Source organism: Stomoxys calcitrans, chromosome 3, assembly GCF_963082655.1.
Source record: "Stomoxys calcitrans chromosome 3, idStoCalc2.1, whole genome shotgun sequence".
Classification (NCBI taxonomy): domain Eukaryota; kingdom Metazoa; phylum Arthropoda; class Insecta; order Diptera; family Muscidae; genus Stomoxys; species Stomoxys calcitrans.
This window is the reverse complement of record NC_081554.1, coordinates 129,747,118-129,819,206: the sequence shown is the minus strand read 5'-3', so window position 1 is coordinate 129,819,206 and position 72,089 is coordinate 129,747,118. Positions and strand designations below refer to the sequence as shown.

Below are 72,089 nucleotides of genomic sequence, written 5' to 3'. Positions count from 1 at the left end.
AGTTAAAAGTATCAAAATTCAACGGTTGCGTCGGCTAGGTCCCGTTGTCAGAATGAATAAAGAAACTCCAGCGAAGAAGCCAATAGCCCGATGGGAAGATCAAATGGTGAGAAATACCTCTAAACTTGGTGTCAGAGATATTAGAAGGAGCGAAGAAGATCGAGGCGCTTGGAATGCTATGCTACGTTCGGCTAGTAGGACAAATATTCAGTCAAAGCCAATTAAAGTAATTTCAAGAACCACTTATGAAATCAAGATCATAAAAAAGAAGATTGGAATATATGAACCCTACTCTAATCATATTTGGAACTAGGTTCAACGAGATGTCTTCTTGAACTCATCGGTTCAATTTGCCCTGAAATGGGACGAACAAAAAGATACAAATGCCAATCGGTTTGGACCATATTCGGCATTGAAAAGGGTCTAGTATTTTTAAATAATTCTCTTTAATAATATGGTTTCTTCACAAACGATTGATATATATTTTAAGTCAATCAAGCTACAATATATCTGTCCATTTGTGTGTTTATATGCCGAAAGCTCATTTACTTTCGAAAGAGTAAGGCAAGCCCTTACTGGAACTACTGATTTTCTTCCAGAAAAACTGTCTAATAGACAACGAGAAAACGTTGTAGTATGTGAAAAAATTGTCACTAATATGTATTCGTCGGAGATTATAGAGAGAATCAAAAATCCCTTAAACTGAGTCGAAAATCCTTTGATCCTTTTCGTACCATTAGTGACCAACCTTATGTTAAACATACTTAGGAGCTGAGTGAAAATTTTGAAAAGGCCGCTCAAAAAGTCAAATATTCTTGAAAAAGTCACACAAAAAAGTTGTTGTCGCAAAAAATAGTCTTACAATGATTATACAACTTTCTTACTTTGACCAAAAGCTGACAGTCTTGGGTCTGGGCCAGGAGAAGCATCGGCTTGAGTCAAGAAGGAAAATATTCCTTATCGACCAATGGCACACGCTTGGATACCAATTATTCCCTCAGATACTGAATCCATACTTGGGGCACTTGTCTGAGGAACAATCGACCACAACTCTTAAGTCTGACGAATACAGGAGATTGAAAATCTCCCTCCACGATCGAAAAAGGAGGGGAAGGCGACGAATGGAGACCAGACAAGCCTTATGTGAATGAGTCATCTGACCGAATTAGGCTCAGAGGAATCGTCCACATCACGTGTCTAAAGTGGTTCCACTGCTTTCTTAAATGCCCCTGCATGCGTAAGGAAACTCATCATGAAAAGATCGAACGAATCTTGTGAGGATGAGCGCCTGGCGGAATCACCTAGAAAACGGTTTTGTTGCCTTAACCAATTTTTTTGCTAACCGCAACTTTGCTGTTGTGACAACCAACGTTGGTGTTGAGGTTACTGTCAAAAATAACCAGTAAGGAAGGGCAAAAGTCGGTCGGTGCCGACTGTATAATACCCTACACCTACCATATAAGTACAATGTAGGAGCTACATCCAATTCTGAATCAATGTTTATGGACTACGGCGGATATTTGTGCAAATTTTTTGCAAGATTGGTCAATAAATGCGCTTGCAGTGGCTCTAGGTGTGAAAATCGGGCGAAATATATGTATGAGAGCTACATTTAAATTTGAGACTATTTGTATGATATCCAGCAGTATTGTCGAGAGTCATAAGAAAATCCTTCCTGCAAAATGTCGAAATGATCACTTTATTGCAATATTTCTCAAAATCGGACAAACATATACATGGGAGATATATCTAAATCTGAACCGATTTAGAACAAACTTATGAAATAATGTGCTAGTTGTCGGGGAAAGCGTTGTGCAAAGTTGTGGCAAGATTGGTCAAAAAATGCGTTTACAGTAGCTTTACTACAATTTTGGGAAGATTGGTCAATAAATGCGCTTGCAGCGGCTTTAGGAGTGAAAATCGGGCGATATATTGTCGAAAGTTATACGAAAATCCTTCCTGCCAAATTTCGAGACAATCGGTTAACAAATTACCAGTTTATTGCATTATTACGGCAAATCCGACGAACATATATATGGGAGCTATATCCAAATCTGAACCGATTTTTTCCAATTTAAAGGGCTTCGTCTCTAGGCCGAAAAACATGCCTGTACAAAATTTTAAGACGATCGGATAAAAATTGCCGGGTGTTCTTTGTACACAAATTAATATGGACAGACAGACAGACAGACGGACATAACTAAATCGAATCAGAAAGTGATTCTGAGTCAATCGGTATACTTATCAGTGGGTCTATCTCTCTTGCGCCCTATAGGGGCTTAAGAAGTAGATTCTGGAGATCGGTTTATAGGGGAGCTATATCAGGTTTAAAACCGGTTCCGGTCATACTTGGTAAGTATGTTCAACGTCATAGGAGAAGTCATTGTGCAAAATCGGATAAGACTTGCACCCCCTCGAGGCTCAAGAAGTATAATTGGCAGATCGGTTTTAAACGGATGTTATATCGATTTGGATTTAGCACTTCCGTTGAATGTCAAAGAGAACCCCAGTGGCTTAAGAAGTAAAACCAGGAGATCAGTTTATATGGCTCATTTACAATCACAACCGAATGACGAATTTAGTATACAATTTACCAATTTTAGTCGTTAGCTTTTTTTTTTAAAGCATAAATATAGTTATTTTGTCTGCTGTTAATTCGTTCAAAAATTAGAACATCGAAAAAATTATATGTATGCTTGCCAAATTGAAAGTTTAGATGGAAAAATGACTGCTGTTCCATTTTCAGCTTTGTGCTGTTACAGCCACCCGGCCGATACGGGATAACTATGAGCATCACACAGGCTAGAACTTTGAGCTCCGACTTGTGTGGTACCCATCGTTATTACGGGAAGCTTAGCTGAAAGCTACCGGGCGCATCCACAGGTTTCGGATGGTGGAAAGCTCCTTTTTTATGCGGAGTAGCTATTTTCGAAAGGAGAGTTTCTGTGAGGAGTCAGGTGGCACTGGTTCTTAATTAAATACTGAGTGACAATGATACTCGAGATGACAAGGCGAGTTATTGGCGCCTTCAAATAACCAATGGCCAACATCAGCGTCTCTTCCCAGGTTAGGGGCGGCTGGTGGCGAGCGTCGGATCTTGGAGCAAGCGGCTCGCCACAACGAGGGATACGTATGCAATCCCACATAAACCATGCAGTTGGGGCGCTGGGCCCGTAACCCGCCCCCGGAAAACTGAGAACTACTATGAGAAACAAAGGAATAGTAAAAACGGACCCCCCCCCCAATGTTGACGACCCACGCAAACAAAACAAGTAAAAGCGTGGTAGGTTCAGCCGGGCCGAATGTACTCTCCACCATGGATCGCATTTGTCGAGTTCTTTTCCCGGCATCTCTTCTCAGGCAAAAAAGGATATAAGAAAAGATTTGCTCTACTAATAGAGCGATATCAAGATATGATCCGATTTAGACCACAATTAAATTATATGTTGGAGACCTGTGTAAAATGTCAGCCAATTCGAATAAGAATTGCGTCCTTTGGGGGCTCAAGAAGTAAAATAGAGAGATCTATTTATATGGGAGCTGTATCGGGCTATAGACCGATTCAGACCACAATAAACACGTATGTTGATGGTCATGAGAGGATCCGTCGTACAAAATTTCAGGCAAATTGGATAATAATTGCTACATCTAGAGGCTCAAGAAGTCAAGACCCAAGATTGGTTTATATGGCAGCTATATCAGGTTATGAACCTATTTGAACCATACTTGGCACAGTTGTTGGATATCATAACAAAACACGTCGTGCAAAATTTCATTCCAAATCGGATAGGAATTGCGCACTCTAGAGGCTCAAGAAGTCAAGACCCAAGATCGGTTTATATGGCAGCTATATCAGGTTATGAACTGATTTAAACCTTATTTGACACATGTGTTGAAAGGAAGAATAAAATACGTCATGCAAAATTTTAGCCAAATTGAATAGGAATTGCGCCCTCTAGAGGCTCAAGAAGTCAAGACCCAAGATCGGTTTATATGACAGCTATATCAGGTTATAGACCGATTTGAACCATACTTGGCGCAGTTGTTGGATATAATAACAAAACACATCGTGCAAAATTTTATTCCAATCGGATAGTAATTGCGCACTGTAGGGGCTCAAGAAGTCAAGACCCAAGATCGGTTTATATGGCAGCTATATCAAAATATGGACCGATATGGTCCATTTACAATACCAACCGACCTACACTAATAAGAAGTATTTGTGCAAAATTTCAAGTGACTAGCTTTACTCTTTCGGAAGTTAGCGTGCTTTTGACAGACAGACGGACGGACAGACGGATAAAATGTCGCGATGATCAAGAATATATATATTTTATGGGGTCTCAGACGAATATTCCGAGTAGTTACAAACAGAATGACGAAATTAGTATACCCCCCATCCTATGGTGGATCTGCACCTGAAATGTCCGCACTCTTTATAGAGAAGGTGCAATATACGCGCTAGCGGTTGTATTAGAGATATTACCGCCTTACAGGAAATGCGATGGACTGGGAATGGCGTCACTACAACACCAAACGGTGACGATCTATACTATAGCTGCCATAACACGAGGCATGAATTTGGCATTGGATTTGTGGTTAGTCGGAGACTGAAACACCTTGTCTCAAGCTTTACTCCGGTGGATGAGATGCTAGCCACAATCCGCATAAAACATCATTCTTCAACATCAGCCTTATTTGTGCCCATGCCCCGACGGAACACAAGACGAGCAGACCAAGGATATTTTTTACGAGGGCCTAGAGAGAGAATATGACCGCTGCCCCGCCCATGATATTAAAATCGTTCTGGTAGATTTTAATGCAAAAATAGGGAAAGGAAGACATTTTTGGTACAACAGTCGGAAAGTTTTGCCTCTACGAGATAACGTCCAGTAATGGGTTGAGGCTGATAGATTTCGCCGCGGCAAAAACATGGTAGTTTGTAGCACCGGATTTCAACATAAAAATATTCACAAAGCCACCCGGATGTCACCCGATCAAAACACGAGAAACCAAATTGATCATGTTGTGATAGATGGAAGAAGTTGTGCCAGCGTGTTAGATGTACGATCGATCCGTGGAGCGAATATAGATTCGGATCATTACCTTGTTGCAGCAAAGGTTCGCACTCGTTTGAAAATGGCGAGGAAAGTACGATCTGACACTGCACGGAAGCTCGACATTGAAAAGCTCCAAACACAACAAATGGCAGCGGCATACTCCACTTGACTGACCCAACTGCTTGATGTAAGCACTCCTTGTTCCAATGATATAATGGCGCAGTGGCAAACTATTGCCCATTCCATGGAAAATGTCACGAAATCCGTACTTGCGTACCGAAAGCCACCTCCAAAAAACCCATGGTACGAACAAGAGTGTCGAGATGCTACTAAGGCCAAGAATGCGGCATATAGAGCAACCCTGCAATCAGTAGCAACGCGTCAAATAAGGAGAGGTATCGAGAGAAAAGGTGTGAGGAGAAACGTCTATGCCACAGAAAGAAAAAAGGAAATGGAAAGACGTGAGTGCGAGCGAATTGAGATGTACAAGAGTCAGAATGAAGTCTGGAAATTCTACCAAAGAATTAAACATCAAACCGATGGCTTTTGTGCAAGCACGTCCTCCTGCAGAGACAAAGAAGGAAATCTGGTTACTGACACAGATAGCATGCTGAGGATATGGAAAGAACATATTAACTACTGCTAGTGCCCGACATTGGCGGCAAAGAGGATACCGCAGAACCAATCCCTGATGATTGTATAGAATATTTACCTCCTTGTCAGAATGAGGTCAAGTAGCAGTGACCCGACTAAAGAACAACAAGACAGCAGAAGCCGACGGGTTACCCGCTGAACTATGCATGAGCTTATCTGCGCAATCTGGCTAGTAGAACGCATACCCGATTATTGGAACCTCAGCATACTATGTCCCGTACACAAGAAAGGAGACAAGACGGAATGTGCCAACTACAGAGGAATAAGTCTCCTCCCCATGGCATACAAGATACTCTCGACCGTACTGTGTGAAAGATTAAAACCTAAAGTCAATGAGAAAATTGGGCCCTATTAATGCGGTTTTAGACCTGGTAAATCTACTTTAGACTAGATATTCAAACTGCGCCAAATCCTGGTAAAGACCCAAGAAGGACAAATCAACACCTACCATCTCTTTGTTGACTACAAAGCCGCCTTCGATACTCCTTTACGTTCAATATATTTCAAGCCATGTCTGAGTTTGGTATCCCTGCAAAATTAATAAGACTGCAGGATGACACTTGCTGATACACGTTCCTCAGTAAGAATAGAAGGAATCTCTCCGAACCATTTAACACCAAACGAGGTTTCAGAAAAGGAGACAGCTTATCGTGTGATCTCTTGAATATCCTGCTGGAGAAGATTATACGAGATGCAGATGTAAATAGATATTGAACACTAATCACAAGAGAATACATGCTACTCGCCTATGCCGACGACATCGATATCATAGCTCGGTCACCGGAAGTAGTAACTGCAGCCTTTGAAAAAATCGAAAGATAGTCAGTGAAAATGGGTCTGGCAGTAAATGGAGATAAGACGAAATGGATGGTTTCAACTCTCAAAAAGCCTTGCACAATCGAGCAGATAAAGAAAATGGAGAAAGTTGGGAACCACAACTTTGAGATAGTCAGTAACTTTATCTACCTCGGCACCGCCGTAACCGAAACGAATGACACCAGTTTTGAGATTAAGTGAAGAATAATGCTGGAAAACAGATGCTACTTTGGATTAAGTAAGCAGTTTACACTATACAAGAGGCTGATATTACCCGTGTTGTTATATGGTTCTGAAGCATGGGTACTTGTAAAAGCAGATGAGGCAGTACTTGGAGTATTTGAGAGAAAGATACTTCGTAAAATATATGTACCAGTTTGCGTTAATGGAGAATACGGGCGACGTATGAACCACAAGCTGTATGAGCTGTATGACGACGATAGCACAGTTACATGCATCAAAATACAACGGCTGCGTTGGCTAGGTCATGTTGTCAGAATGGATGAAGAAGCTCCAGCAAAGAAGTCTTTTGAAGGCAAACACGGTGGTACACGCAAACCGGGAAGACCAAAAGCCCGATGGAAAGATCAAGTTGTGGGAGACACCTCGTAACTTGGTGTCAGAGATTTTAGAATGAGAGCAGAAGATCGAGGCGCTTGGAACGCTATTCTATGTTCGGCTAGTGGAAGAAATACTCTGTCATAGCCAATTAAAGCAAAGCAAGCTGTTACAGCCAACATTTTTGCTGTTTCTATTAACAAATTGGAGGCCTACGTAGCGCAGACGCTAGCATGTCAACTTATGACGCTAAACGCGTTGGATCGAATCCTGGCGATAACATCAAGAAAATTTTCACCCTCCCAATGCTGTCGACTTAGTGTGCCATTCTAAAATTCTCATACTAATTTCTTTGAGAACGTGACTGATTTAGGGGATGTAAACATTCGCAAGTTGTTGGGTTTTTCAAAGCGATCTGGATAGTTCAACGGTAGGAAATAGAAGACATCTTCCTTCTTCTCTTTCTGTGGTATCACAATGGACAAAAACGTCCAAGTGAGTCTAATGGCCCTCTACCACTTAAACCTAACCAAGACAAAATAGTGCAAAAACATAACATGGCTATTAATAAAAATCAAAGGTTAAGCTATTATACAGGCATGGCCATAAATGAAACATGATGAGGGTTATGTCCGACAATTAGTAGTCGTTGAGCTATAACTAAACACAAAACCCCATAAAGGAATTTCAGTTAAATTTTGGGCTAAGTAAAATGCTTCCTTTGAATATGGAACCATTAAAGAAATAAGATACCGTTGCTTTAAAGATATATACAAACACGATTCCATCAAGCGCTATAATTAGTGGTGCAGATAAACGATCAATCTGCCAAATAAATGAGAGGAACATCATCAATTGGCAGGTACTTTGATTGGAGGAATTAGCACATTTTCTTCTGAAGCATTTACAAATTTTAAGGGAGAGAGAACTTCTTCCTTTTTTCAAGTCTTTTTTTTTTTTTGACGTACCATCGCTTGCCGCTTGACTGATGTGTCCTGTTGAAGGTCTCGTCTTTATACGCATTGTCAGAATAAAAAATTTCTTTTTCACTCTGATCTACAAACTGATGGTAAGCCTTACCCTTAGAGCAACAATTTAGAAAGCAAAATAAGAGGGGGAATCGATGATCATCATAAAGGTCTTACACACACATACATACATATGTACGTGAACAATGCAGGCAGGCGCCTTTGTTATTTTTTTTTAACAAATTAATATTAAATTACAGTAGTTTCCACCTACCATTAACCTTTTTCCGTCTGTCCTATTAACGCGAGAACTCTGACAGTGCTGCTGCTGAAATAGTTGTTAGAGTTGAGAGCAGATGTGTTCTTTGTGTTTCAGAGCCGCCATGAAAGGCTGTACAAATTTTTATTAATGATTATGATTAGATAAGAGAGTCCATCAAAGTTGCCCATTCATTCACTAGTCATTTCCCAATTCTAAATGGATCCTTTTCAATTCAGAAACACACTGCATTGGTGGATGTCTTAAATATCAAACAAAATTCCCTGAAACACCCACTTTTAGGAGGTTAAATGGTTTCGAGCGAAATATTTAATGTGCCCCTTTCATGTTGTCTTCCTATCTCCTGGAGGCGAGAAATTAACATCAACAATCTGTCAGGCTGTCAGTTATTGTTATTACTGTATTTTATAGGAGTTTTGACTACAACAAAAATACTCATTCGTTGGATATTTCTTGACTAAACCCATCAACCTTTTTTGTAAATTTGTTCATTAACGGAAGTCGTAATTAAACGCTTTTTATTTCCCTTTCATATATGGGCGGTTTACTGAAAAAATTAAAGAAAATAGTTAATGTCTTTTGTGGCGCCTTATTGGTTATCCATTTAAGACATACATTTGGCGTCATTTTAACATATAAACAATTTTGTGAATGAAACTTAAGAGAATGTTTTCGAATTCCTCTAAGGACTGTAAATCATATACCCAAACTAATATATGGTTCAAACTTTCTAGAAAGTGACGATAGATTCCGAACGCTTCAAGTTAACCGGTCAAAATTTTGCAAATATACTTCTTATTGATATAGTTTTTTAGGGATTGCAAATTGGCTATTTCGGTTCAGATTTCGATAAAGCTCCCATATAAAATGGTCCTTCGATTCGATAAAGCTCCCATATAAAATGGTCTTCGATTTGACCTATTGAGCCCTTTTTTCCGCTCCGCTCCCGCTTCGGTAAACATTTTTCCACTCTGCTCCACGCTCCGCTTCGTCAATTTTTTTCGCTCCACACTCCTTTATATTTAAATTGACTTTTTTTTATCAATTTTCTTCATATACACATCGTCGTAGAGCAAGTCATTTACTAATTTTGTCATGACATTCAATTTTCAACCCAAATATTTTTGATCGCCATCTATATCGGACTATATCTTTATAAAACGCCCATATAATTGATTGATTCCTTTAGCCCCTAGAGGGCGCAATTGTCATCCGATTTGGCTGAAATTTTGCAAACCAATTTCTTTTATGACTTCTAACATTCTTGTCAAGTATATTCTCAATTGGTCCATAACCGTATACAGCTCGCATATAAACCGATCTCCCGATTATTCTCTTTAAACCCCTGGAGGGCGCAATTCCCATTGAATTTCTCTGAAATTTTGATTAATTTCTCCCAGATCCTTGACAAATATGATCTAAACGGGGCTATATCCTGATAAATCTCTCCGATTTTACTTCCTAAGCCTCTTGAGGGCGAAATTATTATTCGATTTAGCTGAAGTATTGCCCAAAAAGTAATTGCGGATTTTTTAAAAGAAAGTAAATGCATTTTTACACTTTTTTCTAAAGCAAGCAAAAAGTAACAGCTGATAACTGACAGAAGAAAGAATGCAATTACAGAGTCACAAGCTGTGAAAAAATTTGTCAACGCCGACTATATGAAAAATACGCAACTACTTTTTGGGCAACCCAATATTTCTCCGAATGATTTCTCCTATAACGTCCAACGTCCATGCTAATTATGGTCTGAATCCGTCTCTATTGCTCCCATATAAATGGATCTTACTACGCTACTTCTTAAGCACATATCTGAAGCAATTCCCAACCAAATTTATAATTAACAACAAGTAAGAACGCATTGAGTTTGGCCTTGCTGAACTGTGCCGAGAAGCCTTATACAGTTTAAATTTTCAGGAAAATCAAGTTAAAAATTAGTACTTTATGGCTTATAGTCACAGATCGGTCCGTTTGACAGCTTTATGCAAATATAGTCTGATATGAACCATACGCGGTTCGGACACCGGATGGCCTAGTGCAACGCCATGTTCCAAATTTATAGCAAAACATGGTCTGATCTGGACCAAAATAACTTCGGAAAATGGGAAATTTAGTCTAAAAATAGGGAAATACGGCTATGTGATTAAGACCCTAAATCGGCATATCGGAACATGGACCATGGTGAACGAAATCGCGTTATAAATGGGGCTTTTATGGGCTGAAACCCCTTATTTAGCAAATGGTATAAAAGAACAATATCCTTACATGTACCGGCCTGAACCATATTCGATTTGGATGTTGACAGGCCAAATAAAACTCACTATTCTAAATTTCGATAAAATCGGGCCTGTTATGGGCTTAAGATCCTAAGTCGGTAGATCAGACTATATGGCAGCTTTATCTTATTATGTCCAGAAATGGGCCATATTCCGTTTAATTATAGGAGGACCTTGTGCAACTCGCGGTCGGAAATGTCAAGACAACTTGTCCTCTGAACCTGTTGTATGGTCTTTATGTTGCACTTTTTTCTCCATAGCAGTCCACCAAACTACTTAGACGTAAGTAAGTATTTGTCTACTCACGCTCCTAAAGAGCCAGTGGACTATCCTCGGATTCAGGCCCCTATCCTACGGCCCGTCTACATAGTGCGCAATATCTAGGATCCTTCTCAGTACGCTTCCGGATGTGACACTTCCAATTCAGTTTCCTGTCCAAGATCACACGTAAGTATATGACCTTGTCAGATATCGATATCGTCTTAATGAGGAAACGGGGTGCGTTAAATTGGCCCACGTTTGTACTCCTCGTGAACAGGTATATTTCAGTCTTTTCTGGGTTAACATTGAGACTTCTGGGTCTAGCCCAGTCACATGCAAGACCCTTTTGGCCCTTCTGCATAGCTGGTTCGGATGCTTATCCCTTAGAATATTATAACATCGTCGGCATAGCAGACGGGCTCAAATCCCTCCTCAGTCAGCATCCGAAATAGGTTTATGGTGGTCACCCATAACAGTGGCGATAAAATGCACCCCTGTGGATGCCTTGTGTCATCTTCTCCCTTATATTTATGCCATGGGACACACAATTTATCCACCTGTTTCTTAGCATATGGTTTATCCAGTCTCTATGGACCGGGTCCATCCGGTAATGGTCTAAGGATTAGATCAGTGTGTCGGTCCGCCTCGATGACAATGTATACCGCCAGGGTGTACGTTTTGGTATCGAAGGATTCTTCTAATTTATACACAAACTCGTGCACAGCAGTCTCCACCGACCTTCCCTTGACATAGGCTTGCTGTTTGTATTTGAGCAATTCGCTGGATGTCCTACACTTTATCATGGTGTCCACAATACATTCCATGTTTTTGAATAGAAAGGACGTAAGTCTAATGGGTCTGTAGGCTTTTGGTGACGCATAACTTGCCTTGCCGGGCTTGGGTATAAATACCACCCTTGCCTTGCCAGGCTTTCGGAGCATATGCAAGTTCTAGGCACGCTGTGAAAATTTTGGCCAGATGAGGCGCCAGATAGTCTGCCTCTTTCTGTAGTATCGAAGGGAAACATTCCATCAGGTCTGGGTGACTTAAATAGTTTGAAGCTCCTCAAGGATTCCTTCACCATAAATTCCGTTATTACAAACCTTCGATCAACGTCATTATTCGAAGATTCCGGTGTGTCCGTGAGTCCCATCGTATCCTGTGGAAAATGGGTTTTCATCAAAAGCCTCAACAAGTCATTCGTTATCTCTGCACTCACTACCATGTCGTCTACTAAAGTTCCAGTTTGGACATGGGTTTTTGAGAGAACATTTTTCATCTTGGCGGCGTCATGAGGCTATCGACCTGTTCGCAGAAAAGCTTCCACGAGGCACGTTTTGCCGCTATGGTAATCTTATTGTATTCCTTGAGCCGTGTGTAATACACATCCCAATAAACTTCCGCTTTTTTAGAACGTGCTCTCTCGACGACTTTCCTTTCCCGAAAAGTACAACTATCTATGAAGGACCCCAACAGTGCAGTCGTAATCCTGTTGACATTCTCGTCAATCTCTTCTATGCTTGGACAATCTAAATTATCTTGCCAAGTCTTCTTCTGAGTAGCCTTCCGAATTTTGTCCAGTTAGTTTTCAATTGATTTCGGAAGCTTATCGGATTCGGCGCTGGCAGTGCTATTCTAAACCTAATATAGCGATAGTCAGAGAAAGGTGTTCCATTGAGACCCTCCAATTCTGAACCTCATGGATAAGATTTTCCGAACACATCGTCACATCTAATATCTCCTCCCTAATCCTATTAACAAAGGTAGCGGTGTTAGAAATATTAAGTGTTATTAGGTCGTTAGTATTCTAGAAATCCGCCAGGGCTTGGCCCCGCTTATTAGTATTGGTACTACCCCACGAAATGTGGTGAGAGTTCACATCGCTCCCTACTAGTACTTGTCTGTTTTGCTTCCCTCACCAGCCGTTGCAGCTCGACGTGGGTGGCGGTGTCTGAGAGTCAGATAAAGTGATGCCAGGTATGCTCCAACGTCTCCCTGTCTCACCACTGTTGCATTCGACGTTGACAACTCTGGGAAAAATATATAACTCAAATTTCTATGACAAATAAAGCAGGTCCTCGGCCGAGTGCCAGTGTTTGCATGGAATAATTAGTAGTTGATATGGATCAGTCCAGAAACTTTGTTCCAGGTCGTCCATGGCTCCTGAATTAAGGCAATATGAATCTTGTCCTTGCAGATTTTCTCAATCATTCATTGACCGGTGTCAATGAAGCAGTCACTGCATCCGAATCGAGAGATGAGGGAATCGGCAGAAGTGAACGATGGCTTTGTTAACCTCTGCTTCGCTGTCTGAATTCGAGTCAGAAACACCCCCTTTACTTAAAGGCGAACTATGCATCCCTCTGGTTTATCCGTCTCTTCCACATTAATTACTCTGACAACTAGTCCAGGTCCAGCTTAGATCAATGATCAATGAATTTTTATTTCTATATCGAATAGAAAAGCAAAGCAATATAAACCCTTTAAAAATTTAAGGCAAAATGTGTTGCGAAAAGGCATCGGACTGTTTAGTCCCTAAAAGATTACATGCTTCCACCTACTCAAAAATTAGTGAGCAGTGTAATGACAGAAGCATGCCTTTCGAAAGGGTTTTGGTTATTTTGCTTTTCTATTCGAAAAGCAATATGTTATAAATTTGAGACCAAATAAAATCAGCGCAAGAACATTTTTTTTTTGATATGTCACTGTGCCCTTATCCACGGGCAAAGCCTACAGTACTAATTTCTACATGAAAATTAACCTGCTTACTATTGAATGATACATTACGATCCTTGAGCACTATGAAACCCATATCAACTAGCTTAAATATAGTAATGCGAATTATGAAATACCGAGAAATAGGGAAAATGGGAAAATGAAAACAAGAAAAATATTTTTGATTATCATAAACTACTGTAATCAGGTCGGGTTTTAAAGTCGAGTTTATTGCTAGTTCGTTTCTAAAATGCACTATTATATTACACAACATTGTCAATATACATAACAATACGTTTTATGCACTTCAGTCGAGAGATACGACTTTAAGGATATTATGACGGCCTTATTCACAAAAAAATTGTATAATAGGTTTAAAATCTCTATTAATTGTTACTTAATTTTAGCGTAATACTGATTTTAAATTTCAAAATTTGTGTTCGCAAACACATAATAACCGTCAAATAATTATTGAACGTTTTTCCAATTTTTTTTTTGTTTTTTTTTTTTCTGGCAATTCCATTTATTTTACAATGACAAATTGTTTCTAAAAATAGAAAAGAAATTATTTTTGTTCAAACTATTGGTGCTAGTTTAATGATTTTAGTAAAGGCGTTTTATGTACGCATATATAAATATATATAGAGGGTTCCACAATACGTCGTCCTTGCCCCTAAACTTGGACTGCCTTGAAAGGCATCAAATTCACCAAGTTTGTATCAGTCAATTTGCTCTTACAGTCAATACGTCTTCCCTTTTATTCCCCTATACTACACAATAACCCAGCACCATATCGATGATGATTTTGTCATACTGAATAAAGGCAAGAACTCCAAGTCAGTGCATGACTTCACTATTATGGTTGTTATTTCCGTATTGGAAAACTAACTCCCAATAAAAACGTTCACCCTCGACGTTCTTCCGTTGACACTGCACCATCTCAGATAAATTGTGAAAATTTTTCAAAGAGAAAAAAAAAAAAAAACACATAAAATTCCAAAAAATAAATGAAATTTTTATTTGAATCGATAGTACGGTCCATATAATTTCATGTTTTAAGATTATTTCACGCAAATGTTGACCTGACTAGGCCAATTTTGGCACACAATAACATTTCGGGAGCTATCTGAACCAATTTGGATGAAATTTATCTGAGGTCTTCATAGGGTACAAGACCACTCCATACTTAATTTTATCCATTCATCTCGCAATTTAACACATATCACTTTTTTGTCTAGCCTAGGACAATTTGTCTCTAGGCTAAAAAGTGATATGTGTTAAATTTAGAGATGAATGGATAACAATGCGACCTGTACCTTGACTGATAACACGAGCAGACAGACAGGCGGATTTACGCCCAGACGGACATGATTAGATCCAACTAGGAAGTAATTCTGAGTAGATCGGTTCATTATGATCTGCGAAAGTAGTGGCTTTGGGAGTGACTTGTGTTTAGTTTACAATAAGTGTCAAATAAATATTTACTTTGTGCCAAAATTAAATTCGAAGATGTAAAAAAAATGCCATTGCGCCACGTATAATCGTTAATCGAGCGTCATATTATTTCGTTGTTCGCTTAGGATCAAAAGGAAGATAAATGGAGGGTAGGTTAGGTTAGGTAAGGTTGAAAAGAGGGCGCATACTTAATCTTCCCTATGCCACTGTGGACATACACCTAAGCCAGTAATAGGCTTGTTGTGCGCTTTAAAAACAATAAAGTTACCTCTAAAAAGATAATTTGAAGTTAGGAATTACGTGCTCCTTATAAAATCCTTAATTGTTTTCAATACCACTCCCCTAAGTTGGTTCATGTGTAGTATTGTGTCTCCACCTAAGTGCCGGTATCTGTTAGACGCGAAAGCCGGGCAATGCTCCAATGTCTCATCATTTTCCCCGCATGCCCCACACATGCTATCACTTGCCGCACCGATTTTACATAAGTGAGCTCGTAGTCCTATGTGTCCCGTTATGATACCAATAGCTATACTGACCTCATTCTTGCTTCCTTTCGGTAATATCCTCGTCTTCTCACGATCTGGATCCCCCCATAGGATTTTCGCCGTCCTACCGACCTTTTCACTTTTTCACAATGTTGCATGCGCATTCGTCGCCCACTCCCTTAACTCGGACTGCGTTGACCCGAAAGGCTTCGGGTTAACCAAGTTTATTGACGGCAGTCCTCTGGCCTTCACCGCCACATCGTCTGCCCTTTCATTTCCCCTTACTCGGTTATGGCCCGGCACCCAAACCCGGATCGCCCGGATCTCCGCTTGAAGGACCGTATTATGATCAAGGACCGTATTAAAACAGGGTTCCCAATGTAAACCCCCAAGCTCACTCTGTCCTCTAGCTTTGATCCATCCGTGTAACATGATCTTCCAGATGGCAATACTAGGGTTCCGTCAATCCAAGACTGTGCCGATGGCAGCAGTGCCTCGCAATCGACTTCAAGGTTCATCTCAGGTATCCGATCCGAAACCTCTTCCCTTCCTTCCAGGTTTCCTATCGTCGCCTCGATTGTACCGCGATGGTATGAGCTGCTCCCATCCTCAATCCATTCTCCCATCGTCTTAAGTTTCATATCCGCAGTGGCTGCCTCACACTTAATTTGTATGTATCCAGGACCACGCCCACTAAGTCCTCATCGCCGCCCCTACGCTAAGACAACATGTTCTCTGAACCTGTTGTATGGTCCTTATGTTGCACTTTTTCTCTATAGCAGTCCACTAATCACGCTCCTGTAGAGCCAGTGGACTATCCCAGGATCCAGGCCCCATTTGGAGCCTACGGCCCGTCTACATAGTGCCCAACATCTGTGAGCCTTTTCAGTACGCTCCTGAATGTGACACTTCCAATTCAGTTTCCTGTCCAATTCCAGGAGGGTATAGTTTATGGAGGGTATATATTTCTTTTTTTGCAAGAAAAAATATTGTCGCTTATGGGATTGGACGGTCTAATATCCCATATATACTTTTTGAGCTGTATTCATGATGGAGATGTAGGGTATTTTATAGTCGGCGCCTCCCAACTTTTGCTTTCCCCGCTATTTAATTATTTGCAAGAAAATAAACTTTTCCCTCACCTCTCATTAAACAAAAGGGTTAAATGAGCTGCGTCACGTATTTCAACAGGATTATTGAAATGTCTTTGCAATTCGCAAATTAACGAGGTAACATTGTAAAAAGAATTAAGCTGCAGTGCGGAATACAACACCAAAGACTCTGTCCACCACAGCTCATCTATTGCTGAAAGTATTTAAGTCAAAGCGATAACAGAACACCCGATGGCTATTAAGACGATTAAGTGTTGGAGAAGAAACCCTATACAAATACCATCAATAGCGTCATGTACATGCACATGTACCGCGTCCATTAGCAAATGCAACCGAATTCAAAAGCAGTCAATCATTTAAGTAAGCCGTATTAAAAACGCTCATTTTGCTAGTATTTGCCATCTAGTAAACCTTCTAAGGAGTAAATGGTTGGGACTAATGCAAACGAACAAAATGCTGTTTTTTTTTGCGGGTTGATTATAGCATGGCTTAAGAATAATTAGTGAATTTGTTCGGTGGAAACCCTAGAGATGTTGCGATTATACCCATGAAAAACCTCATCATCAGGTTGCCTAACCACCGGCATTGAATACAAAGAAACAAGATGACCAGGTTTTCCTCTTTTTTTTACGGTTGCTTTTTTGAGCTGAACTACAAAAGGCTTTGGGCGTTTTATTTCCTCAGCTTAAAATAAACTGTGCGAGTGTGTTTTTTAAACGCAGGCTCATGTTAAATAGTAGGCATTAAAAAGGCATTAACACACATAAAATTCCTATAAAATGCGAATACATTCGCATTATGGTCACTAAAACCCGTAAAGACGACTAACAGCAAACTATTGTCATTTATATATTAAAGGGTTATGGTAAGACACTAGGGTGATGACTTTTTTACAACCTCATATCCCTGTATAATATTTTGATGAGATTTTAGTTAAGATTAGATAAAATCTTACAAAAAGGTGATTCAATTAAAAAAACTAACGCACAAAATGATTTAAAATATTTAATTTCAAAGTGGTTTGTGCGTGACCTCTTTCAATATATTTTTAGAATAAGGGTAATTTTTGTGTTCAATAGTCAAAATTTCATTCATTCGTGCAACAGGAAAATGGACCGTACTTGGCACAGTTGTTGAAAGTCATAACAGTACACCATGTGCAAAATTTACGGCTTCCAAGGGCTCAAGAAATCAAATGGTGAGATCGGGTCATATGGGGGCTATATCAGCTTCTTGACCGTACTTGACACAGTTGCTGAAAGTCGTAATAGAACACTATGTGCAAAATTTCAGCCAAATCGGATGAAAATTGCTGTTTCCAGGGGCTAAAGAAGTCAAATCAGGAGATAGGTTTATATGGGAACTATATCCAAATCCAGACCGATATAGCCCATTTGCAATCCCCAACGACCAACATCAATATTAAGTACCTGTGCAAAATTTCAAGGGGCTAGCTTTATGCGTTCGAACGCTGTCGTGATTTCGATTCGATTTCGACGGACGGACATGATCGACTCAGAATGTCGAGACAATCAAGAATATAAGTATCTTAAGGGGTCCTATTCAAGCAAAAGTCCGTATCGCGATTTCAGTTTTGACCAATAAATATCATCAGCGGACGATGTCAAATGGATCATTGTGTTTTACATACCATTCCAACTAGAGGAGGTTGTAAAGCACAAATCTGAATTTTAACAGTGCTCTTTAAGACGTCTTGCTTCACAAGCGCAAGAGAAAACAAATCGAATCTTACTTCACTTATTCAAATCCGACTTATCCAACAATGCCAATAGCAACAAAAGCGAATTGATAAAAAGCCTTACTCACAAAATGATTTAAATAATTTCATTAAAAAGCAGTTTGTGTACCTTTTTATACTCTTCACCATAAGATGGGGGCCTACAAATTTCGTCATTTTATTTGTAACACCTCGAAATATGCGTCTGAGACCCCATAAATTATATATATATTCTTGATAGTCACGTCATTTTAAGTTGATCTAGCCATGTTCGTCCGTCCGACTGCCCGTCCGTCTGCCCGTCCGTCTGCCCGTCCGTCTGCCCGTCCGTCTGCCCGTCCGTCTGCCAGTCCGTATGTCTGTCGAAAGCACGCTAACTTTCGAGGAAGTAATGCTAGCCGCTAGAAATTTTGCGCAAATACTTTTCATTAGTGTAGGTCAGTTGGGATTGTAAATATTGGGTTGCCCAAAAAGTAATTGCGAATTTTTCATATAGTCGGCGTTGACAAATTTTTCCAACGGCTTGTGACTCTGTAATTGCATTTTTTCTTCTGTCAATTATCAGCTGTTATTTTTAGCTTGCTTTAGAAAAAAAGTGTAAACAAGTAAAAAGGCGTTAAGTTCGGCCGGGCCGAACTTTGGATACCCACCACCTCGGGTATATATGTAAACCACCTTTCATCAAAATTCGGTGAAAATTTCATACCTTATACTCATATACCTCATACCGATCTGAACTATATACTACACGGATGTCGAAAAGCCGAACATAAGTCACTGTGTCAAATTTCAGTGAAATCGGATTATAAATGCGCCTTTTATGGGGCCAAGACTTTAAATCGAGATATCGGTCTACATGGCAGCTATATCCAAATCTGGACCGATTTGGGCCAAGTTGCATAAACATGTCAAAGAGCCTAACACTAAGCACTGTCCCAAATTTCGGCGAAATCGGACAATAAATGCCTCTTTTATGGGCCTTAAACCTTAAATCGAGAGATCGGTATATATGGCAGCTATATGCAAATCTGGACCGATCTGGGCAAAATTGAAGAAGGATGTCGAAGAGCCTAACCAAACTCACTGTGTCAAATTTCAGCGACATCGGACAATAAATGCGTTTTTTATCGCCCCTACACCTAAAACCTAGATATCGGTCTATATGGCAGCTATATCCAAATCTGGACCGATATGTGCGATATTGCAAAAGTATGTCAAGGGGCTTAACCAAACTAACTGTTCCAAATTTCGGCGACATCAGACAATAAATGAGAATTTTATGGGCCCAAAACCATAAATCAAGAAATCGGTCTATATGGCAGGTATATCTAAATCTGAACCGATCTGGACCAAATTGAAGAAACATGTCAAAGGGCCTAACACAACTCACTGTCCCAAATGTCAGCCAAATCGGATAATGAACGTGGCTTTTATGGGCCTTATACCATAAATCGGAGGATCGATCTATATGGCAGCTATATCCAAATCTGGACCGATTTAAGCCAAATTAACGAAGGATGTCGATGGGCCTAACACAACTTACTGTCCCGAATTTCATCAAAATCGGATAATAAATGTGGCTTTTATGGGCCTAAGACCCTAAATCTGAGGATCGGTCTATATGGCAGCTATATTCAAATCTGGACCGATCTGAGCCAAATTGACGAAGGATATCGAAGGGCCAAACACAACTCACTGCCTCAAATTTCAGCTAAATCAAATAATAAATGTTGCTTTTATGGGCCTAAGACCCTAAATCGGCGGATCGGTCTATATGGGGGCTATATCAAGATATAGTCCGATATAGCCCATCTTCGAACTTAACCTGCTTATGGACAAAAAAAAAATCTCTGCAAAGTTTCAGCTCAATATCTCTATTTTTAAAGATTGTAGCGTGATTTTAATAGACAGACGGACAGACGGACATGTCTAGATCGTCTTAGATTTTTACGCTGATCAAGAATATATATACTTTATAGGGTCGGAAATGGATATTTCGATGTGTTGCAAACGGAATGACAAAATGAATATACCCCCATCCTTCGGTGGTGGGTATAAAAAGTATATTTGATTAAAGTTCATTCTAAGTTTTATTAAAAATGCATTTACTTTCTTTTAAAAAATCCGCAATTACTTTTTGGGCAACCCAATATAAACCGATTTGGGGTCTCGACTTCTTGAGCCTCTAGAGGGCGCAATTCTCATCCGATTTGACTGATATTTTGAACGTGGTGTTTTGGTATCACTTTCGACAGCTGAGCTTAGTATGGTTCAAATTCTCATCCGATTTGGCTGAAATTTTGCATGACCAACAACTGTGCTCAGTTTGGCACAAATCGGTACATAATATGTTAAATTCTGCTATATAAACCGATCTGGGATCTTGACTTCTTGGACCTCTAGAAAGCGCAGTTTTTACCCAATTTGGTTTACGTTTTGTACAACGGCTTCTCCCATGACGTTCAATATGCATGTGAAATATGGTTTGAATCGATCTATAGCGTGATACAGCTCCCATATAAACCGATCTGATGATTTTACTTCTTGAGCCCCTACATGTTGCAATTCATATCCGAATGACGTGAAATATTACACAATGACTTCTTCAATGTTTAGCATTCATTTCATTTATGGACCGAATGGGGCTACAACTTGATATAGCTCCAATTGCATTACAGTTCTTATTCATTATTCTTTGTTTGTCTAAAAACGCAAAGAACTCGATAAATGCGATCCATGGTGGAGGGTATATAAGATTTGGCACGGCCGAACATAGCACGCTCTTGATTTTTATACCCTCCACCATAAGATGGGGGGTATACTAATTTCGTTATTCTTTTTGTAACCACTCGAAATATTCGTCTGAGACCCCATAAAGTATATATATTCTTGATCGTCGCGACATTTTATGTCGATCTAACCATGTCCGTCCGTCCGTCTGTCTGTTGAAAGCACGCTAACTTTCGAAGGAGTAAAGCTAGCCGCTTGAAATTTTGCACTAATACTTCTTATTAGTGTAGGTCGGTTGGTATTGTAAATGGGCCATATCGGTAAATGTTTTGATATAGCTGCCATATAAACCGATCTTGGGTCTTGACTTCTTGAGCCTCTAGAGTGTGCAACTCTTATCCGATTGGAGTAGAATTTCGCACGACGTGTTTTGTTATGATACCCAACAAGTGTGCCAAGTATGGTTTAAATCGGTTTATAACCTGATATAGCTGCCATATAAACCGATCTTGGGTCTTGACTTCTTGAGCCTTTAGAGTGTGCAATTCTTATCCGATTGAAATGAAATTTTGCACGACGTGTTTTGTTATTATATTCAACAACTATGCCAAGTATGGTTTAAATCGGTCCATAACCTGATATAGCTGCCATATAAACCGATCTTGGGTCTTGACTTCTTGAGACTCTAGAGGGCGCAATTCTTATCCGATTGAAATGAAATTTTGCACGACGTGTTTTGTTATTATATTCAACAACTGTGCCAAGTATGGTTTAAATCGGTCCATAACCTGATATAGCTGCCATATAAACCGATCTTGGGTCTTGACTTCTTGAGCTTCTAGAGGGCGCAATTCCTATCCGATTTGGCTGAAATTTAGCATGACGTATTTTATTTTTACTTTCAACAACTGTGTCATATAAGGTTCAAATCGGTCCATAACCTGATATAGGTGCCATATAAACCGATCTGGGATCTTGACTTCTTGACCCCTAGAGGTCGCAATTATTATCCGATATACCTGAAATTTTGTACGACGGATCCTCTCATGACCATCAACAAACGCGTTTATTATGGTCTTAATCGGTCTATAGCCCGATACAGATCCCATATAAATCCTTCTCTCTATTTTACTTCGTGAGCCCCAATGGGCGCAATTCTTATACGAATTGGCTGAAATTTTACACAGGTCTCCAACATATAATTTAATTGTGGTCCTAACCGGACCATATCTTGATATCGTTTTAATTACAGAGCAACTCTTTTCTCTCTTTCCTTTTTTGCTAAGAAGACTCAAGTGGAATTGCACCCTCTAGAAGCTCAAGAAGTCAAGATAAGGATCGGTTTATATGGCAACTATATCAAAACATGGACCTATTTGGCCATTTTACAATCCCAACGGACCTACACTAATAGGATATATTTACGCAAAATTTCAAGCGTCTAGCTCTACTCCTTCGAAAGTAGACGTGCTTTCAATAATATATAACGATCAATAATATATATATATATATATATATATATATATATATATATATATATATATATATATATATATATATATATATATATATATATATATATATATATATATATATATATATATATATATATATATATATATATATATATATATATATATATTTTGACCGAAGATTATTTAAATTTTTGTTAGATTTAATAGTACTAACAAGTAAAAAGGCGGGGCCGAACTTTGGATACCCACCACCTCGGGTATATATGTAAACCACCTTTCGTCAAAATCCGGTGCAAAACTCATACCTTAAGTCCCATAGCAGAAATATGTGGAGGGGCTTAACTTAACTCTTTGTCCCAAATTTCGGCAACATCGGACAATAAATGCGCTTTTTATGGCCGCAAAACCTAAAGCCGAGAGATCGGCCTAACACAACTCACTGTCCCAAATTTCAGCAAAATCGGATAATAAATGTGGCTTTTATGGGCCTAAGACCCTAAATTGGAGTATCGGTCTATATGACAGCTATATCCAAATCAGGACAGATCTGAGCCAAATTGATGGAGGACGTCGGAGGGCCAAACACAACGCACTGTCCCAAATTTCATCAAAATCGGATAATAAATGTAGCTTTTATGGGCCTATGACCCTAAATCGGAGGATCGGTCTATATGGCAGCTATATTCAAATCTGGACCGATCTGAGCCAAATTAACGAAGGATGTCGAAAGGCCTAACACAACTCCCTGTCCCAAATTTCAGAGAAATCGAATAATAAATGTGACTTTTATTGGCCTTAGACCCTAAATCGGCGGATCGGTCTATATGGGGGCTATATCAAGATATAGTCCGATATAGCCCATCTTCGAACTTAACCTGCTTATGGACAAAAAAAGAATCTGTGCAAAGTTTCAGCTCAATATCTCTATTTTTGAAGACTGTAGCGTGATTTCAACAGACAGACGGACAGACGAACGGACATGTCTAGAACGTCTTAGATTTTTACGCTGATCAAGAATATATATACTTTATAGGGTCGGAAATGGATATTTCGATGTGTTGCAAACGGAATGACAAAATGAATATACCCCCATCCGTCGGTGGTGGGTATAAAAAGAGTGTAGTTTAAATGTGTGTAATAAGAATAACGAGTGATAGAAATTACATATATATTATTATAATTTTTATAATAAAAATTAATGTAAAATTATAGGACAAAAATATTTTTGTCTTATTTGTGAAACTGATCTTATACATATAGAAAAATGTTATGACTCAGCATTCTTAATCCCACGATGTCGCCAGGCCTGATGACTTCGGTTTGGAGTCCCAGTCTCTAAACTCCAAATATTGTAATTGATTCATGCAAAGCTCTATTAAAAACATAGTGTGTAACTTCAAAATCGGAATTAACTGTACGTTATTCTTTGCATTTCTGGTTATACATTTTATAAAATAAAGTTGGGCTCGCGATTATCTACTGGGCTGAGAAACAGTTCGATAGTTCAATGTTATTGCCCAGTTCAAAGTATTAGAGCTCCTCGTGGATTTCTAAGGAATATAATTCCTACTGGTATTTAATCGCCACTCTATTTCGCAATTACTTGATTATGGAAGCTGTCTTTATGGTAAATATTTAAATAGCCTTGAATTTAATTCCCAAGTCTAGACTTTTTAATGGGTGCCGAACCGGGTTTCCGAACTCAGATCCCAGAACTAAGTCAATTGGACCGCTCCTCAGATGGAAACTTCATCTATTTCAAAATACGCAAGATTCCGGGGCCCAGACCCAACAATCACGCAAGAAACCTCTGTTTAATTACAAAAGAGAAAAATTACCCCATCTTTCCTGTGCTACAATTATCCAGATATTAAATTTCGAAACTTCAAAATTTCCAAATTGTAATTTTTCAGTGAAAGTGCCCTACATAGTAATTTTCTTCCAGGGGATAAAGAAGTCAAATCGGGAGATCGGTATATATGGGAGTTATACCAGGTTATAAACCGATTTGAACCGTACCTGACACAGTTGTTGAAGGTTATGTGCAAAATTTCCGCGAAATCCAATGAAAATTGCGCCTTCCAGGGGCTCAAGAAGTCAAATCGGGAGATTCTTATACGATTGGAATGAAATTGCACGAAGTTTTTTTTATGATATCCAACAACTGCGCCAAGTATGGTTCAAATCGGTCCATAACCTGATATAGCTGTCATATAAGCCGATCTTGGGTCTTGAATTTTTGAGCTTCTAGAGTGCGCAAATCTTATCCGATTTCAATGAATTTTGGCACGTAGTATTTTGTTATGATATCCAAAAACTGTCCCAAGTATGGTTCAAATCGGTTCATAACCTGATATAGCTGTCATATAACAAGATCTGGGGACTTGACTTCTTGAGCCTGTAGAGGTCGCAATTATTATCCGATTTGCCTGAAATTTTGTATGACGGATTCTCTCATGACCATCATCATACGTGTTTATTATGGTCTGATTCGGTCTATAGCCCGATACAGCTCCCATATAAATCGATCTCTCTATTTTACTTCTTGAACCCCCAAAGGGCGTCATTCCTATTCGAATTGGCTGACATTTTACACAGATCTCCAACATATAATTTAATTGTGGTCCAAACCGGACCATATCTTAATATCGCTCTAATAGCAGAGCAAATCTTTTCTTTTATCCTTTTTTTGCCAAAGAATAGATGCCGGAAAAAGGACTCGACAAATGCGATCCATGGTGGAGGGTATATAAGATTCGGCCCGGCCTATCTTAGCACGCTTTTACTTGTTTTTTTTTTTTTATTGAAAATTGTGTTTGGATGCACGTTGGAGGCCACTTGACTCATAGATTAGCATGTCTGCCTATGACGCCGAATGCCTGGTTCAAATCCCGGCGTGGACATCAGTAAAATTTTCAGCGGTGGCTACATTTACTCATGCCGGCTACATTTGAAAGGAATCCTGCCATATTAAAACTTCTCTACCAAGTAGTGTCGTCATGCGCCACGCCGTTTGGGCTCGTCATGAAAAAGGAGACCACTTATCACTGAGCTAAAACTTTAATCGAACTCACTGATTTTAGAGAAGTATTCCCTGTTCTTTAATGAATGTTCATGGGAAATTTAGTAGTAGTAGTGGTTGGGTGCAGGAACTGAGCTATGCGGTGACATTTGGTCATAAAGTCCGAGCTAAATTTTATACTGCTTTCCTACACACTATTTAAACTCCGGTCGGTATGCAAATTGGTTTAAAATGACTTTTAATTCCATAAAATGCTACGAAAAAAACTGAAAACATTAAGCAACTATAGTGGTCAAATATTTCCAAAAATAAATTTTTACGAAGATTCTGCTTAAATGATGTCGTTTAATTCCCCTTCGAACTTCATTAAAATCGATCGAAAATAATTTTTTGATGGAAAAGATGATCGGTTTAAATTGCTCCCTACTAATGCCTTATATGTTTATGCTTTATATGTTTAATGACTTATATTTTCCCAATATATCCATAATAACTTTACTACATAAAAGAGCTCCCTAACTGATTAACTGACTGACGGCGGTGTCGAGGTAGATAAAGTTGCTGCATATCTCAAAGTTTTTGTTCCCAAATTTCTCCATTTTCTTTATCTGCTCAGTTATACCAGGCGTTTTGGAAATAGAAACCATCCATTTCGTCTTATCTCCATTCACTTCTAGATCCGTTTTCACTGACTCTCTTTTGATTCTTTAAAAGGCTGCAGTTACTACTTCCGGTGTCCGACTTATCAGCATCGGCATAGGCGAGTAGCATATTTTGTCTTATGCGTAGTGTGCCACATCTATTCACATCTGCATCTAGTATAATCTTCTCCAGCAGGATTTTAAAGATAGTACACGATAGGCTGTCTCCTTCTCTGAAACCTCATTTGGTATTAAATGATTCGGAGAAATTATTTCCTATTCTTACTGAGGAATGCCTATCAGCAATCATTCTGCAGAGTCCTATTAATTTTGCAGGAATACCAAACTCATACATGGCTTGAAATTAATATCTGGTCTAGTGTGGATTTACCAGGTCTAAAACCGCATTGGTAGGGCCCAATTGTCTCATTGACTAAAGGTTTTAATCTTTCACACAGTAAGCTCGAAGTATTTTGTATGCGATGGGGAAGAGACTTGGGGAGGGGGCAAGACGGAATGTGCCAACTACAGAGGAATAGTTGGCACATTCCGTCTTGCCTCCTTTCTTGTGTACGGGACATAATATGCTGAGGATCCAATCATCGGGTATGCGTTCTTCTAGCCAGATTGCGCAGACAAGATGATGCATACGCCTTAACAGTGTGTCGCCTCCGGTCTTAAATAGTTCAGCTGGTAACCCGTCGGCTCCTGCTGCCTTTTTCTTGGACCTCATTCTCACTAGGAGACATGAATTCTATTCAACCATCAGGGATTGGTTCAGCGGTATTCTTTTCGCCTTCATCGACGGACACTAGCAGTTTGATAAAAGGTTCTTTCCATATCCTCACCACGCTATCTGTGTCAGTTACCAGATGGCCTTCTTTGCCTCTGCAGGAGGATGTGCCTGCTCCAAATCAATCGGTTTGATGTTTAATACTTTGGTATAATTTCCGGACTTCATTCTGACTCCTGTACATCTCAATTCGCGCATACTGCGGAATAGACGTTTCTCCGCATTCTTGGCTTCAGTAGCATCTCGACACACTTGATGGTACGCAGTGACTGATAAGTCCATTTCGTCTTTCCGCTCAATATCTCTATTTTTAAAGACTGTAGCGTGATTTCAACAAACAGACGGATGGACATGGCTACATCGTCTTGGATTTTTTCGCTGATCAAGAGTATACATACTTTATAGGGTCTGAATGGATATTAGGGTCGGTGATGTTTATAAAAATAGTTGTAGAAAGGGAGAAAAGGTACATGTTCAGTGCGCATTTGGTAATAAGCTATATCTAAAAATTTAGTAGCTATATCTAAAAATAAACCAATCTGAACTCTTTACGACATGGATGTCGAAAAGCCTAACATAAGTCACTGTGTCAAATTTCAGTTATATTGGATTAAAAATGCGCCTCTTTTGGGGCCAAGACTTTAAAAAGAGATATCGGTCTATATGGCAGCTATATGCAAATATTGATCGATCTAGACCAAATTGCAGAAATATGTGGAGGGGCTTAACTTAAATCTCGGTCCCAAATTTCGGCAACATCGGACAATAAATGTGCCATCTATGGGCCCAAACCATTAAATTGAGAGATCGGTCTATATGGCAGCTATATCCAAATCTGGACCGATCTGAGGGAAATTGATGAAGGATGTCGAAGGGCCTAACGCAACTCACTGTCCCAAATTTCGGCGACATCGGACAATAAATGCGTCTTTTATCGCCCCTACACCTAAAACCGAGAGATCGGTCTATATGGCAGCTATATCCAAATCTGGACCGATCAGTGCCATATTGCAGAAGTATATCAAGGGACTTAACCTAACTCACTGTCCCAAATTTCGGCGACATCGGACACTAAATGCTCATTTTATGGTCCCAAAACCTTAAATCGAGGGATCGGTCTATATTGCAGCTATATCCAAATCTGATCCGATCATGGCCAAATTGAAGAAAGATGTCGAAGGGCATAAGACAACTTTCTGTCCCAAATTTCATCGAAATCAGATAACAAATGTGGCTTTTAAGGGCATAAGACCCTGAGTCGGAGGATCGGTCTGTATGGTAGCTATATCCAAATATCGACCGATATGAGACAAATTGACGAAGGATGTTGAGGAGCCTAACACAACTCACTGTCCAAAATTTCAGCAAAATTGGATAATAAGTGTGGCTTTTATGGGCCTAAGACCCTAAATCGGAGAATCGGTCTATATGGGGCCTATATCAAGAAATAGTTCGATATAGCCCATCTTCGAACTTAACCTGCTTATGGACAAAAAAAATCTGTGCAAGGTTTCAGCTCAATATCTCTATTTTCAAAGACTGTAGCGTGATTTCAACAGATAGACGGACAGACGGACGTACATGTCTAGATCGTCTTAGATTTTTACGATGATCAATATTGTTGGAAATGGATATTTCGATGTGTTGCTAACGCAAAAATGAATATACCCCCATCCTTCGGGGGTGGGTATAAAAAGAATATACATAAAATTCAGAAAAATGCAAGAAGTCTTTATTTGAGTCGATAGTACGGTCAATATTATTAATGTTTTGGGTGAAAGATTAATATGAATTGGCCGGAATTGCCGAATATTTTGGGAAAATAATACTAGATGAACATGAAGTGAACGAAAGGATGATTGGAGAGATTTGATTTAATATATAAAATGTGCTTTAAACTGAACATAAATTAGACAGACGTTTGATACAAAAACTTTGTCTAATTTAAACTATCTTTATCAAATTAAATATTAACAAGTAATAGCGTGCTAAGTTCGGCCGGGCCGAATCTTATATACCCTCCACCATGTCGAGTTCTTTTTCCGGCATCTCTTCTTAGGCAAAAAAGGATATAAAAAAAGATTTGCTCCGCTATTAGAGCGATATCAAGATTCGGTCCGGTTTGGACCACAATTATATTATATATTGGAGACCTGTGTAAAATGTCAGCCAATTCAAATAAGAATTGCTTGGCTTAAGAAGTAAAATAGAGAGATCGATTTATATGGGAGCTGTATCGGGCTATAGACCGATTCACGGACGGACGGACGGACATGGCTAGATCGACATAAAATGTCGCGACGATCAAGAATATATATACTTTATGGGGTCTCAGACGAATATTTCGAGTAGTTACAAACAGAATGACGAAATTAGTATACCCCCATCCTATGGTGGAGGGTATAAAAAAAAAGCCAAGAATATTATACATATATAGTTGAATTTAATTAAAAAAATAAATCTAACGACATACTCTTTCCAACATTGCGGCCGGTATCTCATGAATAAATGTTTCAATGCGTCAATTAAAGCGGGCTTCACCAAACTCGCCTACCAATAAGTTCATTGTTACACGTCCTGTTTGGCATGTGGCACCGCCTTGTTGAAAACACATGTCATCCAAGTCAAGCTCTTATATTTTAGGCAATAATTTGCAAGCGTGCTTTCGACAGACAGACGGGCGGACGGACGGACATGGCTATACTTCATGGGGTCTCAGACGCATATTTCTAGGTGTTCCAAACAGAATAACCAAATTAGTAAACCCCCATCCTATGGTGGAGGGTATAAAAAGAGTAAAGCTAGGCGATTGAAATTTTGCACAAATATTTCTTATTAGTGTAGTTCGGTTGGGATTGTAAATGGGCCAAATCAGTCCTTGTTTTGATATAGCTGCCATATAAACCCATATTGGTTCTTGATCCTTGAGCTACTAGATGCCATAATCAAATGGGTTGATAACTTAATGTAGCTGCCATATAAAATGATTTCCCAATTTGACTCTGAGCCACTGGAGGCCGCAATTTTTAATGGATTTGCCTGAAATTTTGGAGGTGGTATTTTTCTGGTAAGTGCGATTCATATCGGTCAATAACTTGATAGCTCATATATATATTGAAAATGTAATTGAAAGAGCTTGACAAATGCGACCAATGGGGAAGGTTATATAAGATTCGATCCGGCCGAACTTTGCACGCTTTCACTTGTTTATTATTTAAACAGATTTTTGTATTTAAAACAACAGATTTGTTAGATAAAATAGCAGTACGAAATGTTTGCTGAAAACAGCAGTCATGTCTGATTTAGCTTTTTGAGCAAACAAAAAAATAATAATGAATAAAAAAACTCAATACTGTCACCTCACACGAATAATATATGTATGTTCTTTACACACTCCTCCTACGTTGCTCAAGGGTTAAATTAAGTATTTAATTTAAACTTGGAACTGAACAATTTTTGAAGGAACTAATAATTAGAAAGTATAATCGGATGTTGCCAATAAATTTTAATCTTTAATAACAAACGATGCGTAGCGCACAAACGATTTCATTGGTTTCTTTGTATTCAAAATTATCATTCTACCTCTTAATAATGATTTATGACATCCTCTTTCAAATTTGAAAATATTGCCGCTTATGGTTTTTTTGGGATTCTGGAATGCATCTGCTTTCATTGCCATTGTTTTAAAGATAAATGCCTGACAGTGGTTTGCGACGATAAGCAGCGGAGCTGTGAGTTCCCGCCCGTCCTTTTCAATTACTAATCCCATAACGTATGTTGCCATTCTAAACAAAAACTAAAACCGAGTTTCCAAAACATATGAAAACAATGATGGCAATGTGCAATTTCAGAAAGATCCTACTTCGAGGGAGGCTGACAAAGGAAGTGTGTCCAATGTAATACTACTTTATGGTCAATTGAGCAAAATGAATGGCCATAAATTAAAAATTCGTTTGACTCAGTTTTTGTTGTATAAGGACGGGGAAAGGTTTGTATCTGTTAGGTACCGCCTACCATCTAACGCCATGCAGTTATTATTCCCTATTGTCGAGTTTGCCATAAAATCTTTCATCATTTTGTATGTTTTCGTATATGGTTCGTTTGCAGCCGTGTGTCATTGTATTTTAAACCAACGACGGACGCTGATAATGTTAATTTAACATGTTTCTTGTTAGTGTAAGAAAGACGATTTATGGTTGATTTTATACAGAGGGTGTTAGATCACTGTCCTTGACCCGATTGGAACTATTATATCCCTAGAAAAAAAATGTCAATACACACGCAGAAAAAATTAAAAACTAGGTTCAATTAAGAAAATTAAAAACTAGGTTCAATTAAGAAAATTAAAAACTAGGTTCAATTAAATAATTTGCTGAATTCGGTCCTATAAAGGTATTTGTATTATTGACTAACAATTTTGAATAGTCTGTTGTTTGCTGAAAATGACAGCTGTTTAATTTATGTTGGGTTTGGTAGAAGAAATAAAATGAAAGAGAAGGTTTTTGGAAAGAAAATGAGCAAAAAAAAGAGATTCCCGTCACACACCCACACGGCACACAATGATTTTATCCTTTTGATTTTTAATGGCACACGCTGTTTTTACAGGAGTGTTGGGCACAGGCGCAAGTGCGCTTCGTTCTATGACAAGTAAAAAGGGTCATCGCTATGATAAACAACACCTAATACACATGCGTCATAAGCATCAGGTAAGTATGAAGGACTTATGCGCCAATTCCCTGTTTAAAATACCTTTGCATTGTTGTTGTTCTACTTTACCGTTGTTGTGTTAAAAGGCAAATATCAGAAAACCAAACAAATGATTTCCTCGCAGAAACGGAGATTGAGAAGGGACAATACATACACTCTAAACTATTTTTACAATGATAATGATGGGCAACAAGATGCCACACAAATTAGAGTGATTTTCAAAACGGTTGAAAATTTTTAATGCAAAATTTCGTATTTAATGAATTGTTTTTTTTCCTTGCGATTTTACACAATAATTTATTTTGCATTTATACAATATTGTCCCTAAACGGAAATAAAACTAGGCAAATGCATGCGAGTATTTTATTATATTTAAAAGGAAATAAAATAAATATTTCATGCTGGGCGATTCTTGGTTTGATAACAAATGTTTTGAAGTTGTGGTGACCTTTGGAAGCCAATACAAATTTATACGTTGAATCCTTAGAAATAAGTTTTTCATCCGAAGGTTATTGCCACCAAGTTCTGATCAACATTTGGAGCTGCATTGTCGGCCAGTTAAAAGAACTTACTTTGCTTGATCCTGGGGCTGTGCTAAGAATGTTCCGAATTATTTGTGTTGGCACTGTTTTGATGTTGTTATTTGTGGCCCAGGTTGATATAAAGGGTGATTTTTTTGAGGTTAGGATTTTCATGCATTAGTATTTGACAGATCACGTGGGATTTCAGACATGGTGTCAAAGAGAAAGATGCTCAGTATGCTTTGACATTTCATCATGAATAGACTTACTAACGAGCAACGCTTGCAAATCATTGAATTTTATTACCAAAATCAGTGTTCGGTTGTTCATTTTTAAACATCTGCTTATAAGTCAACAAAAAATTACATTGCTTTTCATTGCAATTTTTACCAAAAAATTTAAAGTGTAGGTAGACCAAAACATTTTGGCACAAACAGTTATAAGGAATTTTTTTTCCAGTATGCAAATGGAGATACCAAACAAGTAAAAGCGTGCAAAGTTCAGCCGGGCCGAATCTTATAAACCGGAAGATCGGTTTATATGGGAGCTATATCCAAATGTAAACCTATATGGTCCATTTGCAATCCCCAACGACCTACATCAATATTAAGTATCTGTGCAAAATTTTAAGCGTCCAGATTGAAAGCGGGTTCGAACACTATCGTGATTTGAATAGACGGAGGGCGGACATAGCTAGATCAATTTTGTATGTGGAGACGATCAAGAATATATATACTTAATTGGGGTCGCAGATCAATATTTCGAGGTATTAGAAAGGGTATGATTAGATTAGTGTACCCCCATCTATGGTGGTGGGTACAAAAATAATATTGACACATCCAGATTTAAGAAGGTCTTTGAATGAGACATTGAGCAGTAGGCAAATAAAAATGAGTGTCTAAATGGCTGTTTACCTTCCATATGGTTTTTATACCCACTAATTTCGTCACTCCGTTTGTAACACATCACATATTCCCTGTCCGTCTGTAGAAAGCACGCAATTTTCCGAAGGAAAAAAGCTAGGCGCTTGAAATTTTGCAAGAAAACTTCCTCTGAGTGTAGGACGATTGGGATTGTAAATGGGTTACATCGATCCATGTTTTGATATAGCTGCCATATAAACCGATACTGGATCTTGACTTCATGAGCTTCTAGAGGGCGCAATTCTAATCCGATTTGGTTGAAATTTTGTATGAGATGTTTTGTCGGACATAATTGCGTCCTCTAGAGGGCGATATTATTATAAGATTTGGCTGAAATTTTGCACAATGAATTCCATTTTGGACTTCAACAGCTAAACCAAGTATGATTTATCGGTTCATAACTGGGTATAGCTCCAATAGCATAGTAGTTCTTATTTATTGTCCTTTGCTTGCCTATAGAGAGATATCATCTTTGTGTACAAGGACATGTTTGTTTATCCATTAAGCTTTTTGGAAACTGTTCTTTGATAATACCGGATACAATAAATCGGATGGAGTAGAAATAATTTTGTGATTCTATTAGGGTTTTATATGGGATGTGCTAGAGAATAAAAGTTCGTACTTAAATGTTCACTAAAATGTGATGTTAAGTTTTAACGTTCAATGTAACACTAGTTGAAAGTCGGCTAGGATATATAGACTATTTCAAGCTATAACTCAAATACTTACTTTACTTTAATTGGCAATGACAGAACATTTGTTACACTAGCCGAGCGTAGAATAGTGACCCAATCGCCTCGATCATCTGTGCTCATTCTAATATCTCTAATATCAAGATTAGAGGTGTCTCTCACCACTTGATCTTTCCATCGGGCTTTTGATCTTCCCGGTTTGCGTGTGGTATCAGCGTCTTGTATAGTGTACTCTTCGTCTGTCGCGAGGTGGCCTTGTTTCTATACTGCTTACTTAGTCCAAAGTAGCATCTGTTTGCCAGTATTATTCTTCGCTTTATCTCAAAACTGGTGTCATTCGTTTCGGTTACGGCGGTGCCGAGATAAATAAAGTTGCTATCTCAAAGTTGTGGTTCCCAACTTTCTCCATTTTCCTTTTCCTCGGTTGTACAAGGCGTTTTGGGAGTTGAAACCATCCATTTCGTTTTATCTCCATTTACTGCCAAAACTCATTTTCACTGACTCTTTCGATTCTTTCAAAGGCTGCAGTTACTACTTCCGGTGACCGACCTATGACGTCGATGTCGTCTGCATAGGCTAGTAGCATGTGCTCTTTTGTAATTAGTGTGTCATATCTATGCACATCTGCATCTCGTATAATCTCCTCCAGCAGGAAATTAAAGAGGTCACACGATAGGCTATCTCCTTGTCTGAAAGTTCGTTTGGTATTGAATGGTTCAAAGAGATTCTTCCCTATTCTTACTGAGGAACGCATATCAGCAAAGGTAATCCTGCAGTCTTATAAATATTGCAGGGATATCAAACTCAGACATAGCTTGAAATACCTTTGAACGTAAAAGCGTATCTAAGGCGGCTTTGTAGTCAACAAAGAGATGGTAGGTGTTGATTTGTCCTTCTCAGGTCTTTTCCAGAATTTGGCACAGTGTAAATATCAGGTGGATTTATTAGGTCTAAAGCCGCATTGGCAGGGCCCAATTATCTCATTGACTTTAGGTTTTAATCTTTCACACAGTAAGCTCGAGATTATCTTTTATGCAATGGGGAGGAGACTTATTCCTCTGTAGTAGCCACTTTCCGTCTTGTCTCCTTTCTTGTGTACGGGACAAAGTATGCTGAGGTTCCAATCATCGGGTATGCGTTCTTCTATCCAGGTCGCGCAGATAAGCTGATGGATATGCCTTATCAGCGTGCCGCCTCCGGTTTTAAATAGTTCAGGCGGCAGCCGGTCGGCTCGTGCTGCCTTGTTTTTCTTTAGTCGGGTCACTGCTACTTGGACCACATTCTGACTAGGAGGTGAACATTCCATACATTCATTGATTGGTTCTGCGGTATCCTCTTCGCCGCAAACGTCGGACACTAGCAGTTGGGTAAAATGTTCTTTCCATATTCTCAGCTTGCTATCTATGTTACCAAATTTCCTTCTTTGTCTCTGCAGAAGGATGTGCCCACACCAAAGCCATCGGTTTGATGTTTAATTCGTTGGAAGTATTTCTGACTTCATTCTGACTCCTGTACATCTCAATTTGCTCACACTCACGTCTTTCCGTTTCTTTTTTCTTTCTGCGGAATAGAAGTTTCTCCTCTCTCCTTTTCTCCCTATACCTCTCCTTCATCTAGCGTGTTGCTACTGATTGCAACGTTACTCTATATGCCGCATTCTTGGCTTTAGTAGCATCTCGACACTCTTGGTCGTACCATGGGTTTCTTGGGGGAGGCTTCCGGTACCCATGTACGGATTTCACGATATTTTCCATGGATTGAGCAATAGTTTGCCATTGCGCCGTTATATCATCGGAACAAGAAGTGATTTTTTGAAGCAGTTGGGCCAGTCGAGTGGAGTGTGCCGCTGCCAACTGTTGTGTTTACAGCCTTAATGTCCAGCTTTCGTGCAGTGTCAGATCGTACTTACCTCGGCATGCTCAAACGGATGCGAATCTTTGCTGCAACAAGGTAATTATCCGAATCTATATTCGTTCCACGGATCGATCGTATATCTAACACGCTATATGATTACCTTCCATCCATTAGAACACGACGATTTGGTTCCTCGTGTTTTGATCGGTTGACAGTCATGTAGCTTAGTGAATTTTTTATGTTGAAATCTGGTGCTGCTAACTATTACGTTTTTTGCCGCGAAGAAATCTGTTAGCCTCAACCTATTACTGGATGTAATATCGTGGAGGCTAAACTTTCCGACTGTTGGACCAAAGATGTCTTCGTTCTCTATCTTCTCACTAAATCGCCCAGAACGATTTTAATATCATGGGTGGTGCAGCGGTCGTATGATCTTTCTGGTCGGTCGTAAAAAATATGCTTGGTCACAAATAAGCCTGATGTTGAAAAACTTGGCTTTTATGCGGATTGTGGCTAGCCTCTCATCCACCGGAGTACCGCTGCAAACAAAGTGTTTCAGTCACCGACTAACCACAAATCCACAGCCAAATCCATGCCTCTTGCAATGGCAGAAGTACAATAGTATAGTTCGTCAGCGTTTAGTGTTGTTATGACGCCATTCCCAGTCCATCGCACTGGCCCCCAAAGCGTATACTGCACCTTCTCTATAAAGAGTCCGGATATTCAAGGTGCAGATCGGCAAATCATGGTTCTTTTTATGCCCACCACCGAAGGATGGGGGTATATTCATTTTGTCATCCCGTTTGCAACACATCGAAGTATCCATTTCCGACCCAATAAATTATATATATTTTTGATCAGCGTAAAAATCTAAGACGATCTGGCCATGTCCGTCCGTCTACCTGTTGAACTCACGCTACAGTCTTTAAAAGCAGATATATTGAACTGAAACTTTGCACAGACTCTTTTTTTTTTGTCCGAAAGCAGGTTAAGTTCGAAGATGGTCTATATGGGACTATATATTGATATAGCCCCGATATATACCGATCCGCCGATTTAGGGTTTAGCCACACATATTATCCGATTTTTCTGAAAATTGGGACAGTGAGTTGTGTAAGGTTCTTCGACATCCTTCTTCAATTTGGCCCCGATCGGTCTGGATTTGGATATAGCTGCCATAAAGACCGATCTCTCGATTTAAGGTTTTGGGCCCATAAAAGATGCATTTATTGTCCGATGTCACCGAAATTTTGGACAGTGAGTTGTGTTAGGCCCTTCGACATTCTTCTTCAATTTGGTCTAGATGGGTTCAGATTGGAATATAGCTGCCATATAGACCGATCTCTCGATATAAGGTATTAGGCCAAAAAGCGCATTTATTGTCCGATGTCGCCGAAATTTGGGACAGTTAGTTAAGTTAAGCCCTTCGACATCCTCCTTCAATTAGGTCTAGATCGGTCCAGAGTTGGATACAGCTGCCATATTGACCGATCTCTTCATTTATGGTTTTTGGGCCATAAAAGGCGCATGTATAATCCGATTTCACTAAAATTTGAAACAGTGAGTATTAAGCTTTACGACATCCGTGTCGTATAAGGTTCAGATCTAGAGGGCGCAATTCTTATCCGATTTGGCTGAAATTTTGGACATGGTGTTTTGGTGTCACTTTCAACAACTGTGCTAAGTATAGTTCAAATCGTTTTATAACCTGGTATAGCTGCCATATAAACCGATCTGGGATCTTGACTTCCGAAGCCTCCAGAGGGCGCAATTCTCTCCCGATTTGGCAGAAATTTTGTACAACTGCTTCTCCTTTGACCTTAACATACGTGTCCAATATGGTCTGAACGGATCTATAGCTTGATACAGCTCCCGTACAAACCGATCACCCGATTTTGCTTATTGAGCCCCTACAAGGCGCAATTCTTATCCGAGTGAACTGAAATGTTACACAATGACTTCTACAATGTTCAGCATTCAATTAATTTATGGTCCGAATTGGACTATAGCTTGATATAGCATAACAGTTCCTATTCAATATTCATTGTTTGCCTAAAACAAGATACCGCGCAAAGAACTCGACAAATGCGATCCATGGTGGAGGGTATATAAGATTCGGCCCGGTCGAACTAGAACGCCCTCACTTATTTAGTTTTTATACCCTCTACCATAGGATGGGGGTATACTAATTTCGTCAATCTGTTTGTAAGTCGATCTAGCAATGTCCGTCCGTCTGTCCGTCCGTCTGTCTGTCGAAAGCACGCTAACTGCCGAAGGAGTAAAGCTAGCCGCTCGAAATACTTCTTATTAGTGTAGGTCAATTGGTATTGTAAATGGGCCATATCGGTCCAAGTTTTGATATAGCTGCCATATAAACCGATCTTGGGTCTTGACTTCTTGAGCCTCTAGAGTGCGCAATTCTTATCCGATTGGGATGAAATTTTGCACGACGTGTTTTGTTATGATATCCAACAACTGTGCCAAGTATGGTTCAAATCGGTCCTTAGCCTGATATAGCTGTCATATAAACCGATCTTGGGTCTTGATTTCTTGAGCCTCTAGAGGGCGCAATTCTTATCCGATTTGGAAGAATTTTTGCACGAAGTATTTTGTTATGATATCCAACAACTGTGCCAAGTATGACTCAAATCGGTTCATAACCTGATATAGCTGCCTTATAAACCGATCTGGGATCTTGACTTGACTCTCATGACAATCAACATACGTGTTTATTATGGACTGAATCGGTCTATTGCCCGATACAGCTCCCATATAAATCGACTTCTCTATTTTACTTCTTGAGCCCCCAAAGGGCGCAATTCTTATTCGAATTGGCTGACATTTTACACAGGTCTCCAACATATAATTTAATTGTGGTCCAAACCGGACCATATCTTGATATCGCTTTAATGGCAGAGCAAATTTTTTTTTATTTCCTTTTTTGCCTAAGAAGGGTTGCCGGGAAAAGAACTCGACAAATGCGATCCATGGGGGAGGGTATATAAGATTCGGCCCGGCCGAACTTAACACGCTTTTACTTGTTTGACATAGGTTGCTTCTTTAGTCATCTCTATAGAAATATTTTTACAAAAATGTCCACAGGTCTACAAAAAATCGAATAAATTGGAAGAGAAAAACGAATACGTATATAAATCGCTATATGTATGTTATGTGTAATAATTTTTTAACCGATCCATTTACGCCCGTTGATATTTTAAGTGATGTTTATCAAAATCGGTTCAGATAAATATATATCGCTCCCATATGTAAATATCGATCTATTTATACCAATGGAGTTGTTGCTTTTACAATTTTGAATAGATTTGCTCGAATTTTGGATCGGGTTGTTTAATTATACTCCTGAAAACTTATGCTGGAGACTACTGCTTTAATTTGAAATAGTTTCCAAGAAGATAATAAACAGAATTTTAATTGCTTGAAACTTTTTTTTGACTGCTGAGTCATAAAACCAAATATTTTCTATAAAATGTTACTGCATTTGAATAATCCATTAGATATTCTATATTGGAGCATATTACTGCCATCAGGCAGTGGAACACACGCATCGCTGAAAAAAAACATATCATTATATTTGGAAGAACAATTTCCCAAAATTTTATTACAGCCATTAATAATCCGAAAAAGATAATAGGCTACAAAAGAGCACCTATTGTATATGCATGCAGGAAAGGTTTACTCCCGCTTCTGTGATTATGCGTATTAATTTCTGGAAATTACATGAACATATCATTACTAATTGTTCGAAGCAATGAAAACAAAGAAAAAATAAAGGCTATAAAATATCACCGAAACGTGTTAACAATAAATAAACAATTTCAAGAGAATACCAAACAAACAAAGAAACAAAATTTCAGAATTATGAACTAAAAAGTTATGGCACGTAGAAATTATCATACGAATGGATGGACAGTCGAGAGACAGACAGAGGGACACTTTGAACATGCAATGCAAATGCAGCACAAGCTATAACTTCAACAGCACAACCCTGCCATCAGCAATAGGTTTTGTTATTGTTGTGTTGAAGGCGGGTGTCGCGCATGCGCCAAATATCAATATCCATGTAAATTGCTGTTTTGTGTGCTACTCTCGTGTGCAGTGGCAAACAACATCAGTAACCTCTGTCATGTTATACCGGACCAGTGGCTGACCTTATGAGTATGTTGTTTGCCCCTTCTCTTATTTGTAATTTATTGGTATAATGTTATTCTCGATTTCTGGGAATTACTTTTCATTTAACACTAGGGCATTCGAAAATTTCAGCCCGAACTCTATTCGAATTGAATGTCTACAAAACCTTTATAAACCTTTGAATATCACTTCAGCTTCTAACAGACGACTAAACATTTAATATTCGATGTTCGAGCGTGTTTTCCTTGAAAAAGATACACTTCTTTGGTACTCTTTAATTGAATCTATATGATTTTGCTGGTATAATGAAGCGTGTCCATCGAAATTTTTCAAGTGGATAAATTTGTTTTTATACCCTCCACCATAGGATAGGGGTATACTAATATAGTCATTCCGTTTGTAACACCTCGAAATATTGATCTCGGACCCTATAAAGTATATATATTCTTGATTGTCTCGACATTCTGAGTCGATCTATCGTCTGTCACAATCACGAAAGCGGTCGAACGCGAAAAGCTAGTCGCTTGAAATTTGGCACAGGTAATTAATATTGACGTAGGTCATTGGGGATTGCAAATGGGCCATATTGGTTCAGATTCAAATATAGCTCTCATATAAACCGATCTCCCGATTTGACTTCTTGAGCCCCTGCAAGCCGCAATTTTAATCCGATTTGACTAAATTTTTGCACGTAGCGTTCTGTTATAACTTCCAATAACTGTGCCAAGTAAGGTCCAAATCGGTCAAGAACCTGATATAGCTTCCATATAATCCGTTCTCCCCATTTGACTTCTTGAGCCCCTGGAAGCCGCAATTTTTGTCCGATTTCGCTGAAATTTTGCAAGTAGTGTACGGTTATGACTTCTAATATCTGTGCCCAGTACGGTCCAATTCTGATAAAGCTTCATATAACCCGATCTCCCGATTTGACTTCTTGAGCACCAGGTTGAAATTTTGCACGCAGTGTTCTGCTATGACTTTCAACAACTGTGATAAGTACGGTCCAAGTCGGTCAAGAATCTGATATAGCTCCCATATAAACCGACCTCCCCATTTGACTTCTTAAGCCCCTGGAAGCCGCAATTTTTGTCCGAAATTTTGCAAGTAGTGTTCTGTTATAACTTCCAACATATATAGCCTCCATATAACACGATCTCCCGATTTGACTTCTTCAGCCCCTGGAAGCCGCAATTTTTATTCGATTTGGATGAAATTTTGCACATAGTGTTCTGTTACCACTTTCAACAACTGTTCTAAGTACAGTCCAAGTCGATCAAGAACCTGATATAGCTCCCATGTAAACCGGTACCCTACACCACCACTGTAGTACAGGTTATTATAACTTAGTGCATTTGTTTGTAATAATCAGAAGGAAGAGAGATAGACCCATTGATATGTATACCGATCGACTCAGAATCACTTTCTGATTCGATTAAGCTATGTCCGTAGCAATTTTCATCCGATCGTCTTAAAATTTTGTCCAGGCATGTTTTTCGGCCTAGAGACGAAGCCTATTGAAATTGGAAAAAATCGGTTCGGATTTGGATATAGGTCCCATATATATGTTCGTCCGATTTGCGTAATAATGCAATAAAATGATCATTTGTAAACCGATTCTCTTGAAATTTGGCAAGAAGGATTCTCGTATGACTTTAGACTTACCAATGAGTTTCATAGAAATCGGTTCAGATTTATGTATAGCTCTCATATATATTTTCACTCCTAGAGCCACTGCAAGCTCATTTATTGACCAATCTTCTCAATGTCTATAAAGTTTGGCCAAAATCGGTTCAGATTTTGATATAGCTCCCATATATTTGTTCGTCCGATTTGCAGCAATAAAATGGTAATTTTTTAACCGATTCTCTCAAAATTTGTTTGGAAGGATTTTCTCTTAGCTATCGATATAGGTGTTGAATTTCATGAAAGTCGGTTCAGACTTAGACATAGCTCTCACATATATATATCGCCCGATTTTCACTCCTAGAGCTACTGCAAACGCATTTTTTGACCAATCTTGCCAAAACCTTTCCCAACGCTTTCTCTGGGGTAAGGGCCTTAATATATGCTTGGTAGGTTTTAGGGTGGGGCGGCCCCCTAGGTACCCCATCCGAAATTTGGATACCAAATTTTTATTTTTAGGGTATTATATGAGAGCACACAAAATTTCGTTTAAATCGCACCACCCATCAGAGATCTGCAGTTTCTGAAAATTACGGTAAGGGGGAGGGGGCCACCCCACCCTCACAACACCACCCAAATAGAAAGTTTTTTCTGACTATTCGTATATGAGGCTCAAATAAGAGGGGTTTTAGAGTAGAACATGAATCCGATATATATTTTCAAGGCCAATTTACTGAGAGGCCTCCCATCCCTAAAAACACCCCCCAAGCCGGCCATGTTTGCCGACTATGGAAATATGGGGCTCAAATTAAAGGTATTTGGGAGTAGACCACGAATCTTATATAACCATTAGGGACCAACTGTCTAGGGGACGTCCCACAACCATAACAACCCCTAAATAGGACTCACCAAGACAATTTTGGTCTTAAAGAGAGTGAAACTAAATATTTATAGTTTTTAGGGCCAATACCCCAAACCGGATATATTTACTGACATTTGCAATAAGGAGTTTAAATGAGATTAGAAAACGAATTTGATATCCAATTTTGAGGCCAATGGCAATATGGGGTTCAAATATATGATATATTGATATATGAGAATAGAGCACGTTGCTGATATATTTTCCGGGCTTAGTGTTTGGGGGATCACCCCAATCCCTAAAATCGGGCATATTTTCCGACCATGTCAATGTGAAGCTTTAATGAAAGGTTTTGGGGGTAGAGCAAGAATTGATACCCACTTTCGGGACCAATTTTCTGGGGGACTACCCCTTTCCCAAAATGCCCCACAAACAACAATTTGTTACTGACCATCGCAATAAAAGGCTCAAATAAAAGCATTTGGGAGAAGAAAACGAATTTGATATCCAAATATAGTACCATGTATTTCGGGCATCAACCTTTCCCCAAAACACCCCCCAAAAGGGTAAATATTTTTCGACCATGCTAATATGTGTCTGAAATGAAAGGTATTTGAGATTAGAAAACCAATTTGATAACCTATTTTGGGCCGTGTGTTTGAGGGACACGTCATAGTGTAAACTCCCCTAGACCAATGGCAATATGGGGTTTAAGTAAATGGTATTTGAAGGAAGAGCTGATATTTTTCCAGGGCCAAGTGTCTGGGGGACCACCTCACCCCCGAAAACACCCCTAAATCATATATCATGAGAATATCGGGCTGAAATGAAGTATTTTAGGAATGGAGTACACCTTACATCCAAACTTAAATTGGTAGACCAATAAAGATCATATGGGATTCAGATAAAGGCACTTATATTGTTAAACAGTTAGTCAAGCGATATAGTATTTTCGTAGCATGGTTTTTAACTAAAAGCTCTTAAATTGTCGAAAAAAAATATTCCAAGGAAACTTTTGTTCCATATAAAGTAAAAGAAGGCGCTGCGGAGCGGGCCCGGGTCAGCTAGTACATATATATATATATATATATATATATATATATATATATATATATATATATATATATATATATATATATATATATATATATATATATATATATATATATATATATATATATGTCCAGCGCCTTGTTTGGGGACAGTAAAAAATCGTACTTTTTACCGTATATTCCAATCCGTTAGGACTTTATACACCGATATATCTCATTTTTTCCCCATTTTACTTCACCCATTCCGAATTATAAAACTTTTTCTACACAACGCATTGTTTCGGGACACTTGTCAGTGCACCGCATCTTTTGGACCCATGTCCTCAAATCCGGCGTTATATGCAACAAAAATTTTATTGCCAGATTTTCCAAATTTTTTCAAGTTCTTTTACGCGGCGTATTCGGTGTCGTCTGCCGGCTTTGACTTTATCATTCACTTAGCAGTGACTACATTATTTTGTCATTAAAAATTAATGTTTGGTTTTGGTTTTGTGTCGCTGAGATTAATGAACATTTAAAAATTATAATTTAATAAAGCAAAAACGAAAATTATAATTTTTTAAATCGGCGCAAGTCGTGTCGTTGCGACAAGAAGTGCCTCATGAAGTTAATTTATAACATAGGCCAAACAAAATGCACACTGCTACTTTTTATTTCGTTGAATACATATTAGTTGGTAACAGCAAACGAAATATTTAACAAGTAAAAGCGTGCTAAGTTCGGCCGGGCCGAATCTTATATACCCTCCACCATGGATCGCATTTGTCGAGTTCTTTTCCCGGCATCTCTTCTTAGCCAAAAAAGGATATAAGAAAAGAGTTGCTCTGCTATTAAAACGATATCAAGATATGGTCCGGTTCGGACCACAATTAAATTATATGTTGGAGACCTGTGTAAAATTTCAGCCAATTCGTATAAGAATTGCGCCCATTGGGGCTCACGAAGTAAAATAGAGAGAACGATTTATATGGAATCTGTATCGGGCTATAGACCGATTCAGACCATAATAAAACGTTTATTGATGGTCATGAGAGGATCCGTCGTACAAAATTTCAAAAATCAGGCATATCGGATAGGAATTGCGACCTCTAGGGGTCAAGAAGTCAAGATCCCAGATCGGTTTATATGGCAGCTGTATCAGGTTATAAGCCGATTTGAACCATACTTGGCACAGTTGTTGGATATCATAACAAAACACGTCGTGCAAAATTTCATTCCAATCGGATAAGAATTGCGATCTCTAGAGGCTCAAGAAGTCAAGACCCCATATCGGTTTATATGGCAGCTATATCAGGTTATGAACCGATTTGAACCATACTTGGCACACTTATTGGATATCATAACAAAATACTACGTGCAAAAATTCATTAAAATTGGATAAGAATTGCGCCCTCTAGAGGCTCAAGAATTCAAGACCCAAGATCGGTTTATATGACAGCTATATCAGGTTATGGACCGATTTGAACCATACTTGGCACAGTTGTTGAATGTCATAATAAAACACGTCGTGCAAAATTTCATCCCAATCGGATAGGAATTGCGCACTCTAGAGGCTCAAGAAGTCAAGACCCAAGATCGGTTTATATGGCAGCTATATCAGGTTATGGACCGATTTAAACCATACTTGGCACAGTTGTTGGATATCATAACGAAACACGTCGTGCAAAATTTCATTTCAATCTGATAAGAATTGCGCACTCTAGAGGCTCAAGAAGTCAAGACCCAAGATCGGTTTATATGGCAGCTATATCAGGTTATGGACCGATTTAAACCATACTTGGCACAGTTGTTGGATATCATAACAAAACACGTCGTGCAAAATTTCATCCCAATCGGATAAGAATTGCGCACTCTAGAGGCTCAAGAAATCAAGACCCAAGATCGGTTTATATGGCAGCTATATCAGGTTATGGACCGATTTGAACCATACTTGGCACAGTTGTTGGATGTCATAACAAAACACGTCGTGCAAAATTTCATCCCAATCGGATAAGAATTGCGCACTCTAGAGGCTCAAGAAGTCAAGACCCAAGATCGGTTTATATGGCAGCTATATCAAAACATGGACCGATATGGCCCATTTACAATACCAACCGACCTACACTAATAAGAAGTATTTGTGCAATATTTCAAGCGGATAGCTTTACTCCTTCGGAAGTTAGCGTGCTTTCGACAGACAGACGGACGGACGGACGGACGGACGGACAGACGGACGGACATGGCTAGATCGACATAAAATTTCACGACGATCAAGAATATATATACTTTATGGGGTCTCAGACGAATATTTCGAGTAGTTACAATCAGAATGACGAAATTAGTATACCCCCCATCTTATGGTGGAGGGTATAATAAAATGAAATTCTAATCTACTTTATCTGGCCTACATTTTATCTTTATTAAAATGTTTGATCCGTACAGCTGAGATGAAACAATATACCCGCAATGGTGAAGAAGAAGCTCGTTATGATACTCAATTAAAAGAAGCCATTCCCAAAAACCAACAAACTCTTCATCATTTGTTTGTGGCCCAGTGCCTTCACCGATTTGGCTCTAAAGAACGATGGTGGTTGATCATCGGTGAAGAAGGACCCTTCACTTTACTCTATCAAATTATTCAGCAACAGCGAGGACATTTTTTTGTGGCCCAGTGCCTTCGCTGATTTGGCTCTAAAAACCGATGGTGGTTGTTCATCGGTGAAGAAGGACTCTTCTCTTTACTCTATCACTCAAATTTTGCAGCATTTCTCTAAAGAAATTTTATGGGATGGAATGCCTTGAACGGTTCTTGGGAGAGTATGCTTTTCGGGTTCGCAGGGCGGTGATTCATACGAAGCGATGAGGATCCCGTCTACTAGGACACTGAAGACTATTTTACATATCCGATCCATCGACATACAGATTATGTGTGAGACAGCCACTGACTCCCTGATATTTAACACGATATAGGAATGTGTGGATAGAGGAAGGTCTTACTATCGCGGATTAGGGAGTCGACGGTAGCAAAACTGGATGGAATGATTAAGATGACACTTGATGCCGACTGCGAAGCACAGATACCACTGACACAGTCTTGTATTGAAGAAACTTTGGTATTGCCATCTGGAAGTACATGCTACACGGACCCAGGAACTGAAATCTGTTTCCAACTACCTGACCATAATACGGTCCTGCAGAGGGAGATCCGGACGATCACAGAACGCATAAAGTTGGGTAGTGCTCAAGCGAGGACGTCATGTGTGAACATCTTTACTGCCGTCAATAAACTTGGTTAATCCGAGGCATTTTGGACGCTGCTTTTATAGAATAAAACAAGTAAGGAAGGGCTAAAGTCGGGCAAAGCCGACCTTTTGCTACCCTACACCACATTGGGCATGCTCTCTGAGTCGTGCGAGTTAAAATTTGCCTTGATTTGGAACAAAGAATATCGACCAAATTTGCATAAATGCAGTATTTTTAGAAATCGGATGAAAATATATATGGGAGCTATATATAATTCTGATCCGATTTTGGATCAAAATCAGTACACATAGTAAAACTTATAAAAGAATATGCAAAATTTTAAGAAAATCTGTCAAGGAATACGCTCAAAATGGCTCTAAAAGTAAAAATCGGGTAATAGATATATATGAGAGCTATATCTAGATCTGAACCGATTTACATAGAACTCAACAGCAATGTTGCAAATCATAAGAGAACCCTTCGTGCCAAATTTCGTGAGAATCGGTTAACAAATGATCATTTTATTGAATTTTTACTGCAAATCGGACGAACATATATATGGGAGCTATATGCAAATCTGAACGGATTTTGACATAAATCCTATCAGGTTGTGCTATTTGCAAAGGAAAGCCTTTTGCAAAATTTTGAGAAGATCGGTTAATAAATGCGCTGACAAAGGCTCTAAAAGTGAAAATCGGTCAATACATATATATGGGAGCTATATCTAAATCTGAACCGATTTATATGAAACTCACTTGTTATGTGAAAAGCCGTAATAGAATCCGTTGTGCCAAATTTTGTTGTAATTGGTTAAGAAATGACGATTTTATTGCATTTTTATCGCAAATCGGGCGAACATATGGGAGCTATATCAAAATCTGAACCGATTTTTTCCAACTTCAATAGGCTTCGTCTCTAGGACAAAAAGAAGCCTGTACCAAATTTGAAGACGATCGAATGAAAATTGCGACCTGTACTTTGTACACAAATTAACGTGGACAGACAGATGAACATAGCTAAATCGAACCAGGAAGTAATTCTTAGTCGAATGGTATATTTATCAATGGGTTTATCTCTCTTCCTTCTACAAACAAATGCACTAAGCCCTATACCAGTGGTGGTGTAGGGTATAAACACAGGTAAACGATGAACTCCCAGTGGCAGTGATCAATTGAAAAAAAATCTCCAGTAATTATTAGAAACAAGCTCTGAATCAGATGTCACACTGATGCAGAGCAAAGAAACTTTGAACAATCGATTTTACCCGTAATGAATTTTCGAACCTTTTCCAAAAGATGTGAATATGTGATATGTCAGTACATGAATTGGCCTATGAACATTCCATTTAGAATCAGCGGGGATACTTCTCTGATATCTATGAGTGCTGTCCGATACAAGTTTACGCTCAATGATAAGGGAACTTCTTTTTAATGCCAGCGTATTAAGTTAGGTAAATACATCAGAAGTGTCGCCAACACTATCGCACAAGAAGAAGAGGTTGTGTTTAATAGCATATCGGGGTAGCGGTGCTTAGACTGGCCTATATCACCTTATTGACCGATCATTTGAGCGAAATCTCAGCCAAATCAGTATCAAGAAGTCGAATACGGGAATCGGTTTATATGGGGGCTACATCTGTTTATAGACCGATTCGGGTCATAATTGACATGGATTTTAGAAATCATAACACAAGTTTTTGTGCCAAATTTTAGCCAAATCGTATTAAAATTGAACCTTCTAGGGGCTCAAGAAGTCTTATCCGGGAATTGGTCTATATGGCGGCTATATCTGTTTATAGACCGATTCGGATTATACTTAGCATGGATGTCATAACACAAGTCTTTGTTCCAAATTTCAGCCAAATCGTACAAAAAATTAAGGATTCTAGGGGCTCAAGAAGTCGAATCCGGGGATTGGTTTATATGGGAGCTATATCAAAATCTTAACCGATATGACCCATTTGCAGTTCCCAACGACTTACAGTAATAAGAAGTATCTGGGCAAACCTTTACGCGTTCGACCGCTATCGTGATTTCGACAGACGGACGGATCGACATAAAATGTTAAGACGATCCAGAATATATATACAGGGTGGCTGATGAAAGCCGCTACCAAAAAAAAATGTAATAACTTTTTTTCTATTTAATAATAATAATTTAATAATTAATTTAATTAATTAATTAATTAATTTAATTAATAATAATTTAATAATTAATTTAATAATTTAATTTAACATGAATAAAAGAAAAATGTATTCCATACACCGAAAAAAAAATGTAGCAATATTCATCATTGTAGCAATATTCATCAGCCACCCTGTACTTTATGGGGTCTTAGACAAATTTTTCGATGTGTTACAAACGGAATGACTAGGTTAGTACTCCCCATCCTATGGTGGTGGGTATAAAAAGACTGACCTTTTTTTGAAAAAAAAAACCCTTTTACGACTCTTTTTCCAAAAATTGTCAACGGTAACCCTGAACAGGACAAAGGATTACGAGATTTCTTATGCATAATCGGCGCGGCAAGTGATAGCATATAGAGAAAATGATAAGTCGTTGGGGCATTTCCTATTCCTAGATGGTGACACAATATCCTACATGAACAGACTTAGTGGCGTGGTATGGAGAAAAATTTATCAGCACGGAATTCCTTACTTGGATTTTTTTTTCAAGATTATTTAGAGCGTAGAAAAAGCCGATTACTGGCTTAGGTGTATGTCCATAGTGACTGCGCACAGCGGGAGTAAAGTAAAACTTTAACAGTTTATTATACTTCACCTACAATTTAAACATCACTATGATAATATTTTTTAAAACATTTTATAAGCATTCTACAAAAATAAAAAAATATAAAGGTTTACATAGTAAGAAGAAAATGCAATATTTGCTCTGGTACTCTGTTGTTGTTGTAGCAGTGTGTTGCACACTGAGGCGGCAGCCCTTGCCGATGGAGGAGTCCATCGGGTCAATCTGCCACGTACCGTGGTACTCGGGCATGGATATTCTTATTGTTTATGTCCTTCCTAAAATAGATTACTTTTCCCCTTCGAATGTTAGCAACCTTGACAATATTGGGCATCTTTCTCCAGCTCTATTTTTATCATAATTTAGACAGCAATATTGTCCTCTTTATTAACGCTGGCCCCAGGTTTTATTAATACTTTCTCCAAAGCTGATGATGAGTACTCCAGCGGCGTCCATTATATGTTTACTGGTGTTCTTAATACCCTTAGCACGTATGGCCGGTGAACCCATGAAAACAACACTTTCCTTTTGCCACTATTTAGCAAACTCCACCGACTCAGAGAGGAAATCATAACCGGAATGTATGGCCTTGGAGAAGGGTTTCTTGACAATTTCTATAATGCATTCAAATAAGATAAGGTAGAAATAGATTCGCCGGAATAGTATGCAAATATTTCTCACCGGCGTCTAGTATACGGCCACTGTGCGCACACTTAATTTGCGGGCGGTTTTTGTAACACGGCAGGCAAACTAACCACTGTTGGCAATAAGAATTTCATTGATTAGTCGAATTGTAGTAGCAGCTTTTCCCGAATTGTCTTTGATCAAAATCATTCTCTGTCACTGAGTTTGACATATAGTGTACTCGGTATTTTGTTGTTGGCCAACTGCCACTACCTGTAAATGGTTTTGACAAAGCCAAATATGTTGTTCTTTTTCGAACAATGATGAGTTTACACGGTACAACAACGTCTATTCACCGGTTCTACCAAAAGTGCGGTACTAACCTCTTTTTCCGCAAGATTTTTCGCTGGTTACTTTTTTAAATAAAAGATTTTAAAGCAAACAAACACGCTGATTGAAAAATTTAATACGACAAATGGATTTTGGAATAAATATGCAATTTTTTTGATTTATGGCCAGTACTAACCTCAGTTTTCACCGGTTAAAACCCATATTTTTCGCGATTACTTTTTTGAAAAACTACAAAAAAATATCAAATATCAAGAAAAACAATTTTATTAAAATTTTGCCATAAGTAATGAGGGAATGTTCTACTAAATGAAATCAGCGTGTTGTTTTGCTTTAAAATCTGTTATCTAAAAAAAGTAAAAAGAGGTTAGTTCCGCCCTTAAATCGAGCTTTATTTCATCGAACATACATATAGACACATGTCTATAAAAAAAAGTGCAATACATACGACAATACTTGGCGATTAGAGAGCGCTCTATTCGTATTTCACGTACATAAGACAAGTCTTATGCCCTGTTTACACTTAGAGCAAATCTAGATTTGCGACGAGCTTTCGCAAAACTCGTGTTTTGCGACGAGGTTTCCCATACATTTTGAGTGTGAGCAAATCTACTTATTTGAGGTGTTTTGCAGCAAACCTCGTTCGAAATTGAAATGCAACACTGCGTTTGTATTGAATACCGGTTATTATTGGTAGTTTTGGCCAGCACTTTTTGTCAACATCTGACAATATCTTATTGAATTTATAAAATTTAGTGTTAAATTTAATGAAATCGTTTCACACATTTAACTGCAGACCACAATATATGTGTTAAACACAATAAAAATTCTGATCACCATAAAAATGCTTTCAAAAACATCCCTGTTGACAAATGCAAATCTCTTTAATCGTAGTGTAAACGGGTTTGGGAGATTATCTCAAATCAAGTAGATTTGGGTGATAGTATAAACATGATTTTATGATTACAGAAAGTGACATGTCGTATGACAAGCCGGCTTGTCTAATAGGTGCTTATTATATGAGATTCACTTTTCAAAAAAGCACACGTAATTTCTTTCGATTAGAGCGTACTCTATTTCTTTTGACAAAAACATAAAGAAATCAGCTGTTTTTGTTATCAGTCTAATGAAAGTGACTCCACACGTGGGTTTAGGTAGGTGATCTCGCGCGAACAGCTGAAAACAGCCGGCCAGTTTGACGGTACTAAGATGTCAGTTCTATGTTAACATTGTATGTGTTCGCGTACTCAAATTGGCATATTTTTACTGCAAATGTTTGCGAACCGACCAATTCACAGCAACGTTCTTTTTTTAGTGTTTCTCTTTCTCTCATTTTACCTGCACACGTGTTGAGAACAATTTCTTTTTTGAAGTGACATTTAGGTGACGAGAGAGCGGACTGCACAATATGATTTGTGGTTGTTGTATAAGTGAGACCACCTTTAATTTGTTACACCATGGTGACTCGAAATTAAATTGTTTTCACAAATTTATGGCTTAACCAGCTTTTTCACAACTTTAAAAATATATATGCATAAAAAAATCTGCTTTTGCTCAAACTTTTAGGTTTTGTCATACGAACAGACAGGTGTGATAGCAAAAATTATGAATCGTATGTGCATTCACAAATTTTGACTGACATTTTCAATTAAGTGTGAGTACAAAAAGTGACATGTCATAAGACATCTACATTAATAGCGGCTTAAAGCCGCTTTTACACGGAATGTAAATGTCTTATGACCTGTCACTTTTTGTACTCACATGTAATTGAAAATGTCTGTCAAAATTTGTGAATTTACATACGATTCATCATTTTTGCTATCACACCTGCATGTTATGTTCGTATGACATAACCTAAAAATTTGAGCACAAGCTGATTTTTTGATGCGTAAAAATTGTTAAAGCTGTGGAAAAGCTGGTTAATCCATGAAATTGCGAAAACAATTTAATTTTGAGTTACTTTCATTCGACTGGTAGCACAAGCCGCTGATTTCTTTATGTTTTTGTCAGAAGGAATAGGGGGCGCTCTAATCGAAAGTGACATGCCATAAGACATCTACATTCCGTGTAATAGCGATTCATCATGTTTGCTATCACATCTGCATGTTATGTTCGTATGACATAACCTACAAATTGGAGCACAAGCTGATTATTTTATGCGTAAAAATTGTTAAAGTTGTGAAAAAGCTGGTTAAACTATAAAACATTCGGTTTTGCTTCACACTGTATATATAGAACCAAATTCAAGTTTGTCGTTTAAAATTCCAATGCTTGGGTATTTACTCAATAACTACCTTCATTGGGTATTTATAAATGTTAAGATATTTTGGTAATTGAAAACATTTTGTACCATTTTTGTATTACTTTTTATTCTTTGTATATAAAACTGATCTTCTGATCTCATGAAATCGGACTATATTTATATATAGCCACTATATAGCCCGATCTCTCGACTTACAGTCGAAAATACTTATGTTATGTAATGAAATATGAAATACTTATGTTATGTAATAAAATAAAAAATCTGTATAATTTTCTTCTTTTTTTCATTATTTGTAGCATTCCAATAACTCTTACTAAATTTACATATTTATAGCCGATAAGCCAATTTTGTAAGGTAGTTATGTTCTTAACAGATGTAAACAATAAAATCCAACACCAGACATTTCGCTAAAAAGGACTGTGTTTAAAAATTTACTCACCAAATTTTAAGTAAGGAGAGGGGGTAATGTTTATGGTAAGTATTATATTAAAAAGCAACTTTAGAATAATAACGTGTTTTATTATTACACGCAATAAAAATTCGATCTAGTTGGGACACCCTTTATGATTAATGGAACAAATTTCCAACTAGAACGCAACAAAAATTGCGTTCTAGGCTACGATAATGTGCATTTTCATCAGAATCCTGGATACGGCTATTGTTCTACCTAGGATGGCCACAATGAACTTATGATCTATTATTTCCCCTTTGCCAGGCGGCCCCTTTAGTACATAGTGCGCCAGATAAACATACTTATTTAAAAGGTCAATAAAAATTAAATTACTTCGGTTATTGTTTTCTTTTTTTATTTGAGAATACATTATCCCAAGTTTTGTCCATGCAGTCTTACAAAGACATCCAGTAAATGTCGAAATTTGTGTCCTAAATTTTGGCTAATGCAGTCTTAAGGGCGTACATCGGTTAAAATTTATACTTTGGAGCTAAATAAAAATCTGGACCTATTTTGATGAAATTTTGAACTCCTATTAGGTCGTCAAATATACAGATGTTGATAAAAAATTGTGCCAAAAGCCATAAAAGGCCCAATAGGATGAAATATATTTATGAGAGCTATATTTAAATCTGATCCGATTTTGATGAAATTATTCACACATATTAAAACGTCAAACGAAACACCTCATGCTATGCTTTGTAAAGATCCGACCAAAATTAGGGCTACTACAGCCTTAAAAGCTCTAATAGGATGAAAGATGTGTATGGGAGCTATAAGCAAATCTGATACGATTTTTATTAAATTTTGCAACATATTGGAACATGAATCAAAACACCAAAATTTTATAAAAATCCAACCAAAATTTAATCGAATGAAAGATAAATATGAGAGCTATATGTAAATCTGATCTTATTTTGATAAAATTTTGCACACATATTAAGACACTAAATAAAAACATGATGCTAAATTTTGTAAATATCGGATAACAATTGTGGCTTCTATAACATTAAAAGTCCAAATCGGATGAAAGATATATGGGAGCTATATGTAAATCTGATCTGATTATGATAAAATTTTGTACACATATTGGAATATCAAATCAAACACTTCATGCTAGATTTTGTAAAGATCGAACCAAAATTGTGGCTAATACAGCCTTTAAAGCTGCAGCCCGCCCTTTAATTGGGCTTTTCTCCCAGCTCCGTGAATGAACATTTTTTATGCGATTGGTATATTTGGGTTACCGAGCTACTACATTAGAAGTGAATGTGTAGCACAGTACGAAAAATTGTTTCAATAGAGAAATAAATTCTATTGTTTGTAAAGAAGTCGGCTTTGCCGTTTGAACTACTAAATATATAATTATTTGCTCTTCTGCAGTTTAATGCTGTGCTAAAGTAAAACCCACATTTGTTGTTGTTGCAGCAGTCTGTTGTATTCACAATTTCGTTTACTGGTTCTGTTGAATATCCAGGTCCAGGAACTCTGCGACTAAAATGGAGTGTGTCTAGAGGGAATGGATCTGGCTGGGCAGTTAAACAGATGACACGTGTCATATGGTCCCTGGTCACAATCGGGACACACATTCATCACGTTGGCATCAATCCTTGCTATGTAGGAGTTGATACGGCTACTTCTCTGGTTTGCCGGGGGAGGTCAATTTCTTCAGGTGCAACCGGTGGCCGTCTTTCCAAGGACAACATTCACCTTGCGTCCACCATATTTGCCACCGTGTCCGCATGAATGTCGCCCAAACTCGCTTGATGCCTCTTGTAGCGCTTAATCTCATTTTGATTTTTTCTATTATTGAAGTCAATCGATACCGTTTAGAAACATAAATGTGCTATCAATTATGGCTCTTTTAGATGGCACATCATGGTCGTACTCATCGTGTGTACGTGTTGATTACAGCCTTTGCCACAAACGGTATATAGATTTTTTTCTTTTCTTTGATTTAATTTAATCCCACTATCCGTAACCTGTGGACGCGCCCGGTAGCTCTCAGCTGAGCTTCTCGTAATGGCGATTAACGCCACACAAATTTGAGCTGAGAGTTCCAACCTGTATGGTCATAGTCATCTCCAGATACTTGTCCTTTAATTTTAGTTGAATAGAGTCCCGGTCGGCCAATATGGCCCAACTAATAATATAAAATTATTACTCCACTGTCAAAGAACTTTCATTTGGGTTATAATTGTCCCGATCGTCATGTTCTGTTAATGGGCTGGACATGAGCCAGGCGCTAGGATTCTAATATTAATATCAGATTCGTGCTCTACTATCATATATCTTTCATTTACGTCCAGTCACCAGATTCTGTTCCAAATTTATATACCAGATTCGTAGTCTACTCCCAAAGACCTATAATTTGAAGCCTATTTTGTAACGTTGTATACATACATGCCGGTTTCCGGGTTGGGGAAGTTCCGAATACACCATGGAACGAATACTTTTTGCTTGGTACCTATATAATTTAACAATTATGTGTTTTTGAGTTACCATAACTGGCCATACAAAATTTCGCTAAAATCGGAGCACAAATCTCCGAGATTGGGCGTTATAAAAAAAAAATAATAAAATAAGGGGGATATTCCAGCCCCCCTTCGTATATCAAAAACGAAGTGCCCTATTTTCACCAGGGGCTGGGACTATCATATGTGAAAATTTCATGAAAATCGGCTCTGTCGTTTTTGAGTCTATACGGAACAGAGAAACATATAAACAAATAAGGGCCTGGTGCCCTTTGCTGCCCCTTTTTGACATGGTTAAAATAATTCGTATACATAATTCGTACTCAAAACCCTTTTATTAGAATCCCACATTGTTCCGTTTAGCCTACATGTTCCTTTGGGGCATAAATTTAGACGTGTGTACTCTCAAATACCTTTCGTTTGCGTCCCACATTATCCCGTTCAGTGCACATGTCCATTTGGGGCATAATTTTTGGGTGAGGCGACCCGCCTGGGAATGGACCCAAATTTTTATATAAGTTTCGTGTTCTATTTTCAAGTACCTTTTGATTGAATCCCATATTGTCCCGATCACTTACTATGTCAGTTAGGGGATATTTTTGAGGGTGGGTTGGCCCCTCTAGGACTTCATCCCAAATTTTTATATAAGTTTCGTACTCTACTTCCATTTAGCTTTCATTTGATACACATATTGCCCCACTTTGCCAAACATGTAATTTTTGGGGGTGAGTGGGTTCCCTGACATTTGGGGCCAAATTTTTATATCAAATTCAAATTATATCAAATTGGTCCGATTTGGACCAAATTTGGCACGAACGTTAAGTGGTCTAACAAGTACAACTCATTGTTCAATTTTGTAGAATAAAATATTGGTCTTTTTGGTAGCAATATCAAATAAAGACCGATCTGAAGCATATACGACACGGATGTCGAAAAGCCTAACAGAAGTCACAGCGTTAAATTTCAGCGCATTCGGATGATAAACGCGTCTTTTATGGAGCCAAGACATTAAATCGAGAGATCGGTCTAACCGATCTGGTCCAAATTGAAAAGGGATGTCGAAGGGCTTAACACAACTCACGGTCCCAAATTTGCGTCTTTTATGGGCCCAAGACTTTAAATCGAGAGATCGATATATATGGCAGCTATACACAAATCTGGACCGATCTGGGCCAAATTGTTGACAGATGTCGAGGGGCCTAACATAACGCACTGTCCCAAATTTCGGCGAAATCGGACAATAAATGCGCCTTTTAAAGGTCCAAAACCTTAAATCAAGAGATCCGTCTATATGGCAGCCATATCCAAATGTTGGCAAAATCGGACAATAAATGCGCCTTTTATGGGTCGTAGACTTTAAATCGAGCTATGGGTCTATATGGCAGCTATATTGAAATCCGGACCGATCGGAGCCAAATTGAGAAAGGATACTGAAGGGCCCAACACAACTCACTTTCTCAAATTTCAGCAAAATCGGATAATAAATGTGGTTTTTATGGGCCTAAGACCTTAAATCGGCGGATCGGTCTATATGGGGGCTATATCAAAACATAGTTCGAATATAGCCTATCTTTGAACTTAGTCTGCCTATGGACAAAAAAAGAATCTGTGCAAAGTTTTAGCTCAATATCTCTATTTTTAAAGAATATAGCGTTATTTCAACAGACAGACGAACTGACACGGCAAGATCGTCTTAGATTTTTACGACGATCAAGAATATATATACTTTATAGGGTCGGAAATGGATATTTCGATGTGTTGCAAACGGAATGACAAAATGAGTATACTCCATCCTTCGGTGGTGGGTATAACAAAGCGCAATAATTTCATTTTTATATAATAGACAAAGATATAACGTAGAAGAAGATATAACATGTTGGGCTAGACCATATTCACACAGGTGTCTATCATCATCTGCCGCAACAAGGACAACCTCCCACTAAGATTCATCCTCTCCAATGATAACGTGAATATTAAACTTCCATGTGTGTTTGATGATCTTATGTGATGTTACATATGTTAATGTGACTCTTAAACTTGTGTTCAATTATATAATTTGTGGTAACTTCAAAAAATTGCCCAAAATGTTTTGTGCGTGAGATTTTTTATTGAATCACCCTATTTGTAAGTTTTTTCTAATTTTATTTTAAACTAAAGCTCATAGAGTCGTGAAAAAGTCATCCTCCTGTAAAAAAAACGTAGTTGTCCTGCCTTAGCAAAAATGGTTTGGCTGCTAAATTTTTTTCAATTTTCAAATGTCCACTCCCATTTGAGATGATTGTGTTTGTCCTCATTGATGAAGAGGGAAGAAACGGAGTATGTACCATGTGCCATCCTCGTTAAGTGTGGTATAACATTGCATTTTCTTTTTGTGAGGATACGAACCAACCATGTGTGGTTCGTATCCAACAGGGACACCTAAACGATACGTCTTTTGCACGATTTCTATTTGGACAATGAAATCAATGCGTATATTGTACTGCACACCCTTTTCGATAACAAAAACTTTTTTCTTAAGATGGTTTTCTTCGGATAAGTCTAATTTCATGTCAGGCCGTTCTTCAGATACCAGAGGTAATTTGTTTACTACGACTGCGTCCATCATTAGGGACCACAATATTTTTTTCCGCTAGAACCTCTCCCAATAGTTGTTCCTTGTAACGCCTAAGATTTTCGCCTTCCTGATCGGCAACTATAATGTAATAAAATGCAATACAAAATGTAAACAAAAACTTAAATGCCAAAATACCATTTAAGATCAAACATCAAGGTAGTTTTATACAAGATAGAGAAACAGGTTGATTTATTGGTGGTAAAAGCAACATTTGAAACAATGTAAATTCGTATTTGTATTTAGCACGCTCACTGAGGATAAATTATTTATTTAAGCTTTATGTTTGATAATAATTGCTATCAGGCGTCATGTATTCGAGATATGACATGTTAAATTTAGCATATTAAAATTTTCTACACAACGTACGATACATATGAAGGCTAAAACTAACTTTTAATGCAGATGTGGGTTGACCCCAGGAATACGAATCTGAAATCCGTTTTTGGGTCAAACGCCCGTGGACCCCCATAGACGCCAAAAACCCCTCACGTTGGGAAATGCTGTAACCTAGACAAAATGAATATGAAACGAAAGGTATTAACGAGTACTTTACAAATATGAAAAAAACTGTCTAACAATTGGACTCGGGAAGGAACTATAGGGCCTTGATAATTTTGGACCCCCTAAACTAGTCAATAGGGGTATCAAATTAATGTGATTGACGGGTAAATAACTAATGTGGTAAGTTAATTGCAAATGAAAATCAAACAAGTTTTATTCATTTGTTTATATTATCTGACAAAATGGAAGAGTTTAATGTAAAAAACTTCACCTTCGACGTGACATGACTATGTTAACTTCCGAAATTATGGCTAGTACTTTATTCGCTTCTCGCGATACTTTTTTCTTACTTTTTTTTAGATAATAGATTTTAAAGCAAGAAAACTTGCTGATTTTATTCTGTAGGACATTCCCTCATAACTAATGGTAAAATTTTAATAAAATTGTTATTCTATCATTGTAATTTTCGTAATATTAAAAAAGTAATCGTGAAAAAAAGAGTTTTCAACTGTGAAAAACGAACATAGTACCAGATATTAGATAATAAATATTAGAGCAAAAAACGTGCTGATTTCTTTCAGTACAATCAAGACATATTTATTTACAGGTAGTGGCAGTTGCCCAAATTCAAATGCAAAACTGCGTTTGTATTAAATTCCGGTTGTTATTGGGAGTTTTTGCCAGCACTTTTCCTCAACATCTGGCAATTTCTTATTGAAATTATAAAGTCTTGCATTTAAATTTAATAAAATTGCTTCACCAAGTAATTTTTGACCACAATATATATGCTGAATATAACAAAAATGCAGTTCACAATGAAAACTCACTTTAATCGTAGTGTAAACGGGTTTTGGGGATATTCCCAAATCAATTAGAGTTGGGCTGAAGAGTAAACGTGATTTCAAAATTTAAGCACCCTTTATATAGGCCCATGCTCCGATAACCGCAATCGAAGAATTTGGCGAATTCAGCTTTATTTACGTTCTGACAATCGAAAATCGCAAAAAATTTGCTGTTTGAAATGGATCAGACTTGCCTCTGCGAATTGATAATAAATGCACTGACTTTATTATAATTTGGAAATGTTTTTTAAAATTGTTATATATAATACATTGCTGCATATGTAATCATATCTTAGTAATTCATTTTTTAAAGCACTTAAGTATTAAGTAATTAAAGCACTTAAGTATTGTTTACACTTAGAGCAAATCTAGATTTACGACGAGCTTTCGAAAAAATCGTGTTTTGCGACGAGGTTTCCCATACATTTTGAGTGTGAGCAAATCTACTTATGTGAGGGGATTTGCAGCAAATCTCCTTCCATATTCAAATGCAACACTGCGTTTGCATTAAATACCGGCTATTATTCGTAGTAGATTTGGGCTCTAGTGGAATAGTTTTAAACCATATATCCACTACAGCCCAAATCTTCTTGATTTGAGATTGTCTCCAAAACCCGTTTCCACTACGATTTATGTGGTTTTTATTAGTCAACAGTGATGTTTTTTTACACCGTTTTTGTTGTGTTCAGCATTTTTATTGTGTTCAACAAGTATATTGTGGTTTGCAATTAAATGTGTGAAACAATTTTATTAAATTTAACCACAAAATTTTATAATATCAATAAGAAATTGTCGATGTAGTCAAAAAGTGCTGGCCAAAACTACCAATAATAACCGGTATTCAATGCAAACGCAGTGTTGCATTTGAATTTGGAAGGAGATTTTCTGCAAATCCCCTCACATAAGTAGTTTTGCTCACACTCAAAATGTATGAGAATCCTCGTCGCAAAACATGAGTTTTGCGAAATCTCGTCGCAAATATAGATTTGCTCTAAGTGGAAACAAGGCTTTAATTAATAATTAAATCAATATATTTTGTATGATAGCAGCTGATTTAAAGTGCGATATTCTCCATCCTATCCTAGTCACCATTGCGAAATAATTACAGGTGATTTCACTTGTACAACAACCACAAGTCATACGGTGCAATCCGCTCTCTCGTCATCTAGATGACGTTGTTCTCATAAATGACATTGTTCTCATTGTACAATTAAAGCCCCGTTTACATTGGCTACTAAATCCGGATTTAAGGCTCTCGTCAGCTGTTTTTATAAAGGGAAAACAGGTGAACGAGCCATTAAATCCGGATTTAGCGGCCAATGTAAACGTGCTTTAAGAAGGTAGCGTCACGAGCCTAACAACAACGAAATCAAAGATACAACCCTGTGGGGTTGGGGGTAGAATTTCCAACTCTTCTGTCAAATTTCTAGATTTGTGCTTACTAACGTATAAATTAAAACAATAAAAATATCGAAAAATAAGCAAATTGTTGAAAAAACTTTAAACTCCTAACGAAGCATTTGACATACGATTGTTTTTGGGTACAACCAAGACATATTCATTTACAAGTAGTGGCAGTTGCCCAACAACAAAATATTAGTTGTATTCGTTTACCCAACAATTTGTACAAATTTGCACAAATTTTTACTAGAAATCGTTCGCGTACTTTATTTGCCAGCAGAAAAGAACGGGAGAGTGCGTGAGAGCAAACACAAATTTGAGAGTTTGTTAAATGAGAGCTTCCAAGTTTCTGCTAGGGGTTTTTTTCCAGCAGCAATTTGCAGCATCGAACAGATGCTTTTTGAAATCTAGCTGTTTTATTCACCTAATTGGCAAAAGTAGAATTGAGGCTGTTCTTACTCTCCTTCAAATTTTTATTGGAAAGTAAACAAACGCAAGTATTGAGTACACTATCTGTCAAATTCAGTGATTAGTGCAATTCTGATTTTAAGTATCTTAAGTTGCCATCACACTATATGTTTTTGTCTTACGACATGTCAAATTTTGCCTTTGTTAAAGTTGTCACATAGTGTGATACGAATGAAACTAACACATGAAAATCACTTTTCAAAATAGCTTTGTTATTTTTTTTCGATTAGAGCGGCCCTCTATTCCTTCTGACAAATACATAAAGAAATCAGTTGTTTTTGTTGTTAGTCGAATGAAATCAACTCTAAATTAAAATACACAGCTTTCGCACAACTGAAACAATTTGTAGCCGTAAAAAAATCAACTTTTACTAACATTTTTAGATTATGTCATACAAAAATAACATGCTAGTGTGATAGCAAAAATGAAGAATCCTATGTAATTAAACAAATTTTGACACACATAACGAAGTACCAATGATACATAAAAAATGACATGTCATAAGACTTGCCCATATAGTCTGATCGAGTCTTTACTAGTTCGCGCCCAGGATTCACTAATAGAAGGTTAGGTCACTTTCGAAATCATAACCTGTATAGGCCCCATGAATATCATTAAGGTTGTCATATGTGCCGAATAAAAATGACACAAATAGGGGAAAATCTAAACAAAGAATGAATGTACAAAGAGAAAAAAGTTGTCAACCTTAATGACAAGTATTGTCAAAAATTCAAAAAATTGTATGTCGGCTGATTGCTTGGCCTAACCTTATTCAGTGAATCCTGGTTCGCGCCATACATCTTTGTGTTTGTATGCTAGGTTCTTAACTATTGAGGCCACCGTAGCTCAGAGGTTAGCATGTCCGCCTTTGATGCTGAACGCCTGGTTCAAATCCCGGCGAGAACATTTTTTAGCGGTGGTTATCCCCTCTTAATGCTGGCAACATTTGTGAGGTACTTTGCCATGTAAAACTTCTCCTCAAAAGAGGTGTCGCACTGCCGCACGCCGTTCGGGAATAAACTTGAATCGGACTGCACTCATTGATATGTGAGAAGTTTGCCCCTGTTCCTTAATGGAATATTCATGGGCAAATTTGCATTTGCAGGTTCTTAACTATAATACACACACACAACCAAAACTCGTTGACAGATAGTGTACTCAACGAGAAAAAATTGTACTCAGCTGTTTGCGGTACACTACCTGTTAGTTATGCATGGGTACAACTCTGAGATTGCAATATTTCTTCTGCTGGGCTAATCTCACCAGCCCGTTTATACTACGAGTAAAGAGATTTACATTTGTCAACAGCGATGTTTTTGAAAGCATTTTTATGGTGATCAGAATTTTTATTGTGTTTAACAAATATATTGTGGTCTGCAATTAAATGTGTGAAACAATATTATTAAATTTAACTCCAAATTTTATAAATTCAATAAGAAATTGTCAGATGTTGACAAAAAGTGCAGGCCAAAACTACCTATAATAACTGGTATTCAATACAAGCGCAGTGTTGCATTTGAATTTGGAAGGAGATTTGCTGCAAATCCCCTCACATAAGTAGTGCTCACACTCAAAATCTATGGGAAACCTCATTGCAAAACACGAGATTTGCGAAAGCTCGTCGCAAATCTAGATTTTATCTAAGTGGAAACAAGGCTTAAACAAGACGTTACGTGTAGCCTGAATCAAATAGTAGAAACGGTGAATAAACGTAGATGTACCGTGTAAACTTATCATTGTTCGATATAGAATGACATGTTGGGCTTTGTCAAAACATCCATTTCCAGGTAGTGGCAGTTGGCCAACAACAAAATACCGAGTACAATATCAAAATAAGTGACAGAGTATGATTTTGATCAAAGACAATTCGGGAAAAGATGCTCCCACAATACGACTAATCAATGAAATCCTTATTGCCAACAGTGGTGAGTTTGTCTGGCGTGTTATAAAAACTGCTCGCAAATTAATGCTCATATTCACAAAACTTAAAGTGGCGTTAATGTCTTGTTTAAAGCCCCAACTAGACGAGCCGACAAGTCTTGTCTTATGTACGTCAAATACGAATAGAGCGCGCTCTAATTGCCATGTATTCTGAAATGTATTGTACTTTTTTATAGACATGTCTCAACATGAATGTTCGAGGCAATAAAAGCTCGATTTAATCGAAAAAGTTGCATATATATTCCAAAATCCATTTGTCATATTATATTTCATCATTCATATAAAAAAATCATTGACCTACCTAATTTCTTATGGTTGTTATCCTTCAAGCATGGTAATTTGTATATATTTTTTTGTGTAATACGGCTGGGGAGCCAATTTTGTAACTTCTAAGCGAAATTTTTTTTTAATATTGTAGTTTTTTTTAGGAATATTTGAATAATTTCCCTTAATATGTACATACATATATAGATTTTATATGCTTATACATTTTTTTATTGTATAATTATAATTATGAAATAACTTTGCTCAGGAATCCTACTTTGTAATACAGATATTTGGCCGTAAGGCTTTTGTATTATACTGAAATAAATAAATAAAAAAATAAAAATAAAAAAATGTTTCTTACTTATCGCACGATGTGTACAACTTTCAGAGTAGCAATTTTTGAAATTACATATGACTTGTCGGCTCGTCTAATGGGGGCTTAAGTCTTATTTATGTCTTGTTTACACTTAGAGCAAATCTAGATTTGCGACGAGCTTTCGCAAAACTCGTGTTTTGCGACGAGGTTTCCCATACATTTTGAGTGTGAGCAAATCTACTTAGTTGAGGTGTTTTGCAGCAAACTTCCTTCGAAATTGAAATGCAACACTGCGTTTGTATTGAATACCGGTTATTATTGGTAGTTTTGGCCAGCACTTTTTGCCAACATCTGACAATTTCTTATTGAATTTATAAAATTTGGTGTTAAATTTAATAAAATCGTTTCATATATTAAATTGCAGACCACAATATATGTGTTAAACACAATAAAAATTCTGATCAGCATAAAAATGCTTTCAAAAACAACCCTGTTGACAAAAGCAAATCTCTTTAATCGTAGTGTAAACGGGTTTGGGAGATTATCTTAAATCAAGTAGATTTGGGTGTTAGTGTAAACATGGTTTAAAGTAGGGTTATTTGACGGACTTCCTTTATGGAACTGTCAAATAAACCTACTATAAAACTGATTTAAGTTTTGTGAATGCGGGTGTTAAACCCCATTTACATTGGCCACTAAATCCGGATTTAATGGCTCGATCACCTGTTTTCCCTTTATAAAATCAGCTGATGAAAGCCTTAAATCCGGATTTAGTGGCCAATGTAAACGGAGTTTAATGCCCATATTCACAAAACTTAGAACAGCTTTATAGTAGGGTTATTTGACAGTTCTTAAAGGAAATCTGTCAAATAAGCCTACTTTAACGCTACTTCAAGTTTTGTGAATACGGGTGTAAGTGTGCACACAGTGGTAATATACTATGACACCGATGACCCTTTAGGGTTACCAACGGTAACGCTGATCCTGTTATAAGAAAACTATACTAAACTCCTTATTTCCTTACAGTAGTATTTTATCGTCGACCTACCGATCGTTTCGACCTTCTAAAATGTTACATGCGACTCCAAATGCCTCGGATTAACCAAGTTTATTGACGGCAGTAAATGTGTTCACACATGACGTCCTCGCTTGAGCACTACACAACTTTATGCATTCTGTGATCGTCCGGATCTCTCTCTGCAGGACCGTATTATGGTCAGGGATTCGGAAACAGATGTCAGTTCCTGGGTCCGTGTAGCATGTACTTCCAGATGGCGATACCAAAGCTTCGTCAATCCAAGACTGTGCCAGTGGCAGCTGTGCTTCGCAATGGTCATCAAGTGTCATCTCAGTTATTCCATCCAGTTTTCCTACCGTCGACTCGCTAATACGCAAAGGTATGAACTTCTCGTACCCTCTATTACCCTCATTCCTTTATCGTCTTAAGCATCAGGGAGTCGGTGGCTGTCTCACACATAATCTGTATGTCGATGGATCGGATATGTAAAATCAAAATCTTACTCTCTAAATACCTCTCATGTAATACCTATATTGCCCTAATCGATAAAAAGGTTTTTTGGGGGTATTTTTGTGGTAGGGGTGATCCCCCTAATGCTAGGGGACAAAGTTGGGTATCAGAATTGTACTTTACTTTGAACAACCTTTCATATAATACTCATATTGGTCTAATCAAAAAATGTATTTTGGGGGTGGGGTGACCCCCTGATATTAGGGGCAAAAGTTATGCATCAAATTCTTACTCCTCTTTAACACACCTTTTATTCGATACCCATATTGTCCAATCGATAAAAAAACATTTTGGGGGAGTAGTTTTGGGGGTGGGGTAACCCCCCTGAAGCTAGGGGTCAAAGTTGTGTATCTAATCGCCATGAAATGTCGTATGTTTTGCACTTTGTTTTTATAGACATGTGTCTACATGTATGTTCGATGAAATAAAAGCTCGATTTAATCGAAAAAGTTGGATATTTTTTCCAAAATCCATTTGTCATATTAAATTTTTCTTACGTATCACACGATGTGTACATCTTTCAAAACAGCAATTTAAATTACATATGACATGTCGGCTCGTCTAATGGGAGCTTAATCGTTAAAAATGTTTTTTGGTAGGTAGTTTTGAGGGTGGGGTGACCCCCTGAGGCTAGGGGCCAAAGTTGTGTTCAAAAATCTTAATCTACTTTTACACACCTTTCATTCGATACCCATGTTGCCCTAATTATTAAAAATTAGTTTGGGAAAAAATATCGCCATTTTCATGTATAGACACGAAAGTCGTCAGCATTGATATTGACAGCTGTTCGCTGGTGCGGAATACTACCACTGAGCTACCATCCTATTACACATTTTGATGACGAAGTAAAGTCTTGTTTACACTTGGAGCAAATCTAGATTTGCGACGAGGTTTCCCATACATTTTCAGTGTGAGCAAATCTACTTATTGATTTTGTTCCAAGTGTAAACAACACTTGAAGGCATGCAGTCAACAGCACAACTCGAAGCCGCAAGTTGAGTGGTTAGTGAACGGCGTTAATTTTCAACTGTTTTTTAAGACAGGTGGCAACATAGAGTTCTCATATGAAACATTAAAAAAAATAAATTAAATAGAAAATGAGCTTATAACGAACTAATAATGGCAAAAATTAGTTTGAAAAGAAAAGAGGTTTCATGAAAAATTAAAAGGTCGAAAAAAAATTTTTGTGTCCCCAAACAGGGAATGTCCCCAAACAATGCGCTAGAACCACAAAAGAAGTGAGGACAGTCCCCAAACAATGGAAATGTCCCCAAAGAATGCGGGAGACTGAAAAAATGTCCTTGAACAATGCGCTGGGCATATATATATATATATATATATATATATATATATATATATATATATATATATATATATGAAAGGTCTTTGGGAGTAAAGCACGAATTTGATATCAATATTCGGGAAATTGTAAGTATTTTCTGACTATTGCAATATGAGGCTCTAATAAGAGGGTTTTTAAAGTGTATCACGAATCCGATATTTATTTTCAAGGCTTACTCACTGAGTAGCCAACCATCCCCCAAAACACCCCCCAAGCTGGTCAAGTTTACCGACTATGGAAATATGGTGCTCAAATTAAAGGTATGTGGGAGTAGACCACGTATCAGATATCAATATTAGGGGCCAACTGTCTAACGGACGTCCCACCACTATAACAACCCCCAAATAGGACGTATTTGCTCACCAAGACAATTTGGGTCTTAAAGAGAGTGAAACTAAATATTCATAGTTTTTAGGGCCAATACCCCAAACCGGACATATTTGCTGACTTTTGCAATAAGGAGTTCAAATGAGATTAGAAAACGAATTTGATATCCAATATTGAGGGCAATGGCAATATGGGGTTCAAATAAATGATATATAGATATATGAGAATAGAGAACGTTGCTGATATATTTTCAGGGCTTAGAATTTGGGGAACCATTCCAATCCCCAAAACACCCTTAATTGGGCATATTTACCGACCATGTCAATGTGGAGGCTTAATGAAAGGAATTGGGGGGAGGGCAAGAATTGATACCCATTTTCGGGACCAATTTTCTGAGGGTCTACCCCTTTTCCAAAATACCCCACAAACATCAATTATTTACTGACCATCACAATATGGTGCTCAAATAAAGGTATTTGGGAGTAGAATACGAATTGATATCCAAATGTAGGACCATGTATTTAGGGCATCACTCCTTTCCCAAAACACCCCCAAAAGGAAAACATTTTTCGACCATGCCAATGTGTGGCTCAAATGAAAGCTATTTGACATTAGAAAACGAATTTGATAACTTATTTTGGGGCCATGTGCCTCATCCTGTAAACTACTCTTAAGCCCATGGCAATATGGGGTTTAAATAAATGGTATTTGAGAGAAGAGTACGATGCTGATATTTTTTCAGGGCCAAGTATCTGGGGGACCACCTCTCCCCCGAAAACACCACTAAATCAGACATCATGAGAATATCGGGCTGAAATGAAGTATTTTAAGAATGGAGTACACCTTACATCCAAACTTAAATTCGTAGACCAATAAGGATCATAAGGGATTCAGATAAAGGCACTTATATTGTTAGTCAAATTAGCATGGTATTTCACTAAAAGATCTTTAATTTTCGAAAATAAACATTCCAATGAGACTTTTGTTCTATATAAAGAAAAAGAAGGCGCCGCGGAGCGTGCCCGGGTCAGCTAGTTATGTATAAAAATCAAACCCCAAATGCCTTTGTAAATTGCAAAATACAATGCAGATCTCAGTCAAAATTGCAACAAAAAGAATTAAAAGTTGAAAATCTCCAAAACCTGCGGACCTCAAGTGAACTTTAGGGGCCTGCAAAGAGGCGCCTGGACTACCTAGGACCTTGAAATTTTGCACACGAACTCACCAACACCACAGCTCTAACCATCCAAAGAGATATCTCTACCCATTCTCACACAGCATATTTTTATACCCTCCACCATAGGATGGGGATGGAGGTCATTCTGTTTGAAATATTCGTCTGAGACCCCATAAAGTAAATATATTCTTGATCGTCGCTTCGTCTGTCTGTTGAAAGCACGCTATCTTTCGAAGGAGTAAGGCTAGCCGCTTGAAATTTTGCACAAATTCTTCTTATTAGTGTAGGTCGGTTGGGGTTGTAAATGGTCCATATTGGTCCATGTTTTGATATAGCTGCCATATAAACCGATCTTGGGTCTTAATTTCTTGAGCCTCTAGAGTGCGCAATTCTCGTCCGATTGGAATGAAATTTTGCACGACGTGTTTAGCTATGATATCCAACAACTGTGCCAAGTACGGTACAAATCGGTCAATAACCTGATATAGCTGTCATATAAACCGATCTGGGAGCTTGACTTCTTGAGCCTCTAGAGTGCGCAATTCTTATCCGATTGGAATGAAATTTTGCACGACGAGTTTCGCTATGATATCCAACAACTGTGCTAAGTATGGTTAAAATCGGTCCATAACATGATATAGCTGTCATACAAACGGTGAGCTTCTAGGGGGCGCAATTCCTATCCGATTTGGCTACAATTTTGCACGATGTATTTTATTATGACTTTCAACAACTGTGCCAAATAATGTTCAAATCGGTTCATAACCTGATATAGCAGCCATATAAACCGATCTGGGATTTTGACTTCTTAAGCCTCTAGAGGTCACAATTATTATCCGATTTCCCTGAAATTTTGTACGACGGATCCTCTCATGACCATCAATGTACGTGTTTATTATGGTCTGAATCGGTCTATAGCCCGATACAGCTCCCATATAAATCGATCTCTTTATTTTACTTCTTGAGCCCTTAAAGAGCGCAATTCTTATTCGAATTGGATGACATTTTACACAGGTCTCCAACATATAATTTAATTGTGGTCCAAACTAGACCATATCTTGATATCGCTCTAATAGCAGAGCAAATCTTTTCTTATATCCTTTGTTGCCTAAGAAGAGATGCCGGGAAAAGAACTCGACAAATGCGATCCATGGTGGAGGGTATATAAGATTCGGCCCGGCCGAACTTAGCACGCTTTTAATTGTTTATTATACAAGTATCAAAAAAAATTACCACCAAAATTTATTTAATATTACGAAGCATTTCTCATTTAAAAAACTCGTTGAGTTGAATATTTGGTTTACTATTTCGACCTAACAAAAGCAATTGTAGGGAATTAACTTTGGATGTTTTAATATTTTAATGTTATGTAGTCGGTTGTTTTCTTGCTGGGTCTCATTTTTGCTTTTTGGCTTGGATTTAAGAGCGGGTAGCGCCAGATTTCCTATCATTAAATTTAATGATTATTTAGTGTCATTAAGTATATAGATATAGAAAAAGAATTGTTATTAAATATTTTATTATTTCATAGTTAGTTTGTTTAATTTGCGCCTTATTGCGGATTTTTCGTAAGAGCGAAAATAGGCACATGAAACTTTGCACAAATGACTTTTATTAGTGAAGGTCGGTTGGTATTGTAAATAGGCCAAATCGGTCCATGCTTTGATATTGCTTCCGATCTCTTGATTTGACTTCTTGAGTCTCTAGATTGCCCAATTGTTATCCGGTTTGACTGAATTTTGGATGTAGTGTTTTGTTACGACATCCTAATTTGTCCATGCTAAGAATTGTCTAATAACCTGCTCTAGCTCTCGTACAACCGATTCAGCGCGACGCTTTTACTATTTATGCCTTCAACCATAGGATGGGGTTATACTAACTATACCATTTCATTTGTTACACATCGAAATATTTTTCTAAGACCCCATAAAGTGTATATATTGTTGATCACAATAGCATTTTAAGTCCGTCTGTCAGAGGAGAGCACGCAAACTTTCGAAGGAGTAAAGCTAGGCTCTCAAATACTTCCTATTAATATCTGCTATGACCTCCAACACATGTGCTTAGTATGATCTGAATCGCTATAAAACCTGATACGGCTTTCGTATGAACCGATCTCCCGATTTTACTTCTCTATCCACTAAAGGGCGCAATTAATATCGGATTTTGCTGAAATTTTGCCAATGACTTCTAATATGGTGACCGACATCCAAACCAAGTATACCCCGATTCGGTCTATAACATGAAAAATCTCCAATAGCACAGCAATTCTTATCCATATTCCTTTGTCTGCGTAATAAAAATGTATCGGGCAGAGGATTTGATAAATGCGATCCACGTTGATTCGGCCCGGCCGAACTTATCATACATTTACTTTTATACCCACCACCGAAAGATGGGGGTATATGCATTTAGTCATTCCGATTGCACACATCGAAATATCAATTTCCGACCCTATAAAGTATATATATTCTTGATCAGCGTAAAAATCTAAGACGATCTAGACATGTCCGTCCGTCTGTCCGTCTGTCTGTTGACATCACGCTATAATTCAAAAATAGAGATGGTGAGCTGAAATTTTGCACCGATTTTTTTTTGTCCATAAGCAGGTTAAGTTCGAAAAAGGGCTATTTCGGACTATATCTTGATATAGCCCCCATATAGACCGATCTGTCGATTTAGGGTCTTAGGCCCATAACAGTCACGTTTATTATCCGATTTTGCTGAAATTTGGGACAGTGAGTTGTGTTAGGTTCGACAGCCTTCACCAATATGGCTCAGATCGGTTCAGATTTGGATATAGCTGCCCTATAGACCGATCCTCCGAACTAGGGTCTTAGGCCAATAAAAACCACATTTATTATCCGATTTTGCTGAAATTTGGGACAGTGAATTGTGTTAGGCCCTTTGATATCCCTCATCAATTTGGTGCAGATCGGTCCAGTTTTGGATACGGCTGCCATAAGACCGATCTGTCGATTTCAGGTTTTGGGCCCATAAAAGGCGCATTTATTGTCCGATGTCGCCTTAATTTATGACAGTGAGTTAAGATAAGCCCCTCGACATAATTCTGCAATATGGCACAGATCGGTTAAGATTTGAATATTGCTGCCATATAGACCGATCTCTCTATTTAAGGTTTTGGTCCCATAAAAGGTGCATTTATTGTCCGATGTCGCCGAAATTCAGGACAGTGAGTTAAGTTAAGCCCTTCGACTTCCTTCTACAATATGGCCCAAATCGGTTCAGATTTGGATATAGCTGCCATATATACCGATCTCTCGATAAGGTTTTGGGTCCATAAAAGGCGCATTTATAATCCGAATTCACTGAAATATGACACAGTGACTTATGTTGGGCTTTTCGAAATCCGTGTCGTATGTAGCTCAGATCGGTTTATTTTTAGATAAAGCTACATAAAAGACCAATATTTTGTTATACACAATTGAACAATGACTTGTACTTATAAGTATTTGGTCCAAATCGGAACATATTTGGTATAACTGCTATAGGACAAAAGGTATAATATTTTCACCGGATTTTGATGAAAGGTGGTTCACGTATATTCCTGAGGTGGTGGGTATCCAAAGTTCGGCCCGGCCGAACTTAACGCCTTTTTACTTGTTTTTCTTTATTTTTATACCGATGTGCATAGAATAAGGTGCATTAATTTCATACATATTATTTTCATATGGAGGTTGAGTTCTGGAACGGTTTTAAGGCCCATTAAACCCCCTTTATAGCCTAATTTCGTTGAAATTTGGAACAATTAGTTGGGGTATTAAGCCGATTTAGCTGAAAATTGAATAGTAATTTG

The 72,089-nt window shown here is 38.0% G+C and overlaps 1 long non-coding RNA gene and 1 pseudogene across 1 annotated transcript; one reads left to right on the top strand and one right to left on the bottom strand.

Annotated features, from left to right (window-relative positions):
* Nucleotides 1-57,633: 57,633 nt before the first annotated feature.
* Nucleotides 57,634-62,700, bottom strand: LOC131996140 (rho GDP-dissociation inhibitor 1-like; annotated as a pseudogene).
* A 1,536-nt stretch (nt 62,701-64,236) lies between these two features.
* Nucleotides 64,237-65,443, top strand: LOC131996357 (uncharacterized). Its single transcript, XR_009397795.1, has 2 exons — nt 64,237-64,870; nt 64,925-65,443. It is a non-coding gene; the product is annotated as an uncharacterized LOC131996357 (long non-coding RNA).
* Nucleotides 65,444-72,089: the final 6,646 nt, after the last annotated feature.